This window comes from Oncorhynchus mykiss, chromosome 17, assembly GCF_057628025.1.
Source record: "Oncorhynchus mykiss isolate SJ-2025 chromosome 17, ASM5762802v1, whole genome shotgun sequence".
In the NCBI taxonomy this organism is placed as follows: Eukaryota; Metazoa; Chordata; class Actinopteri; order Salmoniformes; family Salmonidae; genus Oncorhynchus; species Oncorhynchus mykiss.
In genome coordinates this window covers 15,960,457-16,028,127 of record NC_143038.1, presented here as the reverse complement: position 1 = coordinate 16,028,127, position 67,671 = coordinate 15,960,457, and the positions used below count along the sequence as shown (strand labels likewise).

The 67,671-nt window shown below is 40.9% G+C and overlaps 1 protein-coding gene and 1 pseudogene across 14 annotated transcripts; one reads left to right on the top strand and one right to left on the bottom strand.

The window, feature by feature from the left end:
• Nucleotides 1-7,115: 7,115 nt before the first annotated feature.
• slc8a1a (solute carrier family 8 member 1a) lies at nt 7,116-52,557 on the bottom strand. 14 transcript variants are annotated; one of them, XM_021568266.3, is made up of 11 exons: nt 51,109-52,557; nt 40,623-42,475; nt 19,797-19,903; nt 17,283-17,303; nt 16,837-16,854; nt 16,721-16,735; nt 12,769-12,837; nt 11,827-11,954; nt 10,878-10,977; nt 8,923-9,195; nt 7,116-8,567 (listed from the first exon to the last, which is right to left on the bottom strand). In XM_021568266.3, exons 2-11 carry the CDS (start codon nt 42,434-42,436, stop codon nt 8,191-8,193), a joined length of 2,922 nt encoding a protein of 973 aa, XP_021423941.1. In that variant the 5' UTR covers nt 42,437-42,475; nt 51,109-52,557; the 3' UTR covers nt 7,116-8,190. The 14 variants fall into 14 exon arrangements, 11 of the variants coding, with proteins under 11 accessions (XP_021423941.1, XP_090061043.1, XP_021423942.1 ...); XM_090204917.1 differs by lacking the exon at nt 19,797-19,903 and adding an exon at nt 18,774-18,874; XM_021568267.3 differs by lacking the exon at nt 51,109-52,557 and adding an exon at nt 43,942-44,273.
• Nucleotides 52,558-66,348: 13,791 nt separating this feature from the next.
• Nucleotides 66,349-66,398, top strand: LOC118940658 (U7 small nuclear RNA; annotated as a pseudogene).
• The last annotated feature ends 1,273 nt before the right edge of the window (nt 66,399-67,671 follow it).

Below are 67,671 nucleotides of genomic sequence, written 5' to 3'. Positions count from 1 at the left end.
GGAGCCAAATACAGGACCATTCTGGAAGAAAACCTGATGGAGTCTGCAAAAGACCTGAGACTGGGACAGAGATTTGTCTTCCAACAAGACAATGATCCAAAACATAAAGCAAAATCTACAATGGAATGGTTCAAAAATAAACATATCCAGGTGTTAGAATGGCCAAGTCAAAGTCCAGACCTGAATCCAATCGAGAATCTGTGGAAAGAACTGAAAACTGCTGTTCACAAATGCTCTCCATCCAACCTCACTGAGCTCGAGCTGTTTTGCAAGGAGGAATGGGAAAAAATGTCAGTCTCTCGATGTGCAAAACTGATAGAGACATACCCCAATCGACTTACAGCTGTAATCGCAGCAAAAGGTGGCGCTACAAAGTATTAACTTAAGGGGGCTGAATAATTTTGCACGCCCAATTTTTCAGTTTTTGATTTGTTAAAAAAGTTTGAAATATCCAATAAATGTCGTTCCACTTCATGATTGTGTCCCACTTGTTGTTGATTCTTCACAAAAAAATACAGTTTTATATCTTTATGTTTGAAGCCTGAAATGTGGCAAAAGGTCGCAAAGTTCAAGGGGGCCGAATACTTTCGCAAGGCACTGTATATTTTTCATTGAGTAACTCAAGTTGAAGGCCAAATGGGTTTATATTAGCTTTATAACTTATTCTGTGTGTGATTTTAAAATACTCGGTTGAAGGACATACACCTGGTTTATTTGAAACAATTATTGTTACCATGAAAAAAAAATTTACAGAAAGATTGCCATTTTTCTATTTACTATAATGGGGGATTCTGTTTTCTGCTAACAGCACCACAGTTGGCCGTGAACTTCCATGGCTTCAATGAGAGGGGAAAGTTGTTCTCCGGTTGGATTAAAGAATGTGTATCATATTGACAAGATAGGCATGTGATCGCTCTAACAATGGAAATAGATGTCTTCAAAGATGGAAGGCAAGCGGGAGAAAGCGAGATCAGGTGGGACCATTCTAGCCAATGAGAGGGCAGATATGCGTGTGAACAACAGGCCATAGAGATTGAGGACTCATATTTGTATCTGTGCCATCATAGCGTCTGTGACAGCATGGGCAGCGCCATTAAGGCTCCATTTTAAAGTAGTCAATTGTCCCAACTCATAAGAATCCCCACCCAGTTGGCTACTTTAAAATCGTGGAAGCTCTCCATCGCAGTGTCCATGCTAAAACAGGTTATATCCATGATACGTCCTCTATCTATCTTTATGACAACAGGCACAACTCCAATATAAAGTCGTTTTTTAAAAAGTTGCCGAAATGCCATTTGCATCCATATCAGTGCATTCCTAACAACCTAACCATTACGAAACTCCTTTTCGATCAAATAAGCCTCACTTAGAAAATTAGCAATTACATTTTTTGTTGACCAAATTTGACACTCTCATTGACCTCACTTCGTGGGCTTATCTTCATGGAGAGATTTTGGGCTGAGTAAAACCTCTTCCTCTCTGGCTGGATACACTCCCGGCCTCTGTTTTCCACCCTTTCCATCAGCTGGGCAATCTGCAACTGCTACTTCCATTTGTGGACTTTCAAATTAATAATATAAAGCCATTGACTCTTGAAGAATATAACCTATAAATGCCTCATGTGCATAGATCAACTGTTTAACCCACAGACTAAACAACGAAGCCATCGATGACGTCACCCCATTGTTTCCTATGAGAATGCTCAGTGGCACATTTAAAGATCAAGAAGTGTCATTTCAGCGTGTCACCATCTTGCTACATGAAGGAGTTTTAAGAAACATTGCATGTGCAGTTTGAGAGACTCTCTAGGAAGTGACGTTGCAGGCTAGCTCAGTGCTGCCTCCTCTCCATTGAGTCAGGGGAGAATGACTGCCCCCTATAGCATTGAGGGTTTCATGTTGAAGGCCGACCGAAGCACGGCAGGTATTGTTTCCAGAAAACACAATCCCCCATTATAGTGAATGAGGAAACGGCGATCTATGTGGTCAATATTCATGGATATATAAAAAAACATTGAACACAATCATGGTACCAATAATTGGTTCTAATACACTAGGTGTATGTCCTTCAACTGATTATTTTGAAATTGCAGACAGAAGAAGTTATAAGGACAATTTAGTTGCTAATGGCAGCCTGCAGTACCTCGGTCGGCTTTCAACTTGAAATCCTCAATGCGAGGGGGCAGTCGTTCTCCCCTGGTCTAAGATACATATTACTGGATTCCTTTACAGGATTTAGACTTTTTGCACTTCAAAAATGTTCAGATATTTACCATTTTGAAAAAAATCTCAAAATATTAATCTGATTGTATAAAATGTCCTTTAACCCTATCAGGACCCAAAAGATATGTTTGTTTTACTTAATTATTTGTTTACAATGTACTTGTAAAGCTGTTTAGCTTCAAAACATGGTTAAAACTATCATTTTGATCTCAGTGATGGTCAGTCCTTGCATCCATAGCCCCGACTAAAGGGTGGCCGCTTTGTTATTGTGTTAACTGCAGATTGCCGTTTCATCAATCTCTTCTGGTTGACCTGCACACACAGAGACGTTTAAAGGACATTTTATACAATCAATCAGATTCATATTTTGTAATTTTTTCAAAATGGTAAAAATCTAAACATTTTTGAAGGGCAAAAAGTCCAAATCCTGTAAGAGAATACAGTAATATGTATCTTAAGGTTTTGTCAATACAGTATCAGCTAAATGTACCAGAAGGGGGAGCCAACTTTCTGTTTATCAGAAATATCTATTTGACCAAATACCCAACTCCTTACACAATCATGTGCATACCAATAACAACTCCACTGATTTCCCTGAATAAAGCTAGGTTTCAAAACGTTTATTTTCTGCGACAGAACTAATTCAGCCTTGGTACACATTACAGATTGTGTACGTCCCTCCTGTTTTGCGTGCACAATGAAAGAAAAATCATGACATTCAAATACATTTTAACAGCAAACAAATACATTTAAAACAAAAACCCTGATAAATAAAATAAAACACTCAATGAAACCCAGAACAAGCATTCTGAGAGAAATATGGTGCTCGTATTACCTAGCCTGGTGGTCCAGTCTGTTTACGCTTTTGCCAACTCCTCTCTGTGTTCGTTCCTTGTCATACACTACATGACCAAAGGTATGTGGACACCTGCTCGTCGAACATCTCATTCCAAAATCATGGGCATTAAAATAGAGTTGGTTCCCCCTTTGCTGCTATAACACCCTCCATTCTGCTGGGAAGGCTTTACACTAGATGTTGGAACATTGCTGCGGGGACTTGCTTCCATTCAGCCACAAGAGCATTAGTGAGGTTGGGCGCTGATGTTGGGCAATTAGGCCTGGCTCGCAGTCGGCGTTTCAATTCATCCCAAAGGTTCGATGTGGTTGAGGTCAGGGCTCTGTGCATGCCAGTCAAGTTCTTCCACACCGATCTCGACAAACCATTTCTAAATGGACCTCGCTTTGTGCACGGGGGCATTGTCATGTGAAACAGGAAAGTTTATTCCCCAAATTGTTGCCACAAAGTGGGAAGCACAGAATTGTCTAGAATGTCATTGTATGCTGTAGCGTTAACATTTCCCTTCACTGGAACTAAGGGGCCTAGCCCGAATCATGAAAACAGCCCTAGACCATTATTCCTCATCCACCAAACTTTACAGTTGGCACTATGCATTGGGGCAGATAGTGTTCTCCTGGCATCTGCCAAACCCAGATTCATCCGTCAGACTGCCAGATGGTGAAGGGTGATTCATCACTCCAAAGAACGTATTTCCACTGCTCCAGAGTCCAATGGCGATGAGCTTTACACCACTCCAGCCGACGCTTGACAATGCACGTGGTGATCTTAAGCTTGTGTGCGACTGCTCGGCCATGGAAACCAATTTCATGAAGATCCTGACGCTGCCTCCAGAGGCAGTTTGGAAATCGGTAGTGAGTGTTGCAACCGAGGACAAATGATTTTTACACGTTGCGCACTTCAGCACTCGGCGGTCCCGTTCTGTGAGCTTGTGTGGCCTACCACTTCACGGCTGAGCCGTTGTTGCACCTACATGTTTCCACTTCACAATAACAGCACGTACAATTGAGCGGGGTAGCGCTTGCAGGGCAAAAATTTGATTAACTAACTTGCTGTAAAGTCGGCATCCTATGACGGTGCCATGTTGAAAGTCAATGAGCTCTTCAGTAAGGCCATTCTACTGCCAATGTTTGTCTATGGCCAAATCCACTAATTTGAAGGGGTTTCCATTTGTATATATAGTGTATGTGTAGCTTGACAAGGATAGAATAGAAAGTTGGCTACAGCACAGTTACAGAAGGGGACCAGGCTATACAGTATACATGACCAATGTTAATACATAAAACAACGAGTCTAGAGGTGGGCCTAGGCTTGTGACAAGCTGAGGAAGATTGAATCAATCAAATATTGTCAATGTGTGTGACATCACTAATAGGAACAATGAGAAAGGTGAAATAAACAGATGCCATAATATGGCTATTTTTTACGCATCAGCTGTCCTAATAGTGAATCAATGTGCTTAATGTGAGAGAAAAAAAATTGGTCTCAATTCCTTTTGTTTTGTTTAAACCAGTCAAAACTGTGCAAGAAGTTACAATAACATGCATTCACACAATACTGATAAAGTGATACTTATTTTTTTAGGTTTGGCTGAATTCACTCTGTAGTAGGTAGGGAGTATCCGTTTTGGCCCCTGAATGACGACAAGACAACTTCCATTGCAAGAAAGGATATAAATGCCTCTTCAAGGACCTTGAGAACCACCCAGACTCATTGGGAACTATAGAGGAAAAGAGGGGTGAAAGTCAATTCAAACGCAGCTCCCCTGGAAGGTAACATTAGCTATTCTTGTGTCCCCAAAGGGTAGGAAAATAAATAGCTTGAATCTTATATTTTCAACATTGAGGCCAACTACCTCACTTTGACAACACTGTACACTATATACAAAAAAGATAACACAGACAAAGTACTGCTTCGTCTTTTCCTCAAACTTGACATCAGCAAACTCAAGCAGAGCAATGTCGTTTTGGACAGTACGAATAACTATCATCAACACAAGAGTATGAGATATTGCCTTTCATACAAATAAGAAAATGATTTGTTCACATTACTTTAAAAAGTGTAGTCTTTCAGATGACATTGTTCCAGGAGCAAACACACAAAAACAAACTTAATGAACCCAAATCCATTACTACTCATTATCAAAATGTGTCCCCTAATGTTAATGATAACTACGGCTTATTATATACAGTTATGTTTACACTCATGCATATAGTTTACAAGTAGCACATTGATAATCCAACATTGAGGATTATTCAGACATAGACAACACGAGGTATAGACAACACTGGCACACTATGCTCACCACGGCGCTAAAGTGAACATCGCCGCACACCTGGACAAGGAATCAACAACAATGTATGACTAAACTTGACACACAAGAAATTCTTGATGACTTTTCTATGAAAGAAGCACAACTGTAGAGTTTTTGTTGTTTTCTCTGTCACCTGCAGTAGTTAACAGACAAAATGAAAGATGCTAGGGACATCAAATATATAAAGGGATTGGCAGTCTCTGTCTTGGAGATCTTGATAGCTTACTATAGGGATGAGCAATGGACCTCATCATGAGGGACTGCAGTGGCTCGTGGGTCTGCGTAGCCACATCAACCCCTCGTGACAGCGAAGAGAAACATTTTTTAAGTTTTTAAGTTCATTTCCTGCAATTCTACACATTTTGCCATGGGGTGTAGAGAAATTTTGCCGTTTTAAAGCAAGTTTGCTGCAATTCTACACATTTTGCCATGGGGTGTAGAGAAATTTTGCCGTTTTAAAGCAAGTTTGCTGCAATTCTACACATTTTGCCTTGGGGTGTAGAGAAATTTTGCCGTTTTAAAGCAAGTTTGCTGCAATTCTACACATTTTGCCATGGGGTGTAGAGAAATTTTGCCGTTTTAAAGCAAGTTTGCTGCAATTCTACACATTTTGCCATGGGGTGTAGAGAAATCTTGCCGTTTTAAAGCAAGTTTGCTGCAATTCTACACATTTTGCCATGGGGTGTAGAGAAATCTTGCCGTTTTAAAGCAAGTTTGCTGCAATTCTACACATTTTGCCATGGGGTGTAGAGAAATCTTGCCGTTTTAAAGCAAGTTTGCTGCAATTCTACACATCTTGCCATGGGGTGTAGAGAAATTTTGCCGTTTTAAAGCAAGTTTGCTGCAATTCTACACATTTTGCAACAGGGCGGAGAGAATATTTTTTTATTTTACAACTAATTTAATGCAGTTCTACTAATTTTGCCATGGGGCGGAGAGAAATATTTGCAGTTTTACAGCTAATTTCATGCAATTCTACCAATTTTGCCATAGGGTGGAGGCTGAAGCACAACCAAATTTCGAAATTGCACCTTGTGTATTCTATTATTCTAACTCTCAACTGTAAATTGAGACTCCAACGAAGCTCCTAAGAATTTATTTATTTATTTTTCTATATTGGTCCGCAGGCCTATTCAAGGAAGTTGCCCATCCAAGGCATATTATACATTTTCTGGACTTTATCGTCTTACCACGATGGAAGTCCTATTCACCCAAATATGAAGGATACAGTATGGATCTTCGTCTTAGGATATAATTCTTGTCATAAGAGGTCTGATAAGAATATCAAAAGAGCTTCAACTCAACCAACCACGCTAGAAAAGGTTGATTCACTTCCCTAAAAACATTTTCAAAAAGCTGTCACTGAAAGATATCTAGGCTCATTCCTTCCAATTATATATTTTCTGTTGAGAAAACTTGATTTTAATTTACACTGTTTAGTTTTTGTTTTACAATGATATTTCATTTGTAAATTGTGTTAAATGTATTTTAGTGAAAATTCAGATCCCCTTTTGACAAAACATCTCTGTGTATTATTCTGTGATATTCTCATCTTTTACTCTGTCTCCACTGTATAACGTTCTCACAATCTCTTCATTGTAAAAATGGTCTGTTAGCAGACAAAGCCGACCGAATGAAATATGTTTAACACAATTAAAAAGAAAGATCATAGAAGACATTATAGGATATACAGTAAATACACTTCACAAAGCCATAGTGCTTATTTCACCTCTAATTCATTATTTATTGACTTGTCTAGTGTAATAGTATTGTCGCTGATAAATGTTTCATGGGGAATTTCAAAAAATATATAACATGTGCATTAGTGACATTTTATATCAAGACATTCTTCTAGTAAGGAAAGGTTTATTTAGTGTCTGTGGTATTGGAGATGCAGTCATGACTGCAACAGTACTGTGTAGACATAACAGGAGTTATAGTCACATTTAGGTATTTACCTCAGTAACTATGTATTTATCATCCATATGCCCTTCGCATTTAAACAATCACTCACGTTTCTGTGTTACAGGAATATTATGACATATTTGTCTAGTGTATTTTTTTGGGGGGGGCACTGAATAGAAATTGTGGACGCCAGCCAGCAGCGCTTTTAGGCATAGCTTTGAAGTTCTGTATAACCAAACAAGCACAAGTTTTTTGCTTCATCTGAAATGACATTTTTTGGATACACAGCCTTAGGAGTCTTGATCCAATGAAAGTCAACTGAGAGCTTCCATTGAAAATAAAGCTGCAACAACAGGATTGAAGGAGCTAGAGAACAAACACTAAATTAATAGTTAAAAAAACAAAAACAGAATCCCTCCGTTTTCACGTTTGAATTTTTTGGGGCCACCATCCTGCTGGTGTTGGTTTAGAGGCCTTAGTTGTAGTAGTGGATTCTTCACATGTCTTGGATGTGGCAGTAGATGGCTAAAGCATTGGATGTCACGGATGTTAGATTTAGGACAACGGGACGTGGTAGTCAATGGCGTAGGAGATGTGACACGTCAATGCCTTCAAAAACCTTGGATTTAATCGTACATAGTTCAGACGTCTTGGATGAAAGCGATAAATTCTTCTTTTTTTTTTAGCTTTCAAAGACTAAAAATCTTTCAATTTCATTTTAGAATCTTTCAAATACTTTTGAATAGCTTTATAAAGACCTTATAGAAGCTTTGAAAGACTAAGAAGCTTCCTAAGATCTTTCTGAAGCTTTTGAAGACTCTAGAAGCTAAAGCTTTCAAAAATCTTTTAAATATTGCTTTTTGAATCTTGCTTTCAGATCCTTTATAGCGAAGTTAGAAGCCCTTGATGTGGCAATAAGCTTCCAGGGAGGAGAATATGATGTACATGAGCCACAGGCTGAAGAAGAGACAGGTGGTCGCGATTTTGGGGCCCCGGGGCCCACCCAGCTCGCCCCCAATCTCAGGCCGGCGCCGGTACATCAGCACGGCCACGGCGACAAAGGCGAAGATGGTGAATAGGGTGACGGAGAAGGCCAGGGTGCCCGGATCCACCCGGAAGTCGTTTCCCTTGGAATTGTGGTAGATGGCGGCGATGGACCAGGCCACGCCGATCCCCAAGAAGACGTTGACGGCATTGCTGCCCGTTACGTTGCCGATGGAGGCGTCGGCGTACTGGTCCTGGATTGCAGCTACCTTGCTGGCAAACGTGTCTGGGGGAGTGAGAGAGAGAGATAAAGTGAAAGGGAAAGGAAGAAAAAGAAGAATTGTGAATGGTGGTAGGGTGACATGGGATCCAAAATTAGATGTCCATGCATGACAAGAGATATGACATAGTGTACTACTCAAGAACACTTCATACAAAGCACTGCCTTTAGGAGTGACAATGCCTAATTGTGATAAAACCCTGTCATGAGAGTGTAGAGTTAGATGGTGTATGTTACTAACCTGGCGTCCCAATGCCGCAAACACTAGATTGGTGACATAGTCCTAATGAGACCCACCGTGTGTGTGTGAATATGTCTATGTGTGTGTATACATGTGTATTGTGGCATGTATGGAACACACCTGGCACAGACGTCCCGAGCGCCACAAACACCACGGCGGTCACGGAGTCCTTGAGGCCCACGGTACAGCCAAAGTGGGAGGCCAGGTCTCCAATGAAGGCGGTGAGCAGGCCAATCATACTGATGGAGACCACGAAGCAGGCCCAGCCGTTCCAGTAGTCAGTGGGCGGCACAAAGGCAAACAGGAGCTTCCAGAAGACGGTGAGAAAGTGCATGACGTAATCAAAGCAGGAGGGCAGCTTCTCCTCGCCGCACTCGTCCTCATCATCATCGCCTGAGACATTTCGAGGGGAGGACAGATGTGTTGTAAGCCGAGCTTCGTAGTTGAATTTCAACATTTAACATGTTTAAAACCTCTGCTACAATGTTAAGGTTCTCTGCAATGTAAGTAAACAAGTCTTAAACTGTGAGTGGACCAGGAGAAACTAGCCACCACTAGTCCATTCTAAATTAAAACACAGATGTTCAGGCAGTCCTAGTAGCATTAGCCGTTAGCCCCACTCTCTCCACTCTCCACATTACACAAATAATGAAGCCTCTTATCACATCAAGTCGGGACAGTGAGCCACATCTCTACTCATTGAAGCCATGGGAGAGTTCATTAGGGTGACTGACAGTGTGGCTTAAAATAGCTGATGGGCAAAATCCATCTGAATGCGTTTCTCTGCATGGGAGCAGGGAATGGTCACGTTTTTGTGTGTATATGTGTGTGTGAGTGTGTGTCTGTATTTGTGTGTATTTTTGCTAATACAATACATGTCGTGTCCATGAGTATGTCTCACGATATAGGCCTGCATTTCAATACCTGTTTCAATGCTTGTTTCTATGCATGCGTGGGGGCGTGTGTGTTTTATAGTATGTGAAATTTCAAAATGTTTGTATGCTTTAAATGGCAGGATGTCATACTAATTTCAGCTTGTCAGCTAGTAGAATTCACTGTACACTTTTGAGGAAGATAATCTTCAGCTGATAATCAGCTGAGGGGACGCGCTGTACCAAAAAGAACGAATGGCGGGAATAAACGTGATTGCTCATTAGATGATGCATTCTCAGGAGCCTAGTATGCTGATATTTGTTGCTTACTGAATTTGTTTTTTTTTCTAAACAGTATGTGGTACTAGCACACAATATGCAGTTTAAGTAAGTAGTAGGAAAGCCTGATTCTGGACATGGCCACAAACACACGGCCACAAACACACGGCCACACACGGCCACACACACACACACGGCCACACACACACACACACACGTAGTTTAGAACCCCACGAGCAGACTAATTCATTACATGGACTTTTTAATGATCGCATTACTAGCCCTGGAGGAATCTCCTCTGGAGTGCACTCCCATGTCTAACACGCTTTGTCTTCTTCACTCAGGCTCTCAGTGGAACTTTGTGTGTGTGTGAGATGTGTGTGATTGTGTGTGTGAGTTTGTGTGTGTGTGTGTGTGTTGCTTGATGAGTTCGTTGTGCTTCGGCGCTGCTCCACTGATAAATAAACAGTGCATTGGAATGTGCTTCGGAGGGCATCTGGAATGTGCTTCGGATGGCATTGTGGCTAGGGTGATTGTGTAGCCAATTAAGTCAAATCTTTTGGACAAGATTTGATTTTGCTCTGAATACATAATCCCGTCCAAGAATCAGAATATAGGTTGCGTCCCAAATAGCAACCTACTCCCTATAGTACACTACTTTTCAACAGAGCCCTATAGGCCTTGGTCAAAAAGTTGTGCACTATAAAGGGAATATGATGCCATTTGGGACGCATGATGGTGTTATGTTTAAGAGGCTACCCTGCACTTCCTAGACCTAGGGAGTTTTCCCCTGACACTCTAGTTGTGGTTTGATCTTTTGGGGTTTAGGCCTGGTTTGTTGGTTAGGCAATTTGTTACAAACACTTTTCTAAAAAAAAGCTCTATAGGCTACCAATGAAATGATTGATTGATTTATCTGCTTACCAGAGCTGACTGTGATAGCTTCCATAAACTGCTGCCTCCAGCTATTGGTTCCAATCAATAGAGCCAAGTTGGTCTTCTTAATCAGCTTATCCACTGTGTTCTGTGGGGCACCAGAAGAGAATATTTCAGTCTATTAATCCTCAATCCTGCTTATTTAGCATTCCACAAACACAGATACATGCCCAGTGAATACACCTTGGCGGGGGAACATGATGTACAAGTCTATAAAAGACAAACCAGTTTGATTTATCAGGGCAGACTGTGAGCCAAACCATTTCACAGCCACTATATCAACCTCAAAACATACCCTGACTCCTACCCCTAAAACTACCCCAAACTACAAAGACATTTTTAATGCTCAAATTCCGAAATGTTCATCCTGATCACTGTCTCTTTCATGTGGAATATGGAACTTACAGTATCAGTACACCTTTTGGATGGACAGATGGGAGATACAGCGGTATGACTTACTGTAAGTAATGGGAAATACAATCTCAAGTGCAGCTGATTGTCTTACTCCCTTTCCAGGTGGTGGAGTGGGTGGTTTTATAGTCCACTAGTTGTTTTACGGTCCTATCAAAGCTGTGATTTACTATTATTAAAAGGTACAATTTGCAGGTTTTTGCGCGACACGGCAGATTTCAGATATAAATGAGAGTTAATGATCCGTCATTCTCATTGAAAGAAAGTCTGGTAAGCGGTAGATCAGTTCTTTGTGCGGTATGCTATGTTTCCCCTCTATATGTTCCGTTTTTGCTTATTTTTTGTTTTAGTTTTGTACGTCAGCTTCAAGAGCTGAAAATACAATATTTTGGGTTATTCCAAATAGAAACAGAAACCAGAAATAGAAACCAGAAACAGAAATAAAAATAGAAACCAAAAGGTAGTCATTAATCTAGTAAAATAGAGCGCCTCAGAAACAGACCAAAGCGGAAGTGTGGTCTCGTACCTTGAACTCATACGACTCCTCGATGACAACTTCCAGTTTGACGTGCTCCCCGAGGGTGGGCCGGCCCATCTCAGCGATGCGGCGTTCCTCCTCCTCCTTCTTGGAGAGAGCTTCCTCGTCCCCTTCCTCTGAGGGAGTGAGGGGTAGAAAGATAGAGAGAGACGGAGAAAGAAAGAGGAAGGGACAAGAGAACACATTTGGGTGGTTAGCGGCCATGACAAGGACGATACCCATAAGAGGCCATTCATGTGTTTCCGTGAGTGGTCAAGGTAGCTGTTGACTGTTCAACACCTGCTCTTGAAAACCTTTACACTTTTCAAAATATTGTGCTAAGTACTATGCTGCCTTGGATATTTAATTTTCCCATAATCCTTTCTAGTACAGTTCCAGCTACTGTGGTGGATGCATAACCTGGCCAGAGCATAACAGTTCAGCTTGAAAATGTCACTTGAGTCCAGGTTTCTGTTGCAAGTGCACCTTCTTGTGCTCTGTTTATGCTAACTGAGCAATGATAAAGTGAGGACTAGGAAAAGTGTGCATTCACAGGCTACATAAACGATCTGTGGTAGGAGAAGCCACAAAGGTGTGTGAAAGAGGCAAATGTGCAATAGCTGCATGATACTGACTATTAGCTTTGCTGTGACAATCTAGCCATTTGACTGGCCCAAAGCTAGTCACCGAAGCAGAAACAGAGACATACTGAGCTGATAGAGAAAGGGAGTTCTTTCAGAGTGACACTGGAAACAAAATAGCAGACTGTTATTTCGCAGAGATTTCCAGCCGGAGGTAGTATTGAGACGACCGTGACAGAGAACTCATGAGTCACACAGTGGCGTACGTACAGCCTTTGACACAACACCGGCACATGGATGGTGAGAGGGAGGATAGATAGGCGATAGAGAAGTGAGGGGAGGATGGAGAGTACAAAGGGAGGATGTATACCTGCAATGCTGATAATGGTGGCGGGGACAGGGTTATCCCTACCCTGCACTTTCCGGTAGACGTCCCTGCCTGAGGGACAAGTTCACAGTTCAAAGTTCATTGCACAAAGAGCCCCCATTAGATTAAAAAAAAAAACAGTTTCAAAGGTTTCCGGATAAGTCAAAAACACTATCCAATATATTTCACAATATTATGGTGGAGGAACGCACGTTTCAAATGAAAAGCTGTTGAGATTCTTTGATCCCACTGTAAACTTTACTTTGTTGAGTACATGAGTTTGAGTACATTTGCTTTGAGACTTTTGTTAAAGTTGCAGCTCTAGAGGAAATATGTTTTTAAAGTTATCCGGGGAAAACCAGTGACTGTGTTTGATTGAAAAGATTGTTTTTCATATAGCATTGGTTCCAAACACACCTCCTGAAGAGCTACTGAATGTGAAGAGTTTTGTTCCTGCCCATCATTAACACACCTGATTCAGCTAATCTCAGCCCAGACCGAAGAGCTGATTGAAGTGTGTAGGCTAAGTGCTATCAACTGTGTAATTGCTGGGCTGGAACAAAAGCCTGCAAACTCAATACATTTTCAGGACCGGAGTGACCACTGATATACATTTGAAGTTGGAAGTTTACATACACCTTAGCCAAATACATTTAAACTCCGTTTTTCAAAATTCCTGACGTTTAATCCTAGTAAAAATTCCTTGTCTTTGGTAAATTAGGATCACCACTTTATTTTAAGAATGTGAAATGTCAGAATAATAGTAGTGAGAATGATTTATTTCAGATGTAATTTCATTCATCACATTCCCAGTGTTTCAGAAGTTTACATACACACAATTAGTATTTGGTAGCATTGCCTTTAAATTGTTTAACTTGGGTCAAATGTTTTGGGTAGCCTTCCACAAGCTTCCCACAATAAGTTGGGTGAATTTTGGCCCATTGCTCCTGACAGAGCTGGTATAACTGAGTCAGGATGGTAGGCTTCCTTGCTCGCACACGTTTTTTCAGTTCTGCCCACACATTTTCTATAGGATTGAGGTCAGGGCTTTGTGATGGCCACTCCAATAACTTGACTTTTGTGGCAAAATGGGTTAAGGACAACACTTTGTAGGTATATTTGGGATCATTGTCCATTTGGAAGACCCATTTGCGACCAAGCTTTAACTTCCTGACTGATGTCTTGAGTGGTTGCTTCAATATATCCACATCATTTTCCTACCTCATGATGCTATCTATTTTGTGAAGTGCACCAGTCCCTCCTACAGCAAAGCACCCCCACATCATGATCCCCCGTGCTTCACGGTTGGGATGATGCTCTTAGGCTTGCAAGCTTACCCCTTTTCCCTCCAAACATAACGATGGTCATTATGGCCAAACAGTTTTATTTTTGTTTCATCAGACCAGAAGATATTTATCCAAAAAGTACGATCTTTGTCCCCATGTGCAGTTGCAAACGGTAGTCTAGCTTTTTTATGGCGGTTTTGGAGCAGTGGCTTCTTCCTTGCTGAGCGGCCTTTCAGGTTATGTCGATATAGGACTCGTTTCACTGTGGATATAGATACTTTTGTACCTGTTTCCTCCAGCATCTTCACAAGGTCCTTTGCGGTTGTTCTGGGATTGATTTGCACTTTTCGCACCAAAGTACGTTAATCTCTAGAAGACAGAATGCGTCTCCTTCCTGAGCGGTATGACGGCTGTGTCGTCCCATGGTGTTTATACTTGCGTACAATTATTTGTACAGATGAACGTTGTACCTTCAGGCATTTGGAAATTGCTTCCAAGGATGAACCAGACTTGTGGAGGTCTGCTGATTTCTTTTGATTTTCCCATGATGTCAAGCAAAGAGGCACTGAGTTTGAAGGTAGGCCTTGAAATACATCCACAGGTACACCCCCAATTGACTCAAATGATGTCAATTAGCCTATCAGAAGCTTCTAAAGCCATGACATCATTTTGGGGAATTTTCCAGGCTGTTTAAAGGCACAGTCAACTTTGTGTATGTAAACTTCTGACCCACTGGAATTGTGATACAGTGAATTATAAGTGAAATAATCGGTCTGTAAACAATTGTTGGAACAATTACTGGTGTCATGCACAAAGTACATGTCCAAACCGAATTGCCAAAACTATAGTTTGTTAACAAGACATTTGAAAAACCAGTTTTGATGACTCTAACCTAAGTGTATGTAAACTTCTGCCTTCAACTGTACTACAGCACATACAGTAGTCGTCAGGCATGTTAGATGATATTACAACTGGTCACACCTTACACAACAAAAAACACATTCATGAATCATTTGTAATACCTAAATTACCTTGATTAAAGTGTGTCAAGTGTGTAAGCTTTATGATTTTCTATTTCCTGTAAAATAGGGGAATTCAACTCAAGTTTCTGGAGACATGAAATGATTTGAACCAGAATTGAGCTAGTTCATTACATTGTTGTATTTACCTTATCTGCAATTAGCCTACTGTATACAGTTGATTGAACCCTGATGAATAGTGTGACACTACCATTAACGGTTCACGACCCAACCGTTAAAGGACCACAGAATGTGCTCAGTATGTCCATTTTTTATCAGAATGAATTAGATTGAGCAGTAAAAGCCCCACTTTTATTCCATAGGCTGGGATCCGCACTCTGCAGCTGTTGCAAGAGTGCATTTTTCACTGACTGGTTTCAAAAACAATGATTGATAGGCAGCTTGAACTTCTTGAATTCAACCATTATTGGGTTCAATTACACATTTAGATTTGTGAGCAGCTATCCACAACAACCACAATTCGTAAGGCGCAAATAGCTAAATGAGAGAGCAGCAGTGTGATTCACATCAATGCGCTATGTAGATATCAACAATACATGATATCCGTATTGCCGTACACTACACTGCTGTCATCCTTACCTCCAAGCGTTTATTCAAATTGGATAGTCTTTGGATGCCGACAGCAGTCGCACCATCGGAAGACATAGCTTGGACTAGCCTACAAAAGCCTTTTCCTGCTCTTTTCCCACGATCCATCAAACACATTTGGCGTGTCATCATAGTGGTCAGACTCGCTCAGGTGGAACAAATTTAAATGTGCGCCTTTTTTCAATGCTGAGTTGAATGTCATTGACAAAACAGAGAAGGGTCAAATATATTTTTTCACAAACACCCTTTCTGAATTGAAAAGTAATCCTCAAAGTAATCATCTAGTTTTTCAAAAGTATCTGTAATCTGATTATACAATTTCTTCTGGTAATGTAACGGATTACAGTTACCAGTTTTTTTGTAATCCCTTACATGTAACAGATTACATGTAATCCGTTGCTCCCCGACCCTGTCAATGGCAGTGGTTTCCATACGGTTAATACCACTCCATTGACTCCATTCCAGCCTTTATTATGAGCCGTCTTCCCCTCACCCCACTGGTACACGTCTACATGAACACACAGTGAGGTCGCACACACGCATTCATCATCTTTCACACTCTTTCGCACACACTGAAGTGTGACTCATTCAGTGATAGGATAGGCCTACACATTGAATGCCTGGAAGTGCCACAAACCAAGGTGCAAACCAAACAAACTACATTTCTAGTACTCACCAAAGAAAATACTATAGTAGTACTACAGTAGTACACAAAACATATCCATTCATGTGTACTCAGTGCTGTCTTTGGAGTATATTTGATTTGAAAATATGCCATGCTCAAATCAACTAAAGTCTATCAAAGCATTCTCAATATAATCAATATATTACATTGGTTTGTTATAAATGTCTCTGTGTAAATAGACATAGTTACAAAGATAGTCTAAACAATGAAAGAGTAGCCTGAAAGGCTTGTGCCATTAGTAGTGGGTAGGAGAACGCACGATTCTCACAAAGGTGACACATATGTTACTTGAATTTGACTTGCTTTAAACTGCAACGATTTAAAGCAACCAATTGCAACACTGAATCGTCTCTTACCATAAAGCCTTTTGTCTATTAAAATTAATAAAGAATGACCCATTAATTAATCAATCAATCAATATATACATTGAATCCAAATAATATACTTTTTATGCAATAGTAATATACCATACCTGTCTTCACGAATCCACCTAAAACCATAAAAAAAATAAAGAAAATAAATCAAAACATGCCTTTTGGTTGTGAGTGGGTATTAGTTTATATGAAGTATCTTAATAGTATTATTGATTAATGACACATTTTGATCAGCAAATGATAATTAAACTCTAGTAATAAAAATACTGTATAGGCCTACTTCCAACTCACTCTAAACCCCTCTTTAATAAGAACAGTTACACATGTTTACTTGCAACTGAGAACATCATTTAGGAAATGTATTTACCCTTCCGTAGAAGGTTACCATGTACAGGGACCGCCAGTGTTTGCACGCTTGACACTTCACGACAACAGTAACAGACAATGATTGACATTTGAAGTAATAAGTGACTTCAGAAGCGAGGGAAACAAAGAGTGTGACAGCACACCAGAGCAGACTAACGAGAAAAAGTAGACTTCTTACCAATTTCTTGAAGCAACACAGCTGATAGGATGGAAACAGATGAGACAAGAGACAGTTGAGCAGAGAGAAACGAGAGATGAGAAACATGAGAAATGGATACAAGTAGCAAGGAAAACAGAGGAATGAATATACACAAGCCGGTAGCAAAAAGTTATAGCCATCAGGCAAGTTAGTTATAATATATAGATGTCATGGTTAGATTGTTGTTCACTACAGACTAGACAAGTCTAGCAAGTTTTTGAATTTCAAATCAGGCTTGTAGGACTCTAAATGTTATACACTAAATGCCAATTAATTGACTTGGGCCAATCAAATCTCACAAGCACAATTTCAATTCCCAATATCGAAGAGTATTTAAAGATGTAACATATTCGGAAATAAAAATAAGGGTTTAATAGTGGTATTTGTTACACGCTAAATGTTTCCACTGGATGAAAGTTTCAACAATGACAAATGATGCCTAAACGCACACTGAATAAGTCAAAACAGATTATTGTCAAAATGATGCGCTAACATTAACCTGCAGTGTACTGTTCTGGGCCAAGTTTCATGAGAAGTCTCATAAGAGCGTTTTAACGATGCACCGTCCCTAATGTTCGAAAATGTAATGTTACGAGGGTTTTGGGAAACAGGGCCTTGGGCTCGGGCATAGCTTAATTTGGAGGTCAACATAAGACAAATATTAAGTGAAATGGCACCACAATAAACATGTACTGCAATCACTTCTCTATGATGGCAAAATGTGCCTAACGACTGAACCACTGCAACACACCATTTTCTCATTAGCACAATGAAAATATGTTAAAAAGTCATTTCCATACATTGAGAGTGGTGATTCAGTACATGTATTGGTACCATATATAGACGTTAATATTGTATTATGGCGTTTCTTCCAAAATCCTACAGTAAGGAGTTAATCAAAGTCCAAAATGCACACTGCAAAACTCATAACGTTCTTGAGTATTGTGAGTGTGTGTTCCAAGCAACACCACAAACAGAAACAGTGGAACACAGTTAGTACCCACGGGGTATGGTTAGGAAAGGGTAAACTCGGACCATTTGCTTGGCTGAAGACCACAAGACCCTCAAGGGCTAGAACATGTGGAGGTACACTTTTCTACAGAACCTTCTTGAGCAGACAACCACTACCACTCAACGTTCCACCTTTGTTTATCAACCAAAAAGCTGTTATCGCTCTGCACGCCTCATAGGATGGGACTCCTTAACAAGACAGAAAGAAACTTCTCTGACTCTGCTCAAATCCTGTTCAGCCCACCCCGACTGAACAGCGGTGTTGATCAGGGGCAGTAGAAATACAAGAAACCAGAGGAGAGGGTAGGTAGCCTTGCGATAGCAGAGAAAATACGAGAGGGAGCAGAAGAGGGTGGAAAAAAAGAACAGGAACGTAAGAAGGAAGGAGTGGGAGGAAGGAGAGAAGGAGGAGGTCAGAAGCTTGAGCCCATCTTCTACTCTTTTCAGTTACTCTCACACCTGTCAATCGCCATTTCCAATGGGGCTCCTGCAGCTCTATGTAGAATCTGGCCTGTCTTTCATATTCGTCGTGGTCAAGTATTCTAACCGCTATGGTCTTCCTGCAAGGGGACACAAGACAAGGTACAAAACAAAAAGGGCAAGGTGAAGGACGAGGGCGGGAGGTGGGGGAAGGGGGAAGGATAGATTGTGCAAGTTTCACAAACACACACACACACACCAAAAAAGGATTTGGACTGGATTCGATATCCACCTATCCACTGGGCCATCCATGGATGTACAGATGGAACAGTTTGTCGGGGTTTGGGGGCAGGGGGGAAGTCGTGCTCTGTTGCACACCCGTACCACCTCGTGGTGCATACATGGAGGGACAGTTGGAACTCTTTTTGGAAGCCTCTATGATCTCAGTTTGAGTTTAAAGATGACAACTTTTCACCTCAACTGTCTTCATTGATCTTCACCTCTGATCATAATATCAATATTGCTATGTCTGTGCATTTGATATTGTTATGTCCTGGTATTTACCTCTCATTACATTGATATTGTTTTGTCTAGGTGCTGAGGTAAATAAAAGGTCACAGCTAAAAAACAGTGACTACTCAGAACAAGTGCTCTGTAGTCTAGGTCTGACTAAAATTGTTTTAGGATCAATGCTGGTCCTGGAGGACCACGATGTATGCCGGTTTCGGCTCCAATCAATCTTGGGACCTATAATCAAGAAATATACACCTGACCATTACACAAATATGGTTGAAAGGTAACAATGAAAAAAGATAAGTGGGTAGGAAAACCTGCCTATAACTGTTCTCCTCTGTTCTCCATTTTCCCAGGATTGGGAAAATGCTCCATGGAGGATGGAAATGTGGCCTTTATCTATGTATACCCAATTCAGTAGGTCTGGGCAAGCAAGCACAAAGTAACAGTGGATGGATCCAGTAGGGGACAGCATACATGGTGAATGGAATGGGGGCGGGGTTAAGGGGTACAGGGTTGGGACCAAAGCCTGGGAAGGGAACGCCCCACCTTTCCTCTCACTCATCTCCAGCAGCTGAGGCTCTCCCATCTCAAGGAAGAAGTTCTTGTTTTTCTCATATTCCTCGTCATCGATTATATTGATCTGTATAGTTTTGCTGAAACAAAGAGAGAGAGAGAGAGAGAGAAAGAAGACAAGGTTGCAGATAGAACAGCGTATAGAGAGTGCGAACATGAGGGAAGAAGAACGACGGGCCATGCATTGTCAAACGACACAAAGGCAACAGCACAAAAAAAATATGGGAAGATGGGTTGTAGAGTGACATAAAGCGATTCTGGTGGGGGGGAAACAATAAATCACAAACAATTAAATTAATGTATTTTATACAAAAATGTAATGGAAAAATGAAAACACCCCCATATATCGCCTCATCAAAACACTAAATTTAAGTTCTGAATGAAAGTATTTTGAGACAAATGAGGGACACAACAATTCACAACAAGACTGAAATATTTTCAAGAGTGTGACTATACAGTGCTGTATTTTACTGTTAAGGCCTGTGGCCTATAAGAACACTATGTACAGACAGGCATGGTGGACATTTTTTCCCTCCTTCTTCTCAACAATAGGTCAAGTTATAAGTTATTATAAGTTATAATAAGGCCTAGAGAGTCTATCAGTCTATTTTATAGTCTTATACTGTGGCTCAGGCCCATGTTTGAGAATGACCAGGATACTCTCAACAGCGATGCTACCCAAATATGGAGACTAAAACAACTCTCCAAGACAAAAACAGAGCACCCATGGGTTGAAGACGCACTCTTGCATATTGTTTATAAACTAAACCAGGGGGAAATTATTGCCTGATCCCAGATATGTTTGTGCTGTATATCCAACTCATGACAATGACCATAGGACTTGGCAAGACAGCACAAACAGATCTGGGACCAGACCAGACCAGGGGTAAGGTGAGAGGGAGACGACAGGCTTCTCGCTCTAACAGCTAGCCAAACATGTCTGAACATATCCCCAAACACCACACTACTAATAAACTTGGACAAAATATACAAGTAATGACAAAAAACTATGTAGGTAGCTTTGAAAGAAAAGCCTTTCTACGTGCCTTGACCCTAAACAGAAGATGACATTGCCAATTTATGAGTTATTAATTGTCTGATTGCTAATGTTGAATAATGCAGAAACTAGCTGCTGTAGCAGATTGCCATTTGCTGTTGGATTTGAAATAATAGCAAATAATCACAACAGATTATGACAAGTTTCAGACTGTGGCTATTTGTTCATAATGTAGGTCTACTAGAGTGGAGAAAATGCATCCACGATTTGTTGACAATTTATCGTCCTAATAAAATAAACCGCCAATTCATGTGACACACAAAATGTAACCTGGTGGATGGTTGATGAACGATACTTCAAGACTGCTGTGTTTGCCACATTTCACCCCTTACAAGATGGACCATTTAAATCGGGCAGTTAACTGCATCTAATAACAGAACATGTCCATGGTCTGACATGTATTTCCTTTATTAAAGGTAGGCTAAACACTGATTACGAGTCCTAATGGCATTATGTTAACATTGGTGCGATTTTAATTTCTTACACATATTCAGAGAGTGTGGGATAAACAGGATCATTAATTGGAATGGAATTACACTGTCCCTTGATAAAACAGTGCTGCTTTGTAGCAACTGGAAATGTCAAAAACTTTTGGAAGGGAAAATTGCCATAGAAAATAAACACATGCTGTATAGTCAACCTGGTCTCAGACCATTTCATATTATTCTGTATGTAAATCCAAGACACTCCTATTTAGTATGATATGTTACATTCCGTATGTTAAGTATTAATTTGTGGATGTCCATCACCCATTTCGTTTGATAAGTTAATAATTACAATTGGTATTCTATGTTACAAATTTGCTAAATGTACAACATGTTACAAATTTCCAAAACATATGACATGTTAGAAATTCTAGCTAGGTGGGTAATGTTAGCTAGGCTATGGGTTAAGGTTCAGTATTAGCTAAGATGCTAAGTAGTTGTGAAGTAGAAACAGTTGTCCGTAATGAGATTTGGTCTCACAACCTTTGGGTTGCTAGATGTTCACATTATAAGCCAACCCATCATTTTACATTTTAGGAGACGCTCTTATCCAGAGCTACTTACAGTAGTGAGTGCATACATTTGAATACTTTTTTCATACTGGTCCCCCGTGGGACTCAAACCAACAACCCTGGTGTTGCAAGCGCAATGCTCAACCAACTGAGCTACATGGAACTACCATCCACCCCGACCAACCACCACAGTAAGTCAACATCTGTCTTATACAACCATACCAAACGTATCATTTCATACTAATTTGAGTATCTCGGATTTACATTTACTATGTTACGTCTACTCTATGAGACCAGGCTGGCAAACGTGGGTTCCACAGTGATTGTTGGTATATTCTCGTAGGCATATTGGAGGTATGCTGGTTTTGCTCTTACATTGCTCCTAACATTACATGGTTTTGGGTTAGAGGCTACGAGTTGACTGGAAGCTAATATTACACAGTGTGAATACAGTAAGGGTGAATTGTCAGTAATAATGTAATATTGAACCTTTATTTAACTAGGCATGTCAGATAAGAACAAATTCTTATTTACAATGACAGCCTACCCCAGCCAAACCCTAACCCGGACGACACTGGGCCAATTGTGCACCACCCTATGGGACTCCCAATCACGGCCAGTTGTGATACAGCCTGGAATCAAACCAGGGTCTGTAGTGACGCCTCTAGTGCTGGGATGCGGTGCCTTAGACAGCGGCGCCACTCGGGAACCCAAATACTTTGCTTACTTTTTCAAAACCTCATTAGGTGGAAGCTAGAGAGGGGATTGCCAAATCACAAACTAGTTCAAACTTATTGGAACCTCCAAACTGATTAGAATTAGGGCAATTATGTGGGATAGTCAACCTGAGCATGCAACAGTTTAATTAACGTTTTGTTTGTCTATTCTGTGAGAAATTAAATGTATGATTTGGTGTGGAAATGTCACATCCATCACGCTGGAATTGCCCATTACTCAAAGTCAATTACTAAGTGACAGAGGACCTTTTTATAGCGTCATTAAGCTGATGTTCATGTGATTGACTAAGATTAACATGAATTATTGATCAACGGCCTCTTGGTGCCACAGAGGTGAATGAGTCTCTGGTGAAAGGAAATAGCAAGAGTCCTGCTGGGTGGGTCCTTAGGTGACATAACAGGGAGTCAGTCATTTCCTCTTGTGACACTTCCTATTCACCCTCTCAGGCAGCCCTGGGTGTCATGGATTAAACCAGGGGTGTCAAAGTAATTTTGCCCCTGGTGCCGCATTCGGTCTTCTACGAGGTCCGGTGGGCCGCACTGAAAATTGTTTATGCTTCCTTGCCATCAAAATTCCATCGTTTTGGGAATTTTCGATGCTTCCTGACTGTCTAGCGATTATTATAGATTTGGACAGTCAAGAAACTGTACTAATGTACACTACCGTTGAAACGTTTGAGGTCACTTACAATTGTCCTTGTTTTTGAAAGAAAAGCACATTTTTTTTCCATTCAAATAACATCAAATTGATCAGAAATACAGTGTCGACATTGTTAATGAAAACGGCTGATTTTGAATGGAATATCTACATAGGCGTACAGAGGCCAATTATCAGCAACCATCACTCCTGTGTTCCAATGGCACGTTGTGTTAGTTATTCCAAGTTCATCATTTTAAAAGGCAAATTGATCATTAGAAAACCCTTTTGCAATTATGTTAGCACAGCTGGACACTGTTGTACTGATTAAAGAAGAAATACAACTTTCTTTCAAAAAGAAGGTCATTTCTAAGTGACCCCAAACTTTTGAACGCTTGTGTAGGTCTATTGACTGTGCACAGTGATTATTAGTGAGCTGGACAGTCAATAAACTATATGAATACAATGTAGGTCCACTATCATTTCTACACAGTTTAGATTTGGTTTTAGTTATTTTAAATCAACCCGCGCGCAGCTCCCCCAAGACTGCCACACAGAGAAGCACGAGATTTAACTTTACTCAACTTTCTAGAGTTTTCCCCCTTAGTTAACACTATCAACTGTGGGAATTGTGATCGAATCAACACAATATTAGCCACTTTCAATTCAACATACTGAAACAAAACGACCTACGCAAGACTTAGAATGCAAAGGCAGAACGCATCTGAGTAGGATTCTATTGCATTGACATGCATGACTCAGCCGTTCTCTACACAGACCTGTATGGCATAAACAATCAGAGCTGCTGCAGACCTATATGCAAATAGGTCTTTCCCTTTCACATATCGTCGTGAGTAGATGCGTTTGTTTTGAGATCGAAGCAAGAGCTGCATGTAGCCAGGTGTGCACATTTTGTTCATATCCTTTGCTAGTTAGTGAGTTATTAGCCCAGTTATATATCATTTGTAGTCAGCAATGGGGGTGTGATTGCTTCCTACAAGAGCACAAAACGTGTACATTTTTAGACATCTTTGAAAAGCGAGTCCGGTAAAGAGCTTTTTTTTTGTCTTAAAGGAGCAGTGTTGTATTTTGAAACAGGCTTGATTAAGCTAAGTAGCCACTAAGCAGAGGAGAGCATACTTTCTCTGATTCTCTGTAATAATGGAATGGGAATAATAATGCATTTTATTTTGTAAAGTGGTTTCTTGCATCAAACAGCACAACAACATTTGCAGTCACCTCCTTGTCTGAAGGACAAGTGGATAAACAGGTTCATGTCAAGCCTACATTGAACACCACACATTGACTGTTACTGTCAGCCTACAGTAGCAGCCAATGTGTGGTGTTCAATGTAGGTCTACATTCCTTGACTTTTGAAAAAGACACGCGAGGCTTGACATTAACCTGTTTTAAACAGTGCATCGGCTGATTTGGCTGATTTTCGGCTGAGGGATGGCTCATAAGCTTACAGTAGCAGCCAATGTGTGGTGTTCAATGTAGGCTTGGCATTAACCTGTTCATCCACTTGTCCTTCAGACAAGGAGCTGACAGTTATTTCCATGTTAAAATGTTATGGATGCATTTTCTCCATTGTTTTTGATGGTAGGCCACTCTAGTAGGCCTACATTATGATCAAATAGCCACAGTCTGAAACAGTAACTTCAAAACAGGTACAGCCTGCAAACTAATACTCATTTGGCAAATTCAGACGGCTTGGGATACAAAACCTATTCAGTGGCTCTAATCTGCAAAAATCAACAGAGAGACCCCCCTAGTGAGCAATTGTTACTCTCACAAGCATGGGAAACCGGGGATAGGACTGTCTCCACATTTCAACTGGCTATTGATATTGGAGGCAAACAACCCTGTTGAGCAGTCGGTTTGAAAAAGGAGGGGCTATTTCTAGTGTTGGCTCTGAGCAGGATTACATGTGACAGCTTCCTCACAGCTTTGTCAAAGGCAAGCTCTGGATGTAACTTTTGCAGAAGCCAAGTGTACAAGCAGTTTAACTGAGAGATACAGAGAAAGAGAGAGAGGGGGGGAGAGACTGACAATGGGTGAGTCATGACAGAGTGACTGAATGTCAATGAGAGAGAGAGAGAGAGAGAGAGAGAGAGAGGACATAAAGGGGAAAAGAGAAGCGAACAACAGAGAGAGTGGGAGAGAGAAAAAAAGAGTGAGAGAAAGAGGACATGGGGACAAGGGGAGGAGAGAGAATGTTCCTCTGGCTTCTTAGCCCCGTGTCAATCCTATCCCTAAGAGCCAGCCCTCCAACTGAGTCAAATCAGCCGATGCGCTGTTTGACTCAGGGCCAACCACCAGCTGCGAGCCAGCATCTCCCCAGTCCTCAGCACTTCCATACTCCCACTCAAAGGCATCCATCCCACAAAACAGGCAGTGTCAACGGTCACACTGCCACTGAATGTCAACACCAGTGACCTTGTCAACGTCAGTTACCTTCCTTGACAATTTTATTTCCAGTGAAAGACAGCCCCAGATAGTTATACTTTAAATGTCCGATTTGCGAAAGACTCAAGTTCAGAGTAGGCTTTACTGTGACCAGAATTGAATAAAAATGAATGGTTTAAAAACCCTTACACTTGTGGAAATTGGCCTATTTGGTTAGGGCTACATTTAAATGTTTCTAACAGAACTATAAAAAAGCATATGCAGGACAATGGTAGCAACTGAAAGAGAACACTGGAGATTATGGGGAAATATTAAACCAGGGGTGAGGACACGAGACTGAATCCAAACATGACACTGTTGATTTTATGTGCATTTGACATTTGCTGTACTTTTCACAGTCTTTGTCAATAACAAAATCTGAAAATACTCTGGTTACATTCAGTAACATACTAAGAATGTTCACTGAAATGTTGGATTGGCGCAAACTAAGAAAAAAACTATGACAAGGGTTTGAGTGAGAGGTCTAACTGGTGTTTCCAGGTGGCCACACACCTCTCCAAACTGCACATTTCCTAAGTAATTTCAATGCACTTATATGACTCAAGGAAAGAGCCATCAACTATAAGATGTTCTTTTGAGCTCTCCTAGCTTTGCCATTGAGGAACTGAAGCAAGCCCACTTATAGTGTTCTGTTTGGAACACAGCACCGTCACACAATTACGTTCCATTATGAATTGCAATCTGGGTCAGGTGGGCATCTTTTGAAAGCGTATTTTATTGACAACATGGCGAGCTAAGTTATAAAATAAGATTGTACATTGTTAGGCTTTGAAAAGGCACTTCAGACAAACAGATTGTAATTTTGGTGCATATAGAATGGAGTGCATTCAAGTGTGTGTTCCGCGTCTAATTTTCTTCACAATACGACAAACATAAGCTCATTGTGTTCAGGACAACCCAGGGTATAACGCATATCGTCCTTGTAACTGTGGATCAAACAGCGCTCGTAAAGCTTGATACTGTAAATGTATGTCTTCAAATATGGAAATGTGAAGCACACATCAAAGCGATTATTTATTATAACCCTCAATGTCTCATCTTTCAGAACACATCGACTCGATTCACAGCATTTCCCTCACTCAGACAACAACAAATGTGCAAAAGTAGCCCTATTAGCGGGAGGGATGGGAACATCTTGTTGTCGCGTGTGGTGCTCAAGTTTATAATGGCTGTCAGTCAAAACCCACGCAGCGCTGTGAAGTGGAGAACCTGAGCTCTGAAGTCATGTATAGCATGTTACTCTACAGCCACTGCGTTCCAATTAAGGTGCTTATCAATGACAAGATCTGCCATTTTAAACCCGCATACGAGATGCCAAGTGCTGTGATAGGGAAGAATGAAACAAGTTATTCTAATTGAGTAAATCAAAGGAGACACATTAAGTGCTTAAGAATAGCTTAGCAAAGCCATCGAGTTGACCAGACCCAAATGAGTACTATTATAAGAACATGAACAGTCATGCTAAACGAGACGAAACCAAATAGAAAAGGATGTCCAGTCAGCATAACATCTTTAAAACTACTGGGATGCACCTGGCTCAGCGTGGTACAATCTTATTTTTCAAACATGCTTTCTTTGACATCACTGCTTTCTAGGAATTTGTGGGTTTCAGTCCTAGAACTTTTAGGGACAACCATGGCCTTCCTGACAGCCAGGATACATGGTAAGCTCTAGTTGAAGTAGTGTGTGAAAGACAACCCACTAACAGGTTGTGAATTAAAATCAGTATGCATCTCTTACGACAGTGCCATCTTGGGATTCCCCTCACATACACATCTCCCAACCTCATAGGCCAAGGCACAAGGGATCCATTCCCTCCCTATGACTTGTTGAGTTGCCTGCATGCAAACACAAAGCATCTGGCACTTTCCTGAAGTTCCAGACAGACATTTGGCAATGTTCTGCGTATTCCTTTAAAGCTCAGTTGTCCTGAGTCTGCACAACTCTGCCAGGACCTAGGATCAAGAGAGACACTCAAGTGTTTTAGTACTATCTCTCTTGACACAATTATGAAAATAATCATGGCCTCTAAACCTTCAAGCTGCATACTGGACCATATTCCAACTAAACTACTGAAAGAGCTGCTTCCTGTGCTTGGCCCTGCTATGTTGAACATAATAAACAGCTCTCTATCCACCGGATATGTACCAAACTCACTAAAAGTGGCAGTAATAAAGCCTCTCTTGAAAAAGCCAAACCTTGACCCAGAAAATATAAAAAACTATCGGCCTATATCGAATCTTCCATTCCTCTCAAAAATGTTAGAAAATGCTGTTGCTCAGCAACTCACTGCCTTCCTGAAGTATGATGTATACGAAATGCTTCAGTCTGGTTTTAGACCCCATCATAGCACTGAGACTGCACTTGTGAAGGTGGTAAATTACCTTTTATTCCGAGGCTCTGCATCTGTTCTCGTGCTCCTAGACCTTAGTGCTGCTATTTATACCATCGATCACCACATTCTTTTGGAGAGATTGGAAACCTAAATTGGTCTACACGGGCAAGTTCTGGCCTGGTTTAGATCTTATCTGTCGGAAAGATATCAGTTTGTCTCTGTGAATGGTTTGTCCTCTGACAAATCAACTGTACATTTCAGTGTTCCTCAAGGTTTCGTTTTAGGACCACTATTGTTTTTATTATATATTTTATCTCTTGGGGATGTCATTCGAAAACATAATGTTAACTTTCACTGCTATGCGGATGACACACAGCTGTACATTTCAATGAAACATGGTGAAGCCCCAAAATTGCCCTCGCTAGAAGCCTGTGTTTCAGACATAAGGAAGTGGATGGCTGCAAACGTTCTACTTTTAAACTCGGACAAAACAGAGATGCTTGTTCTAGGTCCCAAGAAACAAAGAGATCTTCTGTTGAATCTGACAATTAATCTTAATGGTTGTACAGTCGTCTCAAATAAAACTGTGAAGGCCTCGGGCGTTACTCTGGACCCTGATCTCTCTTTTGACGAACATATCAAGATTGTTTCAAGGACAGCTTTTTTCCATCTACGTAACATTGCAAAAATCAGAAACTTTCTGTCCAAAAATGATGCAGAAAAATGTATCCATGCTTTTGTTATTTCTAGGTTAGACTACTGCAATGCTCTACTTTCCGGCTACCCGGATAAAGGACTAAATAAACTTCAGTTAGTGCTAAATACGGCTGCTAGAATCCTGACTAGAACCAAAAAATTTGATCATATTACTCCAGTGCTAGCCTCCCTACACTGGCTTCCTGTCAAGGCAAGGGCTGATTTCAAGGTTTTACTGCTAACATACAAAGCATTACATGGGCTTACGCCTACCTATCTCTCTGATTTTGTCCTGCCGTATATACCTACACGTACGCTACGCTCACAAGACGCAGGCCTCCTAATTGTCCCTAGAATTTCTAAGCAAACAGCTGGAGGCAGGGCTTTCTCCTATAGAGCTCCATTTTTATGGAATGGTCTGCCTACCCATGTGAGAGACGCAAACTCGGCCTCAACCTTTAAGTCTTTACTGAAGACTCATCTCTTCAGTGGGTCATATGATTGAGTGTAGTCTGGCCCAGGAGTGTGAAGGTGAACGGAAAGGCTCTGGAGCAACGAACCGCCCTTGCTGTCTCTACCTGGCCGGTTCCCCTCTTTCCACTGGGATTCTCTGCCTCTAACCCGATTACAGGGGATGAGTCACTGGCTTACTGGTGCTCTTTCATGCCGTCCCTAGGAGGGGTGCGTCACTTGAGTGGGTTGAGTCACTGATGTGATCTTCCTGTATGGGTTGGCGCCCCCCCCTTGGGTTGTGCCGTGGCGGAGATTTTTGTGGGCTATACTCGGCCTTGTCTCAGGATGGTAAGTTGATGGTTGAAGATATCCCTCTAGTGGTGTGGGGGCTGTGCTTTGGCAAAGTGGGTGGGGTTATATCCTTCCTGTTTGGCCCTGTCCGGGGGTATCATCGGATGGGGCCACAGTGTCTCCTGACCCCTCCTGTCTCAGCCTCCAGTATTTATGCTGCAGTAGTTTATGTGTCGGGGGCTAGGGTCAGTTTGTTATATCGGGAGTACTTCTCCTGTCTTATCCGGTGTCCTGTGTGAATTTAAGTATGCTCTCTCTAATTCTCTCTTTCTTTCTCTCTCTCGGAGGACCTGAGCCCTAGGACCATGCCTCAGGACTACCTGGCATGATGACTCATTGCTGTCCCCAGTCCACCTGGCCGTGCTGCTGCTCCAGTTTCAACTGTTCTGCCTGCGGCTATGGAATCCTGACCTGTTCACTGGACGTGCTACCTGTCCCAGACCTGCTGTTTTCAACTCTCTAGAGACAGCAGGAGTGGTAGAGATACTCTTAATGATCGGCTATGAAAAGCCAACTGACATTTACTCCTGAGGTGCTGACCTGTTGCACCCTCGACAACTACTGTGATTATTATTATTTGACCATTCTGGTCATTTATGAACATTTTAACATCTTGGCCATGTTCTGTTATAATCTCCACCTGGCACAGCCAGAAGAGAACTGGCCACCCCTCATAGCCTGGTTCCTCTCTAGGTTTCTTCCTAGGTTTTGGCCTTTCTAGGGAGTTTTTCCTAGCCACCGTGCTGCTACACCTGCATTGCTTGCTGTTTGGGGTTTTAGGCTGGGTATCTGTACAGCACTTTGAGAAATCAGCTGATGTACGAAGGGCTATATAAATAATTCTGATTTGATTTGATTTGTTATTTCTTCCTCTGCTTTGCGTAGAGCTCTGTTACGACCACTTGTCTTCAACTTTTTGACTATGGATAATGGCATTAACCAGATTTAACCAAGAGGAGCGTACACGTGGCATAAATCTCTAACATTTCTGATTGCCTAATCTTCCACTTTTAGTGTGCAAAGTTCAAAGACTCCTCTTTACCTTGAGGAAAACAGATTCATTATACTCTCAGCCACCATAAACTGGGTGCATGTGGAATACTAGCCCCTATAGGTTGGCCCCTGGCTAAGAAGACGTTATAGAATCAGAATACATCTGTTACAACCGGTTATGTGTTTTTCATGACGACATCAAGACATTATGGTTAAGACTTCATATTCAACCACATAAAAAAAAAACATTCTGGTTGTTATAAAGACATTTACAAAACATCCTACTAGTATACAACCTGACCATCAAAGACTTCATAATGACATCATTGCAACCTTTGCAGTATAGCTCTCTGGGTGGGTTGCACCAACATGGATTAGCTCTTAAACTGGGTTAAATCAAGGTTTATCGATTAATCTTGTTGCACCAAATTTTAAACCTAGTTTTAAATGAATCCTAGTTAAATTAAGTCCTTCCTCTAATCTAAGTTTAGTTTTCACTTTACACCTAGATTAATTTTAAGCCTGTTGCTTAAATCTATATCTAACCTCCAATCTAATATCAATTTAGATTGGAGGTTAATTCTAAACAGTTCCTCAGAGAATAATTAGAGACAGGTTGAATCCTGTTGAGTTTTATGATAATTAACTCATTATTAGTAGGCTATTTACGTGCCCATTTTGTACAACAATTGAACAGGGGCTTATGATATACCCTGCCTTGATACGAGTGATGACGTTACACAACATGCTGTAACAGACCTGATAACGGTAATAATAGTGAAGTTGCATTAACCGTTAGTTTTAATGTGCATTATAGGCATTGATATTTACAAGTTATTTATGCTTCCTAAATATTGGTGGGTTGAGTTGTCCGTCGTCATCATAGGGGTTATGGAGAGGGGCAAACTGCTGGGGAATCATCTCGCATATTTTCTGCGTGATAGGATCAATTCCTTTGGACGGAAGCCCCACTCCGTCTCCGTTCTGAAATAGCCACCGCCTCTCCTCTGCCGCATCCTTTTTGGCTTTCACTTTTTCTTTTTTTCCCCAGCATGCTTTCATCTGATTTGTATTTATTATGGATCCCCATTGGCAGCAGCTACTCTTCTTGGGGTCCAGCAAAAATTAAGGCAGTTTATACAATTTAAAAACATTACAATACATTCACCTATTTCACAACACAATGTGTGCCCTCAGGCCCCTCCTCCACCACTTCCACATATCTACAGTACTAAAATCCATGTGTATGTATATTGTGTATGTTATCGTGTGTGTGTGCGTGCGTGTATGCATGTGTCTGTGCCAATGTTTGTTTTGCTTCACAGTCCCCGCTGTTCCATAAGGTGTTTTTTTTTATCTGTTTTTAAATGTAGTTTTACTGCTTGCGTCAGTTACTTGATGTGGAATAGAGTTCCATGTAGTCATGGCTCTATGTAGTACAGGAGAGATTGACATGTATATTATTAATATTAGCTCTCTGTGTACATGCAAGGGCCAGCCGTGCTGCCCTGTTCTGAGCCAATTGCAATTCCTTTTTTTGTGGCGCCTGACTACACAACTAAACAGTAGTCAAGGTGAGACAAAACTAGGGCCTGTAGGACCTGCCTTGTTGATAGTGTTGTTAAGAAAGCAGAGCATCGCTTTATTATAGACAGACTTCTCCCCATCTTAGCTACTACTGCATCAATAAGTTTTGACAATGACAGTTAACAATCTAGGGTTACTCCAAGCAGTTTAGTCATCTCAACTTCCTCAATTTCAACATGATTTATTACAAGATTTAGTTGAGGTTTAGGGTTTAGTGAGTATTTTGTTGAGTGTTGCAGTCATTTCAGTCGCTGTAGTAACTGACGTGTATAGTGTTGAGTCATCCGCATACATAGACACTCTGGCTTTACTCAAAGTCAGTGGCATGTCGTTAGTAAAAATTGAAAAAAGCAAGGGACCTAAACAGACACCCTGGGGAATTCCTGATTCTAATCGGATTATATTTGAGACACTTCCATTAAAGAACACCCTCTGGGTTCTGTTAGACAAGTAACTCTTTATCCACATTATAGCAGGGGGTGTAAAGCCATAACATATAAGTCTTTCCAGCAGCGGACTATGATTGATAATGTCAAAAGCTGCACTGGCTAATCATCAGTCATTGTGTAAGTGCTGTGCTTGTTGAGTGTCCTACCCTATAAGCATGCTGGAATGCTGTTGTCAATTTGTCTACTGTGAAATAGCATTGTATCTGGTCAAACACCATTTTATTTCAGATGTTTACTAAGGGTTGGTAACAGGCTGATTGGTTGGCTATTACTATTCTTGGGTAGTGGAATGACTTTAGCTTCCCTCCAGGCCTGAGGGCACACACTCTCTAGTAGGCTTAAATGGAAGATGTGGCAAATAGGAGTGGCAATATCGTCTACTATTATCCTCAGTAATTTTCCATCCAGATTGTCAGACCCCGGTGGCTTGTCATTGTTGATAGACAACAAAATTGTTTCAATGTGTCAGCGTTTGTTGCTGGCATGTCATCCCTAAGTTTGCTTATCTTGTCAATTAAAAAGTAATTAAAGTAGTTGACAATATCAGTGGGCTTTGTGATGAATGAGCCATCTGATTCAATGAATGAATGAGCCGAGTTGGCTTTTTTCCCAAAATGTCATTTAAGGTGCCCCAAAGCTTTTTACTATCATTATTTATATAATTGATCTTTGTTTCATAGTATAGTTTGTTTATTTTTATGTAGTTTAGATTTATTGATTTGGGGTATGTTTGCCAATCAGTTGGGATGCCAGATTTAATTGCCATACATTTTTGCCTCATCCCTCTCAACTATACAATTCTTCAATTCCTCATCAATCCAAGGAGATTTAACAGTTTTTACAGTAATTTTCTTAATGGGTGCGTGCTTATTAGTAACTGGAATAACTAGTTCCACAAATGCGTCAAGTGCAGCGTCTGGTTGCTCCTCATTACACACCACAGACCAGCAAATATTATTTACATCATCAACATATGAATCCCTACAAAATGTATTGTATGACATCTTATACACTATATTAGGCCCAGCCTTTGGAACTTTGGTTTTCCTAGATATTACTATTATATTGTGATCACTATATCCTATGGATTTGGATACAGTGTTAAAGCAAAATTCTGCAGCATTAGTAAAGATGGAATCAATACATGTTGATGATTTCATTCCTGTGCTGTTTGTAACTACCCTGGTAGGTTGACTGACAACCTGATCCAGGTTGCAGGCATTGGTTACAGTTTGACGTTTTTTCTTGAGTGGGCAGCTTGATGATAGCCAGTCAATATTTAAATCACCCAGAAAATATACTTCTCTGTTGATATCACATACATTATCAAGCATTTCACACATTATCTAGATACTGACTGTTAGCACTTGGTGGTCAATAGCAGCTTCCCACAAGAATGGGCTTTAGGTGAGGCAGATGAACCTGTAGCCATATTACTTCAAAAGTATTTAACGTTAGATTGTCTCTAAGCTTTACAGGAATGTGGTTCTTTATATAGACCGCAACACCGCCTCTGTTGGCATTTCTGTATTTTCGGTAAATGTTATAACCATGTATTGTTACCACTGTATCATCAAAGGTATTATCTAAGTGAGTTTCAGAGATAGTCAGAATATGAATGTCATCTGTTACAAGCAAGTTATTGACTTCATGAACCTTGTTTCTTAGGCTACATATGTTAATATGGGCTATTTGTAGCATGTTTTTGCATTGCTTGATTGTTTTTAATTTTTCTACTGTAACGTTAGCTAACAAATGAGTTTCCTGTCTTGTACTGGCAAATAACAGATTTGATTTCAAATCAACCAACCCATGATAACCTTTCACGATGGAGTTGCAGTAGTTCTAACGTTACATTGTTATTATTTTATCATGGAACAGCAACTTTGTGGCCTCATTTGTCAAATCGGCTAGCTACTTCGTTTCAACTCACAAAATACCTCTTATATTTGTGTAACATGTCACTAATCATAGTTTAAAACATAGATTTACTGATCCAGATTTAAAATTAAGAGGTGCGACACATATCGGATTAATTAAGAATCTAGATTTACAAAGCCTAGATTAGCTCTAATCCTAGATAAATGTAAACCATGTTGGTGCAACCCACCTTCTGTGTTTGGTCTGGTTCTTAGAGGAAATAACACTTTTTTAAATAGTTAAAGATCTGATGCTTTCGTACACATCCATGCATTTCTGGCTTTAATAGATATGACACACCAAGAGGTGAGGAAAACCTCCAAAGAGCCACATACATCAGATTAGGAACCCTGGTTTTTACCTGGCTCTGCTTTCAGTGTATTTGGGTCTTCCCAGGTTATCAGACCCTGTTATGGAGAATTCTAACAGGGAAAAAGTTAACACCAACCAGTAACAGTCTAGTCTTCAGACCCATCCACACAAAAGGAGACTGAGAGCGAGTCTTGACAACAGAGTAGCAGTCCCAATACACTTAAGCTTAGCCTTTACATTCAAGCCCTCCAGCTGGACCGGCAGTATATGTGATTAACTAGAGAATACTGTACAAGGCCTGACTCAGCAACTCCACTCTATCAGTCACTGTAACCGAGGAGGAAAACTCCCTAATGAAAGAACTCTATTAACCAACTCCTTCGCGACCTACTCAATTATAACCTTCCAACCACATACAGTAGTAAGTCATACTTCCATGCAGAAAGTAGGCTACAGTCTGTCTCTCATTAGATTCTGTCAGGAGTCATTTTCTTTTGGTGCCTAAAAGAGCTGGCAGACCAATAAGTTGCCTTCCCTACCATGAATATAATTCGTTTTTCCTGCCTCACATTAATTTTCTATTTATGGCCCTGCTATAAGATCCTTATGCCAATGGTCTTGAAATCATTTGCAGATTTTGTGAACGTGAAGACTGCGGTAAGTAAGAAGACAGACAGCTCATAAAGTGAGGGAGGCTTATAAAATAATAATAAAATTAATAATAATTTGGTGGATGCTTATTTGCCCTATTTCACACATGTACACGTGTATTAATAAGCATGTGTGAATTGAAATGTGTTTTTTTACCTGGTAAAATGATGGCAAAATAAAAAATGTGCATATCTCAACTCCAGCTGAGTAACACCTCCGAGAGTGGTGTCATGGCCAGCGTCTGCCATTATCAACGGTAACCCTCAAGCAATTAGGGTTAAGTGCCTTGCTCAACGGCATATTGACAGATTTTTCTGCAGGTTGACATTTATTGTCATGAATCTTACATGATTTCTGCGATTTCTGCCAGCTGTAAAGTCAAAATTGGGAATAATGTACAAATGAATGATAACAAACATTTGCTCTTTGGTCTTCATTTAATGTTAAGGGTTAGGGTTAGCAGTGTGGTTAGAATTAGAATCAGATGTTGTGACTTTGTGGCTTTGCCAGCTAGTGACCACTCTGCAGAGCTGCCTCTAGAACAAGATTCATTGTGAAAAATGCTGACCGATTTTTTGCTTGTCGGCTCTGGGATTCACACTAGCTACCTTTCGGTTACTGGCCCAAAGCTCTAACCGCTAGGCTTCCTGCCGCCCATTATTCTGTTGATATCTATGTAATACTAGGTAGAATATTTTCTTGCAGACTGAAAAAAATGTACACTATGTCTGTAAAGTAATTTACATAAGATTTGTTTATATGTTTGCTATTCATGCATAGGGCTGGAAGCAGGAGTACGAAAGATGCCGAATAGGAGGCTTGAAAACCGTATTCCAAGATTTTTAATACATTTTGTAGTCACATTTTACCATCTTAAATGCCCCAATAAGCTATTTCCTCTTTGTAAATCATACAATTCAAATTACACACCAAAGATGGCTTCACAAAGATAGGCAGTTTGCAATGCTAATGGCTGCTTCCGTCACAAAATATACAATGCAGCCTACTGAAAGGTTTTCCTTGTCCTTTATTCCTCCCTGTTAAAGCATGTAAAATGTGATTTGAGTTCGTGCAGTCTCAGAATTTAAATTGATTTACAAAGAGATATGGGTTCCCCTATGTGCAGTGTACATAATGTTAAGTATCCCTCTTGGGGTGGGAAGAAGTCCTATGGTATTAAATCAGCAAAGCTACCAAAAAAGTCAAAATAATTCTACAATTTGTCACTTGTCACAGTTTTTCTTACAGCTATTCATAACCTATAGACTATAATCTTGTGTGTACAAAAATGTAACTTGATAGAGAGGCAACCGAGTGTTCCTAAGGGGCTGAGATGCCGAATGTAACAATGCTGTTTCTGACTATCGGGCATGTGTGTCCTATATTGAGTGTCTTTCCACAAAAATAAATGTATTTTGCTATGATATGGTATGTTTATTTTGTGGCATCTTCATTGATGTGCTTACTTGAGCAGCAGCCAAGGTTGTAAGTGTGATCGGTTTTTGCACCAAGTGTACAATCGGATACAACGCTAAGAGAATCCGTCAGCACAGACGAGATGGCCATAGTGACTGGTCAAACTGTGCTTTGTAAGTAACACGTCTGCTATTATCTGCTCCCAGTCTCTGTGTCTCAGCCAATTAGAGGCCTGAAAAACATTATTTCAGCCATGTAGAAAGCCTGACAAACATTTCAGGCAACAGGGTCCTCTTTTGCCTGCAGAAAACAAAGACACAAATACGTCCATCACCCCTGAAGTGTTTATCTCCCCAGAAATTGGGACATTGCACTGCACTGACCAACCCCCTCAAAAACATCCAAAGGCTGCAAGGGAAAACGTGAGGCGTATATAGACAGAGGTTGAGGGGGTTGCATTTGGATAGGCCTGGGTTTGGACAGTATTTGATATCGTTCAAATACTTTAACCATTTGATTGAGCGTGCACCAGGCAAGCTCAATCAAGCACAGCTTGGAGTCATTTGAAAGATTTCAAACATGAGAACCCTTGGTCTTCTTGCTCCTCTATGGTCCAAAGTGCCTTGGTCTCCTGCCTCTGTCTGTTGCTTGTCTGATGAAGTGGTGGTGACAGCCCCGCTGTCATGCAGCCCAAGGGAACACGTCACTCCCCCAGCCATGTGATCCACAGGCCAGAGCCGCCACTGGGCCGCGGGGGCAGCTACGCTAGCCCTGGATCATGACAGTGGTCTGAGGAGGAGCACGAGGTCTGTCCTAATGCGAGAGCAGGCCAGAGACGAGAGGGCAAAATTAGCATAGGCAAAAAAAAAAAAAAAGATTTAATTAGTTGTTTAAAATAGTACCTCCTCCTAAAGCCCAAAGTAATCCCCTGTCACGTTTCATGCTTGTCAATGTGTGTAGTCAAAGCAAAGTCATTAATTTCACTACATGTAGGCAGCAAAGTTAATAATATCTACATTACCAGAGGGTGGGTCTTGTCAAAACAAAAAAAAGGCATGGTTGAACCATCATTCTCTACGGTTGAGGGCAGCAGATATGATCTTGTCTGATAAGGACAGTAGGACACAAAGGACACATTCTGGCTATAATAAATTGTGATGTAAAATGACATTTATAGCATAGTCATCATTCAGTATAGTTTACAGTGGACCGAACCACATTTTTTGAGAATAAATCCAGTAGAAATTGAACTGAAATGGGTACTTTGTAGAACATTGTTAGTTTGATATTTCAAAGGTGGCTGAAAGGTCCTTGGCGGAGTACCTGGTGCTGATTCTTTAACACCTATACTGGCTCAGTCAGAAGAGAAGCCCTTAGTACACATTAATGTCTACCAATATCATCACAACAACTAACACTTGTTCCTACTAGCAAAACAAAAGAACATGGTCCTGGCCGTGTAACTTCTTGTAACGATATAACTAGATCATCTTTGACTAATCAACTCCCCTTACCTGGATACAGCATGGTTGAGAGTAACCAGGCCTCCTGCTTCAGTGACAAATTGAATTACTATCAATCACATTCTGTCTGTAGCATAAGTGAATGATATGCGCAGAAACATCAATAAATGTTTGCATTCCAACGGACATGGCATGCATCTTAAAATAGATTTGGAAATAACTTGCAACTGCATCCTCTCAAATGTGTCAATGCCAACGTTAATACATTTTCCAAATGATAACTTAAGAACCGACTTCCCAACAGAGGCTGCTGCCTTGTCTATATATGGTGCTGCTTCTCTATGCAAAGCTTGCTGAGGAGATTTACACTGCTCACTTCAAAGCAATCCGTTTGCCTCTGTATAAATGTGTGGATGTCTTAAAACTTAAAACAAGCACAGGGCCTTTTCCATTTGGTGCTATCCTCAAACTGGCAATGATTATCCTCTATGGAATACATGTGTTATATATATTATATATATATATATATATCATTATATCCCCCACACCACAATCCATGGAAAATGTCTGGCCCAACTGCTATTTTAGTTATGTACAGTATACCTGACTATACCAGTATATCATTTACTGGAGTTCCAGTTTGAAGAGGGGAGTGATAAAAGTGTTGCTGGATTTCCCATTGAAAAAGGGCAAAAAAGGCCTTACTCACATTCTATTCTGGTGGGTTCCTATAAATGATGGACACACTGATATGGAAAATCTGTATCGATGGCAGCTGCATTTGTCACGACTTCCACCGAAGGTGGCCCCTCTCCCTGTTCGGGCGGCACTCGGCGGTCGTTTGTTTTGAGGAGTTTGTTTTGAGTTTAAATACAACAGGATAGACTGCGGAGCAATTGAAGAGCCAAATGATTTTAGCTAGTATGTAAACTACATGTGGAGTGAACATGTAGGAGTCCTACTGTTTCATGTTCATGACTCTCTACTCGTATCTCTCTGGAACCTATAACGTAGTAAAATGAGTTTAGTAGTTGTTCATAAATAGTAAACGTTTGCCAACTGTTTAGAGTCCATTACATCTTTTGATACACCTGTTAGTGTTTATATATTTGTTTTATCTTTATCAGGAAGGTATTCCAGTGTTTTTACATCGCATACACAAAATGAACAGCCAAAGAACAGCTGCTGCCTCTGGGCTCCAACATATTCCATACCTAATCTATTCATGCTACATGCTAATGTATCATTATCATTAGCATCACAATGATGATTTCTTGATGCGTTTTCTCTCTTTTTTTCCAGCACCAGTGAGTCATCAAGTCCCGTCTTCAGTGAGATACACCACGGTATTTGGTACACTTGAATACTCTCAATTGTTCCGTATGTTCTACGATGAAGCACTGCAAGTCATAAAATATCCAACTGGTGTTGAGCGAAAGTGGAGGAGAAATTGCAGAAAAAGCCATTTAACTGAAAGGAAATGAAGCCAGTTCTGCAATACTATTACAGTCCACAGTATCTCTACATACGGTATGCAAAACACTAATTGGTAGATTTGTAGACAGGCGCTAGTCAGGCAGTCAATTGAATGCTCACATGAAGGATTAAAACAAGAGGGGCAGCGATGGCAAAGCTGAGAGATAAAGAACACAAGACAGTGAAGCATAAAGGATGAAGTACAGTGGACAGATAGAAACTTAAGACAGGATTCCTTCCTGAACCCCAGAGACACTTACATCCCCTGAGAAAATGTAACCTAAGACAGTAGATTAAAACAATAGGAATGGACAGCACATTGAGATGAATGGATACTAATGACGAGGTCAACAGGCCATACAAAGTACAACCCACTGTGCAAAAACTATTAACTTTGTTTCCATGTCATAAACAAAAAAAATGACGAAAAAGTCATCAACGTATGGGAATTTCATATTTTTTTTACCGAACTTTTAACCCAAATCCAATGACATAATTAATTTTTTTTTGTTGATTTCACATTAAATTCACATTAGCTGACAACTAAACCAAGTGTAAATTTTAAAAATAAGTTGACGTCTGTGCCCAGTGGAAAGTCTCTTAGTGCTAGTCGATAACAATACAACTATTTTATTTTTGAGACAGAAAGCTGCTTCTGTGGGACAAACTAGAAACAGGGACATTGGCATAACTTAGACATAAAATTTGTCCAAATTGAACGTCAATGTGCTGTGGGCCTCACCTCATTTACATGACAACAATACAAACATGACAACGTTAAAAGCAAGTATGTAACTTACAAGATCTCATCGTTCTGGAATTCCAGCGCTCCGTGCATATCTTCAAAGTCTTCTCCCCCTCCTTTTGCTGTACCCTCAATGGTCTTGTAGGGTACGACCACTAGTCCCCGCGCTCCTGAGGTACGAAGAACCTTTACTTCCATCATGCCGACACTCTCGCTCACGGTCATTACCGGTTCTTCAAAAGTAAAGATCCCGGCATGGTCATCGTCAAAGATAGTCACAGTGGCTGAGCAGGGCAGGCCAAGGCCCGCCAAAGTGTCCATGTGATTAGCCCTTGGTTGTCCATAGCCAGTGCCCTCGGATATGACCTTCACATTGCTAAGGTGGACCAGAAAATGCTCATCCTCTTCAAAGATGTCATCGTCAATGATGTCTATCCGGATCTCCTTCTCAGTCTCACCAGGTTTGAACACCACAACACCCTCAGTGAACTGGTAGTCCGAGCCGGCATTGGCTGTGCCGTCTTCGGTACGGTATTCCACTGAAACAGTGTTAGTCAAGTCTCCACCAAGGCGTACTACATTCAAGGCCACTGTACCGCAGTTCTCCAAGCACTGGTATGTACAGGGGTCAAAGAAGATCTTTGACGAAAAGTCATTCTCCGAAACTTCGGAGCGGATCTCGTATGCACCAACAGCTTTCCTGGCTTGGTCTGCTGCATGCTTCTTCAGTACATTCCCTGCTCCCGTCATGATCCTGGTAGCCTGGCATCGGTAGAAGGCGCGACTCTTTTGCTGCTGTGTCAATACCTGGTAGTTGGCCAGTTCTATCAGCTGCTCCGTCTCCTTCTCTGGATGCTTCTGCTTCAGTTCCTTCAGGATCCGGGCCATTTCCTTCCTGGCCTCCTCCTCATCCAGGTCCTTCTCATCAAAACCCATCGCTCCGTCCATGAAGCCCTCTGAGTTGAGCATTTTCCCATCCATTTCAATGTCCATCTTTGAAGGAAGTTGAGCCTCCCCTTCCGTCTCAATGATCACCCCCCTTCGCTTCCCTGCGCGGTAGCGCTTGTACATGTACTTATAGACAAGAAGTCTGCGATCCGCAACGTAAGCCATCCCTACACACAACGGGAAAAAAAACAGTGTGACAAGGCCCTCCCACACCTGTACGATGCCCGGTGAGATGACAGCCAAGATGAGATAAAGCCAGGTGTACGCGAATATACTCCAGGTGGCGGTAACAAAAAATACCCTCAAATGTTTGACTTTCCGGTGCTCTCCATCGGGAATGACAGAAACACAGAGTCCAATGATAACAAACATGTTGAAGGCAGCACTACCAACGATGGTGTTCGGGCCCAGATCACCTGCGTCAAAGTTGTGACCGCACACCTCAACGACGGACAGTAGGATCTCCGGGGCGGAGGAACCCAGGGCCATAAGTGTCAGGTTGGACACTGTCTCATTCCATACATGCACAGTGGTTGTCACTTTTTCACCATTTGGTTTCTTGATGGTGATCTCCCTCTCTTGTGATGTAATTACCTCGATGGATGCCATGAAGCGATCCGCAATGATAGAGACCCCCAGGAACATGTAAAACAAGGCCACAAAGTAAACTGTGGCTCTTGCCAGTTTATCTCCAAAGGATGGGTTCTCTGGTAACCATATGGGCAGAATGACACCCACTTTGCATTCAGTACCCACTGAATCACACTTCTTGTTAGTCTGGTTGCCAATGGAAGAGTTTGTTCCGAGGCTTGGGTTTGAATTCACCGCTGTAACAAATGTAATTTCAGATGAAAAAACTGCCAACAACACTGTGAGTTGAAGAGTGCAGAAGAGGAAAGATGATGTCCCAGTTTGACCCATGATTCTGACGAGGTGTTATGCGCCAACTCTTCCTTTCACCTATGCAAAAAAAAAAAAGGGATCGATGAGAACAGAACTACCAAAAACTGTACAAATTTGAAAAATTACAAATGACAATATTCCTAACTCCAGTATTTCCCTAAGTTACAGTAGATATAAAGCAACATCCCCCAGAGCCGCCTCCAATGCACACATCACACATTCAGTATTGAAGCCAATTGAAGATAAATTATTTTAGGAAAGGTCTCTCTGTCAGATGTGCGGGTGCTTCAGGTGTTCTCTGGGCTAGCTACCAGGTTAGGAGGGGGATCTGGCTAACTTGGTTGGGGAAACACTTCCTAAATAATATCAAGAAAATAACACTGGTTTAACCAGACAACCACACAAGTGTACCACACACTTCTCTCTCTGAGTGTGTGTGTGTGTGTTACTTAGAGAGTGATCACCTGCATTGTATCATTTGAATAACTGGTTTAGATGGAAAAATGGCACCAATGATTACATTTCTCTTACATTGTCCTCTTGACATACTGCCAAATTAGGGTTAAGTGCCTTGCTCAAGGAGACATTGACAGATTTTCCCCCTAGTCGGCTCGGGGATTCAAACCAATTCAACGTCTAGTTCTGATTGGCATATTATATATGTTTTTGTTACTCAGTTGGGGTCTTAACTTACTATTGAGAGTAAGAACAGTAGAATACACCAGGTGCAATTTCGAAATTTGGTGGTGCATCAGCAGTTTTTCTCTTGTCAGTCACTGACAGTCACTCAATTAGCCATGTCAGGAAAATATTTTTAGATTGGCAGTTAGTCTAGCCAGACATCCAAACTTATAGTAATCATGCCGAATCCCGACTGGGCACACAGGGCATGTGTCCAGGGGCCCTGACATCCATGGGGGCCACATTGAGTTTGTTAGTCATTCTCCCTCAGATATCATACTAACATTGCAAAGTCATTACAGAATGTGTAAAATTGCAGGAAATTTGGTGTAAAACGGCAAAGTATTCTCTTTGCCCCATGGTAAAATGTGTAGAATTGCAGAGAACTTGCTTAAACATTTTATTTACCCCCATGACATGTAGAATTGCAGGAAATGAACTTAAAAACAAAAACGTTCTCTCCACCATCAAGAGGGGAGTCAATAAAATGTTTGCCCAAAGTCAGGGCACCCCAACCCAATCTTGCTTAGGGCCCCCAGAAGGCTAGGGCTGGCTTAAGCTGGCGATAGTAAAATGTCTTTCATAGTCTTATCTTTCTTTACATAGGTTATTCTTTTGAGAAAGGCAACATTTGTCCTAATTACATGATTCTCATTTGCAACATGAAATCACAAAGATGCAGTATCAGAAAATGACAGCTGACAGCAATCTAGTCCGCAATTTACAGTACATCCATGCACATGTTCTTTACAGGTAAGATTTAAAGACAACTAGCTGATAAAGTAGCCTACAAAAATGTGTAACATTTCAAGTGACAGTAGTTGCCCAGAATGCTAGCCTACCGTATTAATCCACGTAATGGGGAACGGAATTTCTAAACTACTCAAAAATAATTTGAGGTTGAAGAAAGGATACAGAAGTACTTGAGAAATCCTCCATTTCCAACCCTTTATAAAACAATGATGTAGGTTGCGCCATCGTCAATACATCTTGAGTTGTTGTATAGGTAAACCCTTCGTACCCAAAAAAATCGAAATGTTCTGCCACACTGTAGATAGCCGACTAGAGACAATCATGGGCTCTCAACGCGCGCTTCCTCGGGACTGCTCTCTCTCACTCTCTTGCTCTGTCTCCCCCTCCCCCCCTCTCTCTTCTCTCATCCTGGTTTTAATGTACATGCTCTCATCTCCCAAGTGATGTAATAATGTTTTTTCGATACTGATGCAAAGCAATGGGGGAATTAATTTCCATATATTATTTGATTTGCTGTCTTGAGAAAAAATAATGAATTTATTCTAACAGCTTATTTTAGGATTAGTTTCATTATATCTAACCAAAACTTGAACATGAATCAAGTTTGAACAAATCAGTACTGTATCTTCATCTCATGTATTTTAGAAGCACTTACTTGTGGAAACTACATTATTGACACAATATTAATATAGTATTGGAGGTTAATGCAACCTAGGCCTAATGCAAACCTAGATATGCTCCATTTTGTTTAGCCATAATGCTATTTTTTTAATATCCTTTATACAAGAAATATTTAACACTTCTTCAGGATCAGTGGATCCCCCACGGGACGGTTGAGCTAACGTAGGCTAATGTGATTAGCATGAGGTTGTAAGCAACAAGGACATTTCCCAGGACATAGACATATCTGATATTGGCAGAAAGCTTAAATTCTTGTTAATCTAATTGCACTGTCCAATTTACAGTAGCTATTACAGTGAAATAATACTATGCTATTGTTTGAGGAGAGTGCACAGTTATGAACTGTGCCTGGGCTGGAATGATACATTATGGCCTTTCTCTTGCATTTCAAAGATGATGGTAAAAAAAAAATATTAACAGTTGTTTTTTTCTTTGTATTTTCTTTTACCAGATCTAATGTGTTATATTCTCCTACATTAATTTCACATTTCCACAAACTTCAAAGTGTTTCCTTTCAAATGGTATCAAGAATATGCATATCCTTGCTTCAATGCCTGAGCTACAAGCAGCTTTAGATTTGGGTATATCATTTTAGGCGAAAATTTAAAAAAATGGTAGGATCCTTATCCAACTGCAATATTGTTATGTTTGACAGGATATAGGCCTAAGGTACTTTTTTTTTTTTTTTTACCCATTTGGAAAATTCAGGAGTCTGATTCCAAACTATTTATTTCATTGAGTATTTACAGAGAAGCCCCAATGCAACCTGGACTCAGAGGTAGACATAAAATGCTAAACAAAAAAACGACACTCAAATTAGTATGTTACATTTGGTATGGTATGTATTAATTTGTGGACGTCCTTCATCTATTTCGTATGATATGTTACGAATTGCAATTCATTCAATATGTTAAGAATTTGCAATACGTATGATATGTTACAAATTCTGTGTCTAACGTTAGCTAGGTGGCTAACACTAACATTAGCTCGAAGTTAGGGGTTAAGGTTAGGGTTGTTGCTCAAAAGACTTCCTTCCAAAAATATGTAATTTCCTTCTGTGTCGATCTAAGCATGTAATTATGTTGATGGCCATTGATTTTCCGGTCATTTTGCATGCTGAACAACCCCAGGCAATATCAGTACCCTACTATATTCAAACTGCGTGCTGTGCGCAGCTTCCTGCGTTGACCAAATAGAGGTAGGCCTATTTTCGATCTTACACATCTGCGTGTTAACTTCAGCATTCAAATGTTTGTACAATGGCTTGCGCATTATTAGGCTTTATTAGTTGAGTGACAATCAATGTAATTTCGGTAGGTTATTTTGATTAAATGCACTGTCGAAAATTGTGTTTTACCAGCCTAAGCTACAACTTTCATCTTGTTATAGGTAGGCTATACTGTATGCTGATCGGGGCTTACATTAGATTGTATTTACATTGTTCGTTGTTCACCATCAGGAATAGTTTTGGTAATTTTGCTTGAAACAATCAGGGGAAATTTGATAATTTCATAACAAAGACAGCAATCACTTTTGCTACCCGCACTGCATGGTCGAAGCAGGAGAAGAAGAGAAGCTCCAAGTCCTTCAAAACTTCCAAACGGTCTAAATCGTTAAATTATGAGACGGGGTTGAAATCCAAAGTTGTGCTATATATTCATTGGCTATATCATAGCTCATTTTTAAAGATAAATATTGATATATTACTAGCTCTTAACAATTTGAATCTGCAAAAATGACAAATTAATTAGTGGATGCTTTCAGATCACTGATAGTGGGGTGGTAGATACCTAGTTTCCCTTATGACTCAGCTTAAGTGCCTACATACACCATAGATACGCACACACGCACACCAACACACACACGCACAGAAGTCAGCTTAGACAGATCCATCTCAGAGATACCCAGCTCATGAACAGCAGATTTTCATTTGGAATGGAAAATGAATGTGTTTATGCAACAAATGTTAGTGCATCGAATCGTATCTCATCGAACCAAATCGCATCGATTCGTTCCTCTAATCAAACCTCTAATCAAACCAAATGCTAAGTAGTTGCAAAGTAGCTGAAAAGAAGTAAGTAGTTGCAAAGTTGATAATTAGTTAAATGCTAAAGTTTTCCGTGATGGGATTCAAACACAGAACCTTTGGGTTGCTAGACATTTGCGTTATTCCTCTAATCAAACTGAATCATTTCAAACTAAAATGTATCATTCCTGTATAGTATTGAACCCCATGTATCTAGATACTTATCAAATTGTCTTGAAAGGGAAAGATGTATATCTCTAAGAGTTAGCTTAAGGGATAGGGGAAGGGTTAGATAACATGCCAAGTAGTTAAAAAGTAGCTAAAAAAAGTAGTAAGTTGTTGCAAAGTTGCTAATTAGCTAAAATTGTCCATGATGAGATTCAAACACTCAACCCTTGGGTTGCTAGATGTTCTCATTATACACCTACCTATCCACCTGACCAACCACCCTCTTTTCAGTTGTGGTTCTTGGTTTCTATGTGTTATGTAACCCCACCAAACATAACATATCATACTAATTTGCGTGTCCCCAATTTCCGTTTACTATCTTACGTCGAGTCTATGAGACCAGCCTGTCAGATAAGCTGAGGTCAATTATAACTCACTAAAGAAAAGAGTTTCTGCTCCTGCTTGTAATCTTGAATCACTACAATGCCATGTCAGGTCAAGTTACCCAATGCTGAGCTCTCTGACATCTTTTGTCCCCCCTTGTTAGCCCACTCTATCTCCAGGCCTCCGGTAGAAGGCTAGCTTACCAGCTGACAGATATGAATAATATGTCAGATGATGCTGCAACAGTCACTTTTTGAATTAGCCCATGCTGCTCCGAATGCAATACACTAGCCTATGCAGAGTCACCAGAAAACGCAAACATTCGGTTTTCAGGGATACAATATTTTCAACCTAACTTCTGTTTCCCCTGAAAAATGGAAGTGGGACCTCTGCTCAGACTTCTTTCGACGCCTACTACATTAGGTTACACAGTGACTACCTTTCATTATTTGAAGCTTTGACTTGGAAAGAATTTCACCTTATGGGAGAGGCGAGAGTGCTTCCATCAAAGTTTCATCAAATGCGCCGTGAGTGATTTGTTTCCTTTTGAAACTATGTAGATGCACGTCCCTTGGCAGAGACACAGCCTGCAGTTGAACCTGACTCCATTCTGAGTCAGTGGAGTTTTAATGACGGATATTGTAGGGCTGGGAAGCTTTCACCTGAAATAAATTCATCATGGAGCGAGAGGGAGAGTTGAGGTGAACTCACAGTTGAGTCAGTCCTGTTTTTGCTCTTGGCTCACGCAGACTGGACACACTTTATTGAACATCAGTCAGATAGTTAGTCATTCATGATTTTACTATCAGTTATTTTTGATTAAAGGGTTATTTAGGCTTACAGGCACTTGGCCAGTCTTTGCTTGTACTCCCTTAGTCCTTAAACAGTCCTTTGCTTCATCGTATGACACATAGTAAGTGAAAGATGTGATAAGCATTCACGATATATCTAAAGTAGGTATTGATATAGTAGGAATGCAAGCTTTCATGGATAGTTTGCTGCTTAATTGAATGAAGGTTAGGTTCGGACGGTAGAGTGTACACATTTGTAAGGCCAAGTATGGATTAGGAACAGAAATCACTCCCATAGCATTTCTCCACACCATCCCATTTTTGTGTGTGCACTTATTGATTGATGGGCCGTTCCACTAAACTACTTTGGGACTGTTGTCTGTAAAATGTCACTGCAGACTCTTAGTCAAATGATGATCCATCTGCTCAAAAATCACAATAACAGGCCCATGGGCTTCAACACTATTCTTCCTTCTTTTTTTAAAACAAAAATACAATGCAATGTTGTTGATCCTCTGTATTTTCAAGTATTGTGGTGGCAGCATCAGGTTATGGGTATGCTTGGCACCAGCAGGGACTGGGGAGTTTAGAGGAAAACACGCCGTGGTCTTCTGAAAACCTAACACAGGGACAGAGTTTTATTTTCAGCAGGACAATTTCAGCACAACTGTTAATGCCAAAGGCACACCAGAATGTCTTTCCAAGAGGTGTTCCTGAATGGTCCAGTCTCGGTCCTGATTGAAATCTGCTTGAAAATCAGAGACAATATTTGAAAATTGTTGTCTATCAATGATTCCCACCCAAATTACTGAGCTTGAGCAATTTTAACAAAATCAATTGATATACAGTGCATTCGGAAAGTATTCAGACGCCTTGACTTTTTCAAAATGTTAAAATAGATTCAATTGTTTTTTTCCTTCATCAATCTACACACAATACCCCATAAAAAAATGGATATATCACATTTACATAAGTATTCAGACCCTTTGTTGAAGCACCTTTGGCAGCAATTACAGCCTCAAGTCTTCTTGGGTATGACGCTACAAGCTTGGCACACCTGTATTTGGGGAGTTTCTGCCATTATTTTCTGCAGATCCTCTCAAGCTCTGTCAGGTTGAATGGGGAGCATAGAGCTATTTTCAGGTCTCACCGGAGATGTTCGACCAGGGTCAAGTCCGGGCTATGGCTGGGGCATTCAGAGTCTTGTCCCCGAAGCTACTCCTGCGTTGTCTTGGCTGTGTGCTTAGGTTCGTTGTCCTGTTGGAAGGTGAACCTTCGCCCCTGTCTGAGGTCCTGAGTGCTCTGGAGCAGGTTTTCATCAAGGATCTCTCTGTACTTTTCTCCATTCATCTTTCCCTCAGTCCTGACTAGGCTCAAACTCCCTGACGCTGAAAAAAACACTGCCACCACCATGCTTCAACCTCATGGCTTGGTTTTTGCTCTGACATGCACTGTAAACTGTGGGACCTTATATAGACAGGTGCGTGCCTTTACAAATCATGTCCAATCAATTGAATTTACCACAGGTGGACTCCTAAGAAGTTGCAGAAACATCTCAAGGATGATGAATGAAATCAGAATGCACGAGCTCAATTCCGAGTCTCACAGCAAAGGGTCTGAATACTTACCTAAGTAAATAAGGTATTTCTTAATAAAAAACGTTTAAAAATGTAGGAATCTAAAGACTGTTTTCACTTTGTCATTATGGGGTATTGTGTGTAGATTGATGAGGATTAATAAATGTTTCTAATCCATTTTAGAATAGGACTAATGTAACAAAATGTGGAAAAAGTAAAGGCATCTGAATACTTTCCAATTGCCCATTATGTTGCCCTAAGAGTTGTGCAAGGTTGGTAGAACCTTATTCAAAATGATTCACAGCTGTAATGGCTGCCAAATGTTCTTCCACCAAAAGGGGTCTGAAGACATACGCAGTCAACGCATCTTAATAATAAATAAAACAAATCTAAAATTCGTCTTTCACTTTGAACATTTTGAGTAGCTTGTGTAGATCGATAGGGGGGAAAAAATCGAATAGAATCCTTTCTTAGATTTAAATTTAAGGTGGCAAAATGTGAAGACTGTGCGAGGGGTGTGTACACTTTCAGCGACCGTATATTCATGTTCTCCTAGTTTCAGAGTATAGGCAGCACAGTGATATATTCAGCCATGGTCATGCATTGCGTTACGTTAGATCATCAAAAACTGGGAGGACAAAAGCGTAGCATCCGGGTATGTCTGTTAACTGCATGCCATTTTAATTATGTTAACTGTGGGACATCAACTTACATTTCGGTAAGAAAATGCTAATATTCACTTATTTTTATTGTATTTTTATACCCATTTTTCTCCCCAATTTCGTGGTATCCAATTGGTAGTTACAGTCTTGTCCCATCGCTGTTGGTGGCAGTCAAAAGTTCAACCAAACCAAATGCTAATATTCACTTATTTCTATTTTTAGTTATTTTTATACCCCTTTTTCTCCCCAATTTCGTGGTATCCAATTGGTAGTTAGTCTTGTCCCATCGCTGTTGGTGGCAGTCAAAAGTTCAACCAAACCAAAGTGTGGATGGCAGGCCCTCCCTGTCCATAATCTGATTTCTGGGTAAAGGAGCAAACATACACATTTGTAAATTGGGAGAACTATCTCTTTAAATGTCACATAAAATGTATGTCATGGATTTATTTTTTATTTATGTTCTTGTAATTATTCGTGGTCTAACTTCCCCGCTCCATGAGCTGCACCAGTTAATTAAGTCTGAATGAAGATTTATCTGACCCCCTTTGCCTGGAAGTCCAATTTCTCACTGAATGTAGAGGACTTTTGTTCAGGTGCTTCTGCCATCAATTGGATACAAATCAATATCGTATGGTTTGCTAATGTAATATTTGAATCTCCCATAATCCATATTATAATGGAAATACTCACTGCCGTAAACAAGACTATCATATCACTAAGAAAATCATGCAAAAACATAGAATTATGATGACACATGATGATTCCCCATTTGCTAGTCAACTGCACCATCATTCTATCCAAGGTGACCGACATTCATGGAAGTCCAACCATCCATGCACCTCACACAGTCAAAAAAACAAAGCCAAACATCTCACCACGTTTGAAAAAACTCCATTGGTGACTAATACATTTCCAATTTGTCAAAGATGAACGAGATGACCAACCAAACAAAAAACCCTCTACTCACCTATGTTAGTCCCAATGGAGCTGAGAAAAATACGTACTGCCTAGCGGGAAGAACGGTGTGCGATAACCACTCTAAATTGAACAGAAACAGACTGTTCCGCAGATGCCCGGTCCCAAGGTGTCTCTCTAAACATGGGCCGCATAGCTGGGCTGGCTGCTGCTTATCGTCCTCCTCAGCCCGATCCATGGCCATACAAGGACTCTGCTGATAGAGCCTGTCACTCTGGGCTTCTGGAGTAGGCCGGCTATCTGGAAGCTCTTTGTCGCCACCGACACATGGGAGATAAAGGGTTTGGATGGTGGGTAATTTGGATGGTGGGTACTTTTTAGACAATGTTGAACTCACCCACCAGCGGAGGAATGTGGTGGATAAGTGGTTCCCTCCAGGGTGATTTTCCACTGTTTCCAGGCCCTTTGACCGTGGAGGTGGTATATGGAGATTGGATATCTCCATTAATTGTCTTGAAGTCCATATTATGGATCCAGGGGATGGGTGGATTAGAGGTGGATCCGTAGAGGAGAGGTGAAAAAAAAAGAGGATCTTGGTAGTGTTTCAGTTCTCCCCAATGTGTTCATCAAAGTGACAAGGTTTCAGTCTGTCGATACGTTTGGAAGCGTTGTAACAGAGATGTGAACGATAGGGGTACAGTGCGTGAACATTAGTTTCAAAGTTATGACCACTTGCTGCCAAATACATTTTGATTGATAATAAACCAGAGGCATTCAAATAGCCATTTCCATATGGCTTATGTGCCTCCCTTTTCCAGTGTGAAGCCAACGAACTCCCTATCAAAACTGAGGTGAGAGCAAGGCAGTGATTATTTGAAGAAGATAGCACACCCAACTGATATCTGTCTTTGTCATGAGCGCACAGATATCAACCATCGTCTACTAGCGTCTGGTGGAAGAGAAGAGATATTGAGAGGAAGGGTGGCAGGCTTAAAGGGGTTGAGGCTCATTAAAGCTACTGCAAAACAAGAACTCATTCTTTCAGACAAAATGATTGACATATCTGCATATCTAAATCCATAATCAGCTGATTAGCATAATCTGCAATTTTACCCCTCATGCACTTTATAGGCATGAATCTAAATCAATGAGGGTGTTACATACCCTATATTCTGCTATGCTAAGTGTTATAAAACAATACGAAGCATGTAGCTGAGCTTTGTAAAGCAAAATGTCACACCATTTTGGTTTTCCTCTCCAATCGAGTCGTAATCGTGACTTATTTGCAGTGACAATGCTCCCTCCTCGCTTCCCTTGAAATAGAAGCCTTATCTCTCCCCGTCTGTGGCACAGAATCTGTGCCTGAGCTCCATTTCATTTGGCCCCAAGCAGCACGCTGCTCTATTTACCGGACTAGCCTTTGTGCTCCATTGACATCATAATCCAAGTTGGAAAATTCAAGTCATGCCAAACGTCTGTTCCACACAGAGTTAGGACGCATACATTAACCTCAAGTAGGAGCAATCGCTTTTGAAGCATAAATAAGCGGTGCTATTGGACGAGCTCAGACGGTGTCTTGGTAGCGTTTATGTTCGGAAATGTTATTTATCTTTTTCCCAGTTAATGGGTCCTTGGTTTTGCCACTTTTAAGTTGCCACTATTTTCCTCTTTAAATAATCATGGATAATGTTTCTACAAAATACCCCATTATCTCAAAAGACATTATTTTGGTTTTGAGAGTAACTTACATCATGGAGCATTAACCATTTGAGGACAATGCTACAACATATTAGCTAGTCAAAAGTCTTGAGACATAAGCTGGCATTCAATCATTGCAGATGTTACGTTTTCCATTCTGCCTTTTCAGAAGTGTGTTTGATTTGCACAGCATTTACCTCAGAAGGAAGAAGTTGACATGTGATTTATAAATGGACAGTCTCGTGTTGTGAACTGTTCAGTATTGATGCCAAACTTGGCTGAGAAGTCACCCAGGGCACACAACAACACTGCCAATTCCTAAATCAAGTGTCAACTTCTTCTCGCCCGGACTTGCTGCTGTGTGGAAAACTATCATCTGCAATGATTGAATTTCAGCCAGTCTTGTTTGAGACATTGGAAATGCATTGCTTTTCTTACATAAACGTACATAATATAATTTTAGGTTGTGGCCTTGTACTTTGCTGCAACTGAAAATTGAGTGTTAAAGGATTTGAATCACAAGCTGATTGACTTGAGTCAACTGAGTCAACAAAAATAAAAAAGTACTTGAATTAATAGACCGGCATATGCCTCATTGCCCTCATATCCAAGAGTTAACTTGGTGAAGACTGACAGAAAGAACTACGAAGGCTATTGTGGATTTCTTCTCATTTATATTTCAATTACACCTGCTTTGGGGATTCAAACCCATTTCAATGCAATTTGTTTTGAAAACTCAACTAAGACATTAATGCCCATACGAATGCAGTTTCTTATTGTGAGGGTAAATCATTTGAGTATACAGAGACAATAACACGTTCACTCAAATAATTATGGAAGGCAGGAAATCATTGGAATGGATCCAATGCGCCATCTCATTCTTGTCGCCCGCGACGGGATGCAAGATTTTCATGTGAGGGGATTTGCTGGAGCTGCTCGACGCTACTGATGCTCAGGAGAAAGAGTCTTACATGAATCACATTTCAGGTGATCCCAAAAACAAAGGACCCATCAAAGAATAGCTCAAGCTGTCAGAAAGAAACACTACAAAAGGTCAATTAAAAAAAATGAATAAAGGTCCACAAAAATCTCCAGGCAAAAAGTTGTTAGATTGGACTATTATGATGCGCCGAATGTTAATGATTGGAATTGTGGTTTAGCGCTTTCGTTGCATGCCTCATAGTACAGTTGTTTCAGATGTCAGAAGCACTGTAGCCTAATGCCTGATCATTCTTAAGACAACAGTGTTGCTATGCAGGCAACATTTAAAGTGTCAACAATGTATGCTATCTCTTGTGATTTAGCACAACATGTACATTTTGTCAAGGATGATTATTAAGGCCTCACAGGAAATGTACTCAAGAAACATATCCGGAACTGTCACACATGCTTGGTCACTCACTCGCGCTCTCTCTCAATTTAATTAAATTTAAGGGGCTTTATTGGCATGGGAAACATGTGTTTACATTGCCTAAGCAAGTGAAATAGATAATAAACAAAAGTAAAATAAACAATGAAAACGTATTATTATTATTATTAAAATAATAACAGTAAACATTCCACTCACAAAAGTTCCAAAAGAATACAGACATTTCAAATGTCATATTATGTGCAAATAGTTCAAGTACAAAAGGGAAAATAAATAAACATAAATGTGGGTTGTATTTACAATGGTGTTCGTTCTTCACTGGTTGCCCTTTTCTTGTGGCAACAACAGGTCACAAATCTTGCTGCTGTAATGGCACACTGTGGTATTTCACCCAATAGACATAGGAGTTTATCAAAATTGGGTTTGTTTTCTAATTCTTTGTGGGTCTGTGTAATTTGTGGGAAATATGCTTCTCTAACATGGTCATACATTTGGCAGGAGGTTAGGAGTTGCAGCTCAGTTTCCATCTAATTTTGTGGGCAGTGTTCATATAGCCTGTCTTCTCATGAGAGCCAGGTCTGCCTACGGCGGCCTTTCTCAATAGCAAGGCCATGCTCACTGAATCTGTACATAGTCAAAGCTTTCCTTAAATTTGGGTCAGTCACAGTGGTCAGGTGTTCTGACACTGTGTACTCTCTGTTTAGGGCCAAATAGCATTCTAGTTTCCTCTCTTTTTTGTTAATTCTTTCCAATGTGTCAATTAATTATCTTTTTGTTTTCTCGTGATTTGGTTATGTCTAATTGTGTTGCTAAGCTTGTTTAGGGGACTCTTCTCTAGGTTCATCTCTCTGTGGGTGATGGCTTTGTTATGGAAGGTTTGGGAATCACTTCCTTTTAGGTGGTTGTAGAATTTAACGTCTATTTTCTGGATTTTGATAATTAGCAGGTTTCGGACTAATTCTACCACACACACACACACACACACACACGTTATGGTTCATCAATATTATTCATCAAACATCAAACAGCTGAGACATACGAATACCTGGTTCTGCCATGATGCTTCCACACACAACACTGGCTGCAGATTCTTAGTCAATAGCAAGTGATTTGGGGATCTGCAGTAGGCTACTGATAGTAATGATAGGAAATGGATTGTACATTGTTTTATTCAAAAGGATTCAATCATATGGATATTTATTTGTGTGATGTATCACATCCAGCCGTGATTGGGAGTCCCATAGGGCAGCGCACAATTGGCCCAGCGTTGTCCGGGTTTGGCCGGGGTAGGCCGTCATTGTAAATAAGTATTTGTTCTTAACTGACTTGCCTGGTTAAATAAATGTTTTTAAAAAATATGTAAAAATGAATTATCCTGTTTCTCTATATTATCCTCTAAAACACATTACTACAACACAATTTCACATACATTTCATTATCATAATGTATGGTAATGACAATCCAAGGCATTATACATAAAAGCTTAGTCACACAGGGCATCACTTCTCTTATATGGTCACAGTTGGATGTTAATTCATTAAACCACAGTGTAACAAAACATCAAGCAGTTCCGTCGTGACATCATTCGAGTGGTAACATTTCTCTTATTGCCGCAGGAGGACGAGAAGCAGACACTTGGTTTTCCAACATTCCAGTAGATCTGTTTATTTTTTATCTGCGGTGTGTAAAATGTCAAGCGCAGGACACTGGAACGGAGTAGGAAAAGTGAAGCAGAAGGGCGTTAATGGGATTGTGTGGCCCTCAGCTCGCCCCTGCAAGCAGGAGGTGTCTGTGGGTGTCTACAGAAGATGGCTCTGTGACACAGGGCTCACGACCATTTACCAATTTTAAACTCAATAAACTTGAGTTATTCCCAAGGAGAACATACTGCCTGGCATCATATATGACTGACAGACTGCAGGCAACACGTTACAACAAGATTATACAGTATATTCCCACACCAGAAATGAAGAAGGCTGTTTCAGGTCATATTCAACAATGTGGGCCAGAGTGGCCAAACCGCAATTTCAATGTGGCAACACACCAACAACATTTGATTGGTTGTCGTTTAAGGTAGCAATTTAAATATACACACTTGTTAAGGGTCATGTTTTGATAGGCTACTATCCATAGATTTTGTCAGCCAATTCTTTCAGTCACCATGCAAGACTTAAATATCTCTGTGTCAGTGAAGGTGATGGCTTGGTGTGTTAAAATGAAGACTCGAATTGAGGCAACATGGCGACGACAGACATGGCAGCTCTGCTTCTGGCTCCTAAGCAACTTTGCAGTATTTGATTTTTTGTCTGTTATTTCTTACATTATTAGCCCAGAACGTTTTTTGTGTTACTATACACAGCCGGAAATAACTTTTGGATATCAGAGTGACGGTAACTCACCAGCATTACGACCAGGAATACGACTTCTCAAATTGGATCCCAGAGGCTGCTCCAAGACGCCGTCGGCAGAGAAGAGGTATTCGGAGTGGACTTTTAGTCCAACTCAGGAGGCGTGCACACCATCCATCACTTCCGAGTATATTACTTGCTGATGTTCAGTCTCTGGACAATAAAGGAGACAAGCTCAGGGCGAGGATCTCCTTCCAGAGAGACATCAGGGACTGTAACATACTCGGTTTCATGGAATCATGGCTCTCTCTGGATATACTACCCCTGTCCATACAGCCAGCTGGGTTCTCAGTACATCGCACAGGAGTAAAGAACTCTGAATGAAGAGGACCAAGGTGCAGCGTGGTGAGCGTACATATTATTTTTATTAGAAAAGACGCTGAACAAAACAATAAACACTACCAAACAAACCGTGTAGCTAAAGGCTATGTGCCATAAAATAAGTCAACTTCCCACAAAGACAGGTGGGAAAAAGAGCTACTTAAGTATGGTTCTCAATCAGAAACAACAATAGACAGCTGTCCCTGATTGAGAACCCTACCCGGCCAAACATAGAAATACAAATAATAGAACATAGAATACCCACCCCAAATCACACCCTGACCAAACCAAATAGAGACATAAAAAGGATCTCTAAGGTCAGGGCGTGACAGTACCCTCCCCCAAAGGTGCGGACTCCGGCCGCAAAACCTGAACCTATAGGGGAGGGTCTGGGTGGGCATCTATCCGCGGCGGTGGCTCAGGTGCGGGACGCAGACCCCGCTCCACCACAGGCTCACCCCACTTTGGTGGTACCTCTGGTGCGGGGACCCTCGTTGCGGGCTCCAGACTGGGGACCCTCGTAGTGGGCCCCAGACTGGGGACCCACGTAGCGGGCCCCAGACTGGGGACCCACGTAGCGGGCCCCGGACTGGGGGCCAACATTGGCTACTCGTAGTTAAAAGAAACGGAGCCATCTCCTAGGCCTGGAGGCCTGTCTTCGTCATCCCACTGGCCGGAGCTTGGATTCGGTCCGTACCTCACCATCTGTTGCGTCATTGACCTCTCCAGAGTCCTGGTAACCAACCCTCTCATACACGGAATCAAACAACATCCACACAGAACCAAAACACTCATACAGGTGAAAGTTGCCCACAACACCATGATTATGACTTTTTTCCATTTCCCAAACACACTATCAAACCAATTTGTTAGAGTTCAATTTGTATTAGTTCTCTGCTAATTCATGAGCTAATGTGGTTAAACCAGCCAGGGCCTTGGTCACTGATCTGTCTGGAGCTGTGTTATCGGGGATGAAAGTACAACATTCTGCTCCGAATATCACACACACCACACTTCCAAGCCAGCCCATATCTGATTCCTAGCTTTGAACTCATCAGGCACCCCCATTGGAACTCCAATGTTATCAATGTAAACTCTATTGTCAAAAGATCCTGACGGAGCACTCATTCTTTCTCTTCTACCTGGCTCTAGGTCCTTGTGTTTGATAAGGGTGAAGGGCCTGCCTAACTACACTAGTGCACAAATACCGGTCCAATTTGTTGGCAGGTTAAGCCCCAGCTTCCGACCTCCACACAACCACCAAACATCTGCTCTAGGCATTTTTATCTTACTAAAGTCCTTGGAACTCAACCACCGAGTCAGGTCCCTCATTGTCTTGTCTGTTGTAACATTCTCTGTCCTATTGCATGTTCTTACTTCCCCTACGTCCCATCCCTGTGTGATGTATCGAGCCATACAATAATAATGTCCTCCTGTAACTGTGAAAGGGGGAAGTCTGGATGTAATGGGCACATGGGGATACAGTTAATGCATATCAATGCAACTGTCATTGTTTGGCTTCCCTGCCTTCATGAACAGCTTTACCAAACAGGCCATTCCCCTGGGTGTATCAATTCCATCAAATGGGAAGGGAATAGTTGTCAACTGAGGTTTTGCTGTGGCGCAGGCATAACATTATTTTTTCGCTACTGATCTGGCTGTATACTGAATCCATTCTAACAATACGTTAGAATCCCCATAATCTACTCGTTGTATCCCAGGTTTCCAGAACATTCCCTTTATCTAAAGAATTCACGTGTTTAATTAAAACTCAGAAAACAAAACTTCTAATATTCCATATGTGAGTGTACCCCTTTAAGATATCGTGTCTCTGGGAAACATGGAAATCTCCTCAAACCCAAACGTTTACTACCAACAAAACCTAATAATAATAATGAGAATTCCATTGTACTCCCTCCAATCATTAGTTTTAAATTTCCTCAATGGTTAAATGTAAAACCCATTCCGTCTGTCTGGAAACAGTCTCTCAAAATGCTTGATATGAATACCCTGCCATTAGACCCCCACAACTGTGATTAACGTGCACTGTCCCTTTAAAATAATATTAACTCAACCTGCAATCCACTTTGCGGACCTGTCATGGTTCCACGTAATGCAAACAGATTATAAATGTTAGTATACCTTAACTTCCTGTTCAATTTCACTGGTGTTACCATAACAATCAAACCAAGAATCAATAACCGGAAACTATCACAAAAGTTTTACAATTCAGACCTCCCTCTCTTACAGCCAAATATAGCCCAGCGCGCACCACCAACCAGTGATGCCCACCTAGCAATTTTGTTGCTAGATTTAGCGTCTTTTTAGGCCCTCCCCTGCCCTCCTTTCGGAAAAGCTGACCACGACTACATTTTGTTGCTCCCTGCCTATAGACAGAGACTAAAACAGGAAGCTTCCGCGCTCAGGTCTGTTCAACGCTGGTCCGACCAATCTGATTCCACGCTTCAAGATTGCTTCGATCACGTGGATTGGGATATGTTCCGCATTGCGTCAAACAACAACATTGACGAATACGCTGATTTGGTGAGCGAGTTTATTAGCAAGTGCATCGGTGATGTCGTACCCACAGCAACAATTAAAACATTCCCAAACCAGGAACCGTGGATTGATGGTAGCATTCACGCGAAACTGAAAGCGCAAACCACTGCTTTTAACCAGGTCAAGGTGACCAGAAACATTAACAAATACAAACAGTGTAGCTATTCCCTCCGCAAGGCAATCAAACAAGCTAAGCGTCAATATAGAGACAAAGTAGAGTCGCAATTCAACGGCTCAGGGTCTACAGTCAATCACGGATTACAAAAAGAACACCAGCCCCGTCGCGGACCAGGATGTCTTGCTCCCAGACAGACTAAACAACTTCTTTGCTCGCTTTGAGGACAGTACAGTACCATTGACACGGCCCGCTACCAAAACCTGCGGACTCTCCTTCACTGCAGCCAACGTGAGTAAAACAATTAAACGTGTTAACCCTCGCAAGGCTGCAGGCCCAGACGGCATCCCCAGCCGCGTCCTCAGAGCATGCGCAGACCAGCCTGGTGTGTTGACAATTGAATTGATTTTCTGACCAATGCATGTTACATTTGGATCGGTATGGGGTCCGAGGACTGATGGTCTTTAACTTACGGATCTCTGATCCATCCATGCATGGTTTTCAATGCTCCCATGGGAAGACAGAAAACAGGTATTGAAAATCCGGCTTGAAGGACCAAGTTGTCACGAGAATTTTCTATCCCAATGATAATATCTGACAATCAATAGCTCTGACCAATCCCCAGGGTTTGTAAGACCATGGGTATAATAATAATTAGTAAAAGACTCAGCTTGTGCAAAAGGTTAGTACAGTTTATTCAGAGAACATTCTAAAGTCAAGAATACAAAGACATCCGTTTTATAGCTGCGCACATACATCCACACAAACAGTAGATATCCTACGCACATACTTCCACACAAACAGTAGATATCCTACGCACATACTTCCACACAAACAGTAGATATCCTACGCACATACTGTCTCACTACCCAGCCGACAGAGATCAGAGAGACCTTGACCTTGAGACTTTATAATTTTATACATTCTAATCAATTCCATACAATTTTATGGGTTTCAGGGTGGAATATTCTAATCATTCAATTAACAGATAAATCCCATTAACAGTAGTATACTGTAGAGTACTCTACTGTATACTACACTGTAGTATTCCTCGATTGTGTAGTGCTTACTATAGACCAAATCAGAATGTTCATAAACAAAGTCGTTCTGGTAGTTTCGCGTTGCAAGCGTCAGAAAGGTGGACTCGGGAATGCATAGGAAACCATATGCAGACCACCGCCAGACTTGCTAGATTATCTAACGAATAATTAATAGACGTTTCTAAAATGTCTATATAATCATCAGCGCTACTCTAGTTATCAAGCCTTCAAATTTCTAGGTTGGCAGCTAGATAGCTAGTTGCTTCATTCACGGAGGAAATACTAGCTAGGTACAAAAGCAACATTGCCTTGGTTGCAACTGAACTGTACTGTATGCTAGCCAGAGCCATGTATTTGTATGCATTTATTTTCTAAATACATAGCTATCCAGCCAGCTAGCCCTAATTGCAATGTTGGATAGATCTGTTCCATTTATGAAAATAGCGACAATGATCTCACAGTATTTTTTATCCAATCTTCACCCATCGGCACTATATGCAGCATGAATGTATGCAAAAAAAGTAGCTAGCTAGCTAACCATTTGATTTGACTAGCTAATTAGCTGTGTTTCAGTTATTGTCTCGTTATTGTTCAGCTATCTTGTTTGAACACCAAATGAAAACAGCCTCCTTGCCAGTTGGTGCGGTAGCTAGCTAGCTGTCCCTGCCTCAGCCATTGCGTTGGCTATCTTGCCAGCAAGCATGGATGAATGCAGATGTCAGTCATGTAACATTAGCAAGGGAAGACAACCCTCATTTCAATGAATAAGCTGGCTTAGTAGCTACATCAGCACACAAATATTTCCTTACCCGATGCTGGTTCCATAGCCTGCCATACGTGAGTTGCTGAGGTGGGGCTACGAGGTTATCAGAAAGTGTACTAGCTAGTCTGGATAGCTACTTATCTGGCTACTACAACCAATTCTATCTTCTGAGATTTCCTTTCCATTTGTGCTGTACAATTAATGACCATAGTAATAAGCACCAAGAAGCCAACCTTACTTCTCGTCCCAAGTTACGAAACACGTAGTGCCCTTTCCCTCTGTGCAGCAGACACACAAAAAATCAACACAAGTCCAGCTCTGGATATTTTGACCGAATTGACAGAACCCAAATTCTTCCTCACCCAGCCTGACACCACAAACGGATCTTCGAAAAAGCATGGATCCACTTTCTCCACAAATCATATTTTCCTGATCGTTGGGGTGAGGCTCGGAAGCCTTCACCTCACTTGACGGCGCAGGTTCTTCCTCTTCACTAATGTCAGGTGACATTTCAGGGTTTTCAGAAGCGTAACGGAATTATCTCTCCTGTACTGGAGTCAAAGGAGAAAGTACTCGGCTTGTATTTCGCAGATGTCGGTTTGGGTTTGAACCTCATATCCTTCTTTCTGCCTCGCTTCTTCTCGCCATCCGCCATTTTCCTCAGGCCTCCGACATGAATTCCATCTCCGTGACTTCCTTCAGGCTCAGTCACTTCTATCCACGTCATCACTTGCAAACCAACGTGGCACACTAACTTCACATAGCCAGGTAATAGAGGTAGTGGCTCACTACCGTCATCTGCTAGATAATTGTGAGATTACACCATGAAATAGCACTGCGACATTGACAATGATTCATGTTATTGGAAAGTCGATTTTGTCAGCTCCTTACTGTACTGTCAACTACATTATGCGATTACTGATTTGTAACTTCAGAGCACAACCATGCACAGACCGCAACTTTCTTCACCCAGAACTACATTTGTTTGCTATTGTGATATCATGGTGATCTCTCATGTATAATTGTGTAGTATACTGTAGAATACTATACTACACCCTGTAGTATCCCTCAATTGTTTACTCCTTACTATAGAAGTGCATAGTATACTGTAGAATACACTACACACTGTTCCTTTCAGTCATTACAGTTTTTCTCAATAGTGTACAAGCAATTTTAGATCTGTGTTGAAATGTAATCTATAGCAGAAAAGCAATGATCAAACCTCTGATAATTTCCTTGCCTTAGTACCTGACTTGCATATCTTAGACTACCTTTCGCTAAACATGACATACAAATGTCATCAGTGAATACAACATTCACTATTAAGTGTTTTGTTCACAGAATATTAGCAAATTGTTTTCATCAGAAGAGAAAAATGTGCAATTGCGTTGACTGTTTCCGGCAATCAGTAAATACTACTGCACAAAAGGAAGGACGCCTATATCTTTGTAGTGACTGGGTGTATTGATACACCATCCAAAGTGTAATTCATAACTTCACCATACTCAAAGGGATATTCAGTGTCTGCTTTTTAAATTATTACCCAACTTCCAGTAGGTTCCCTTCTTTGCAAGGCATTGGAAAAACTCCCTGGTCTTTGTGGTCGAATCTGTTAAAAATGCACTGCTAGACTGAGGGACCTGACAAATAATTCTGTGTGTGGGGTACAGAGATGACGTAGTCCTTAAAAAAATCATGTTAAAAACTATTATTGCACACAGAGTGAGTCCATGCAACTTATTATGTGAATGTTTACTCCTGAACTTATTTAGGCTGGTCATAACAAAGGGGTTGAATACTTACTGACGCAAGACATTTCAGCTTTTCATTTTAAATAAACGTGTAAACCTTTTGAAAAACATTATTCTACTTTGACATTATGGGGTTTTGCATGTAGGCGAGTAACAAAAAAATCTCAATTGAATCCATTTTAAATTCAGGCAGTAACACAACAACATCTTGAACAATTCAAGGGGTGTGAATACTTTCTGAATGCACTCATAACAGTTGTGTTCCTCCATTGTATTCACCTTTCTTTATTTCTACTGTGGATTGTGTTCTGTGCACCAATGGAACGTCTACAAATCTATGAGCAAACCAACCTTTGTATTGAACACATGTACTGTATTTGGATTGTGATAATACCAATGAATGAATGCTGCACACAATGTGCTTATTTTGATTTAAAAAATGCATCAGAAATAATATTTGATTTGATGTGTATGCAAAACGTTTGGTTAAATATGCATAAAAGGAGAGTAATTGCCCATACTACTGCACCTTTGGATAGTTGTACTTCTAATTTTGATCATCATGATTTAGTGACTGGAAAGAAAATGTATTGATCTACTGAATTTTTAAAACAATAACTTTCTGTTTTGTCTGTTTGGACTCAAGAGATAAGTATGGTTGCAATAATATTTTTTCAGGCAGTCATGTTCTTTTGATGAATGTATTTGCAATTTTGATGGTGTTATATAGTTTTCATTAACGTATTTGTGTTTTGAGAAGGCAAGTACTTTTATTTGTCTTTACCCCCTTTTTCTCCCCAAATTCGTGATATCCAGTTGCCGTTCCAATTACGATCTTGTCTCATTGCTGCAACTCCCTAATGGGAGGCTCGGGAGAAGCAAAGGTCGAGTCATATGTTCCCCGAAGCATGGCACACTAAGGCACGCTTCTCAACACCCACATGCGTAACCCGGAAGCCAGCCGGACCAAGGAAATACCTTTAACTCTTTTGGGATAGGGGGCAGCATTTTCACTTTTGGATGAACAGCGTGCCCAGAGTGAACGGCCTCATACTCAGTCCCAGATGCTAATATATGCATATTATTATTATTAGTATTGGATAGAAAACACTCTCAGGTTTCTAAAACTGTTTGAATGATGTCTGTGAGTATAACATAACTCATATGGCAGGTGAAAACCTGAGAAAAAATCCAAACAGGAAGTGGGAAATCTGAGGTTTGTTGTTTTTGAACTCCGCCCTATCGAATACACAGTGGGATATGGGTCAAGATGCACTTCCTAAGGCTTCCACTAGATGTCAACCGTCTTTAGAAACTTGAATGAGGCTTCTACTGTGAAGTGGGACCGAATGAAAGCTCTTTGAGTCAGTGGTCTGGCAGAGTGTCACAGCCCCATGACGCGGGGTCACAATAGAGGTAGCTCTCGTTCTATGGCTTTTCTACAGACAATGGAATTCTCCGGTTGGAACATTATTGAACTTTTATGATAAAAACATCCTAAAGATTGATTCTATACTTAGTTTGACAAGTTTCTTTGACCTGTAATATAACTTTTTGAACGTTTCGTCTGACTGGACCAGATCGTGCTTTTGGATTTGTTTACCAAACGCCCTAACAAAAGAAGCTATTGGACATAAATGGACATAAATGATGGACATTATCGAACAAAACAAGCATTTATTGTGGAACTGTGATTCCTGGGAGTGCATTCTGATGAAGATCATCAAAGGCAAGTGAATATTTATAATCCTATTTATGAATAATGTTGACTACCCAACATGGCAAATATTTCTCTGGCTGGTTTGTGCTCTGAGTGCCGTACTCAGATTATGCTTTTTCCGTAAAGTTTTTTTGAAATCTAACACAGCGGTTGCTTTAAGGTATCTAAAGTTCTATGCATAACGCTAGAATTTTCATCAACATTTATAATGAGTATTTCTGTGAATTCATGTGGCTCTCTGCACAATCACCCCATGTTTTAGAATTACAGAACGTAACGCACCAATGTAAAATTTGATTTGTTTAATATAAATATGCACTTTATCGAACAAAACATACATCTATTGTGCAACATGAAGTCCTATGAGTGTAATCTGATGAAGATCAAAGGTTAGTGATTCATTTTCTCTCTATTTGTGCTTTTTGTGACTCCTCTCTTTGGCTGGAAAAATGGCTGGGTTATTTGTGGCTTGGTGGTGACCTAAAATAATAGTTTGTGGAGCTTTCGCTGTAAAGCATTTTTTAAATCAGACACTGTGGCTGGATTAACGAGAATTGTATCTTTAAAATGGTGCCTAAAACTTGTATGTTTGAGAAATTTGATTTATGAGATTTCTGTTGATTTGTATTTGGTGCCCTGCAATTTCATTGGCTGTTGGCGATGGGTTCCGCTAGTGGAACGGGGTTCCGTTCCCCAGTCCTAGACAGATTAAACTGACGACTTAAAGTCAGCCTGCAGGCGCCCGGACCGCCACAAGGATTCGCAAGAGTGCGATGAGCCAAGTAATGCCCCCCCGGCCAAACTCTAAACCGGGCGACGCTGGGCCAATTGTGTGCCGCCCTATGGGACTCCTGGTCAGGGGTCAACTACATTTTGAAAACTCATTGAATGTGTAGGATAATTGTATTTATGGAAATAAATCAAAGTTAACACCCCCATACACACATGAAAAATAATATTGTTTACCATAGAATACTACAGTACTTTCTATAGAATTATGTAGTACATTGTAGTAAACTGTAGTATACTGTAAGGAGTACTATACTACACACACTGTATTCCCCTCCCCTTATCCCAATTGTGCTACCCATGAGTGAGAAACCTACATGCCAAGTATAGACCATACTGTATATTGTGTTCACTACAGGTTATAGAAAAGAGTATAAACTCTGAATCTGTCACACCCTGAGCCTTTTAATGTCTCTATTTGGTTTGGTCAGGGTGTGATTTGGGGGGGGGGGGGCATTCTATGTTCTTTATTTCTTTGTTTCTGGCCAAGTGTGGATCCCAATCAGAGGCAGCCGTCTATCGTTGTCTCTGATTGGGGATCATACTTAGGTAGCCCTTTATCCCACCTGTGATTGTGGGTAGTTGTCTATGTGTAGTGGCCTGTGAGCACTACGTAGCGTTACGTTTGTTATTTCTTGTTTTGTTGGCGACATTATAAATAAACTCAAATGTACGCTGCGCCTTGGTCCTTTCCTTTCGACGAGCGTGACACTATCCATTCAAACCCCAGTCCTACCTACTTATTAAAAGTCACGGAAAAGGTGTTTTTTAATATTTGTCCAGTAGGTTTCCTCAAGGAGAAAGCCCACACTTCTATGTCAAAGATAATAAAACTAAAACACTATAGTAAATACTACAGTATACTACAGTCATGTCCACAAAAACACTACAGTAAATACTACAGTATACTACAGCCATGTGTTTTTGTGCAAAACATGGTGAATACTACAGTGAAGTCCACAAAAACACTACAGTGAATATTACAGTATATAAACTTAGTAATACAACAGCATTTATACCATAGTACACTATAATATTTTTTCATGTGGGCAGGTTCTCACAGATCTCTTCATAATATTGATTAGTCAGTCAAAGTTTTCATTATTGGTAGGCAATCTAGGTGTGTTTAATATCCGTGAATCCATGAATTGCTGGCTTTATGTGAACGTCTATGGGTGACCAAGCTGACTATAAAATGCCGGTGTGGGATAATTCTTTGAGGGTGAGGGTACTTCCCAATTTAGTACACTAAATATTCCCATGCTCTGTTTAAAAGTAATGGCCTATACAGGGAATAGGGTCCCTGTCACACCCTGACCATAGTTTACTTTGTATATTTCTATGTTGTGGTTGGTCAGGGTGTGATCTGAGTGGGCATTCTATGTTTCATGTCTAGTTTGTCTAGTTCTATGTTCGGCCTGATATGGTTCTCAATCAGAGGCAGGTGTTCGTCATTGTCTCTGATTGGGAACCATATTTAGGTAGCCTGGGTTTCACTGTGTGTTTGTGGGTGATTGTTCCTGTCTTTGTGTAGTGTTCACCAGATAGGCTGTATTAGGTTTTGAGTTCTCACGTTTCTTGTTTTTCCGTTAGTTTGTTCATGTATAGTGTCGTAAATAAAATACAATGAACAACCACCACGCTGCGCTTTGGTCCGCCTCTACTTCACAAGAAGAGAATCGTTACAGAATCACCCACCACAACAGGACCAAGCGGTGTGGTAATGGGCAAAGGAAAAAGCAGCAGCAGGAGCAGCGCGAGGAGGTATGGACATGGGAGGACGAATTAGACGGTAAAGGACCTTGGGCTCAGCCAGGAGAGTATCGCCGCCCCAAGGAAGAACGGGAGGCGGCGAAAGCGGAGAGGCGCTGGTATGAGGAGGCAGCGCGGCGTCGTGGATGGAAGCCCGGGAGTCAGCCCCAAAAATTTCTTGGGGGGGGGGCTAACAGGGAGTATGGCTACGCCAGGTAGGAGACCTGAGCCAACTTCCTGTGGTTACCGGTGGGCTAGAGAGACCGGGCAGGCACCGTGTTATGCTGTGGAGCGCACGGTGTCCCCAGTGCGGGTGCACAGCCCGGTGCG

What these genes read in the sequence shown, in the direction of transcription:
- slc8a1a (XM_021568266.3), bottom strand. Translation starts at nt 42,436, where the DNA reads ATGGGTCAAACTGGGACATCATCTTTCCTCTTCTGCACTCTTCAACTC. An exon ending in GGAGATGAGTGAGAGGAAAG is followed by an intron (nt 17,304 to 19,796) that starts GTGGGGCGTTCC and finishes CCATCCTATCAG; the next exon opens with CTGTGTTGCTTCAAGAAATT. An exon ending in CACCATTATCAGCATTGCAG is followed by an intron (nt 11,955 to 12,768) that starts GTATACATCCTC and finishes TCACTCCCTCAG; the next exon opens with AGGAAGGGGACGAGGAAGCT.